We start from the raw sequence: 72,089 nt of genomic DNA on the forward strand, positions 1-72,089 counted from the left end.
ATCTGATAATAATATGTAATAATATTCTTATGTATTCCTAAAAATTTGTATACATATCTCGTATTGAAAAAAAATATACATAAGTCTCTTCTTACGATAATATTTTTCAAGGTAATTGAATTTTTTTTAATGATAACGAATGTAAAAAGATGTCAGGCAATATTTTATCAAATACATAGCATAACAATTATTGAGACTTACATGTTTTGCGCGAATCAAGAAAGTTTCATCATCATGTCGATAAGGATCATCGAAGCCAAGCAAAACATCGACTTTGTAAGGTTGTTAGCAAATAAACCCTCGATGCAATTATTTGATGCGCAATAAGAGAGAAAGACTTTTCCCCCTCAATTATTAAATTTAAATGCGTGAGATTATCAGTGCGCGCTTTTATCACTCATTCATGTAATTGGACTCGATTACATCATAGTTAACACAAATGTAGTATCCAGAAAGTTGTCCGATAAAAACAAAAACTCGTATATCACTCTTGTAGTTTCGATAAGAACTATAACCGGATATTTTCAATTTCCTATCACCTTTTCAAGGGCGGAAATCATGTAGATAAAATGGAACATTATGCTTCCTGTAATTCTTTCTTCCTAATCATGTTTGTGTATATTTCGGAAGTTCAAAAAAATTATATATACTTGAAAAGGTCATAATTCTCATCAAATATATCTTTGTTTTAAAAAGAATTCTTGTTTTTGACTCTTAATAAGCATAAAGTTACATCTGAGATTGTTTGTTATTATTTAGTATTTTTCGTATCAAGAAACTATGCTAAGAATTTAAATATAAATCAGGTAATTTGGAAGATTTATTTTATAAGAATTTTTTAGAATTTTATTATCCAATTCTTTCTCTCATTGTCTAAAAAGATTCATATAATCTTAAATTTATTTTATTAAAGAGAAAAGGAATACTATGTTCGCGTACTTTACTTTCATTTACTTTGATTGAAATTCGGACAGAGAAATAGATGTCAGCAGTTTGTTGCGACATCCTAATCGAGAAATATAGTTATAAAAAAATGCATGTTATATGTTCCGTAATGATACAAGTATGTTTATATTTACTAATTCCGCGAAAGTATTTGTGTTTGGGAGATTATCGTTTTATCTATCCCGTTCAATGCTCCAGAAAGATGACGACAGTTGCAGAATTGGAACGCAAAAGCGCATGACGAAAAAAATTTGAGAAAAACGCGAGATATTTCAGTCGCTATTTCTTCGTGAAAATTATATACGATGACTTGGATGAAATGCGATAACATGATTGCTATACATTCAGAAAATTGAGAAAATTGAGAAAGGAAATGAGCGGGGAAGACAATGAGCAAATAGACGAAAGCCAAGAAAGAAACGATTTAATAACATTTTTATTGTGTATTAGTTTATTTTTTTTAATATATCACTTAAGAATAATATATAAATATACATACATACACACGTATATATGTATGACATTTAAACTATTTATAAATATTGTCAATGAAGCGATTCTTTATTTCATTTTGCATGCGGAAATTTCAGAAATATTTTTTATGTGTTTTCCACAATACATGAATACATTCTGGTATTTCCTGATACTTTTCTAATCTGATGTTTCATAAAATTTATTTTTTTAATGCACTTTCCTCGTGTAATCCTATTCTAGATAAAATATATCCCTATAATATATATATATATATATATATATATATATATATATATATATATATATATATTTTAAGATGTCTTTTGGCCTTTTAGTATCATCTGGATACGATTGTGTGAGAAATCTTATCATATTGATTAGTGAACTTCTACATTATCTAAAGGAGTTTATTATGTTTATATATCAATAAGAATTAGTATATATAATTCCTAGAAAGAAATAGTTCATTCATAACAAATAGATTGTAAACGGTAAATAATATATTAGTTATTTCTTGCTACACATAAATTGTATTTCTTTTTGAATATATAATGTTATCTGACGCAACCAATGTGTTATCACAAAATATAAAAGCGGGCTTTGCCAAGAGCGCCGTCAGTGTTGATTGGGATAGCAGAAGCATTCACTTTGAAAGCAACTCTGTGCACTTTTAACTCATTTGGCTTTTGTACATAACAGTACATTGAAAGAAGCTGCATACTTGTATAAAGTATCTATATTTTGATTATTGTAATCAATTTTTCGGATTATTATAATTGAAATCAATTATCATCGATCAATTGACGATAGTTAATTGTAATTGTACACCAAAAAGGATTCTCAAAGAGCGACGTATACGAATTCGTGCGCGTGATAATCGACAACTGATCAAACCAGAAGTTGCACAAACCTGTTGAAGAGTAAAACCTCTAATAGAAAAATGGATTATTCTTATTTCAAGACGGAAGTCTCCAAACGCAGACGACCTGCCCAAACACGGGAGCTAAGTAAGAGAAAAAGCACTTTTTATTATTATAATTTAATCGTGATATTAATGATGAATATAAAGAATAATATAAAGAAATCTAACAGATAATTCTATTTTCATTTATATTTAATCAGCGATGGATTAATTACTCTTGATATCTGGAAAAATTAGAAATAATAAAATATCTATAAAGAAAGATTATACAAAAGATTATACAAAATTAATAAACTTATTTGTGTGCAATTATAAAATTGTTTATAAATATTTCGCACTGATGGAATATCTTGACTTGACTAACAAATATTATTCAGATTATTCTTCTAATCAATTAAAATCTTGTTTGTGAAATGTTTGACAACGAGAATTATTTGTTTTAGCTAAAATAGCGTATTCCGCGCCAAAAACTACCATTTCCTTGGCAGAGGGAATGCCCAATGAAGAAACATTTCCATTCACGGAAATCTCGGTTAAACTCTACGACGGTTCATCCTTCGTTCTTGAGAAAAGCGAATTAGGCGCTGCTCTTCAATATATACCCACGCAAGGCTACCCTCCTCTTCTACAGGTAGAAAATAATTTCAATATTTCTTTCTCTTTCTTTCAATGTTTTTTTCATTAAAATATCTCTTAAAGAATATTTTTTAGAATAAAAAACAATGTAAGACTTCCATAATGCACATTTTTTTAAATAATATTTAATCTGATTAAGAAGAAAAATAAAGAGAAACAGATGACGGTAAAAATAATAAAAAATAAAAGCATAAGTATTAAAAAAATGCGATAATAATTAATTAAGTTGCCGTTTTGATTATATCACGCGTACGTGTGTCGTGTGGGTTTGATGTCTTATGTGTAATAAATCGTGTCGTTAGCCAGAATTTTACGTTTTCGAGATAAGGGAATTGACGCTACAATGTGTCTAACAACGTCGGACGTCAAATTGATTTTAGGCCCTGAGGGAATTCCAGAGAAGGGCACACGCGCCACCCTTATGGGAGAGTCGCGACATAGTCGTCGTTTCGGGGTCTCAGGACGGGCTTAGCAAGGCTCTAGAGGCTATAATCGGTACTGGTGATCCGATTTTAGTCCCCGATCTCTTCTATCCTGGCGTCGAAATTGTGGTTAGTTGCATACATAAATATATATTTTTATTAGAAGAAGAGAGATAGAGAATCTCGCGCGTGTATGCCTCATTTTAATTTTTTTATTTTTGCGAAAAATGATAATTTGCAGGATAAATAATTTTTTATAAAAAAAACAACGTGTAAAAATCGTAATATTTATTATTTCGACGTTATTACGAATGCTATCGATTTTAATCATAGCTAGCACCTCACAAAGCGGAGTTTATAATGATCCCACAAGATGAGCATGGTCCCATACCGGAAATATTTAGAGAAACTCTAAAGAATCGCCAGATTTCTGGTGCAAAAATGCCGAAAGTAATGTATATAAATCCTACGGGCACAAATCCTACTGGCATCATTATACCTTTGGAACGACGAAAAGAGATCTACCAGATAGCCTGCGAATACAACTTTCTGATAATCGATGATGATCCTTATCATTTTCTGCATTATGATAAGGTAAGTCTAATAATTTCATTTGCGAAAAATATCGACAAACGTCCCAGGTAGCATATATCGTTTCAAAAACGTTTTACACATTTCTTCGAAATATTTCATAACCGACTTTTGAAAACGTTTCTAATTAGTTAAAATGTCCATTTGAAAAATGTTAAGAGATATGTTTCTTTTCTGATAAAAAAAACGTTTAAAAAACACAGAAAGTATGTATGAATACATTACTTTTTATTAATTCCATGAGAAAATGAATGTTTAACGAGTAAAAGAAAAAAAAAACGTGTTTTAAACGTATTTTAAACGTTTTTCTTATCTCTTAACGTTTTTCAAGTGGACGTTTTCACCAATTAGAAACGTTTTTAAGAGTCGGTTACGAATATGTGCCACCTGGGAAGCTAATTTATCATAGAGTTATAAATGCATAATTATATTAATGAGTTCACGTGTCATAAGGCTGATACATTTTTTATCATAGCTTTATACATATCTTTCATTAACATTATTATATTATATTATTGACGTAGACTACTATCAATATTTGAATTTATGATATGTAATGATATATTTTATATAAAATTTAATAATTTATATAAATCGGATATCTTTTTTATGTAGTAGATATTATCGGGGAGATCCTCTCTATGAGGATCGAAAAATGATGAATGCATGATTTTTTAGAAAAATTTACATCTCTTTCAGGAAGAACCAAAATCGTTCTTATCACTCGATACGGAAGGTCGAGTAATTAGATTGGATTCATTCTCGAAAGTGATCAGTAGCGGTCTCAGAATAGGATTTATGACCGCGACAGCTCCGCTGATAGCCAGTGTGGAGCTTCACCTGCAGAGCAGTCACCTTCATGCTCCTACCTTATCCCAGGTTGGTAGAACTACCCTTCTTACCCTTCGCAGAAATGCACCCTTTCGTGAGCTACAAAAAATGTTCCCTGTCATCGATAATGCGTATAAAAAACAATTCTGGCGCTATTCGCATAAAACTAGTTTCATCAATTATTAATTCCACAATCTGTAAACGCATATTTTGCTACAATTTTATTAATCTTTGACGTCTTGATGATAAATCACATGTATCAGCGAAATATATATGGATATGATTACGTCGCGCGAATGTTGTGTACTTGAATGTAAAAATTTAAAAAAAACCGGGAAGATTATATTGAAGTAAAAAAAATATCATAACTGTAAATAATATTATCCAGAATGATGAAACATCGTGCTACGCCGGCGTATGCCTCGTTTAATCAAACTGACAGTGGCGCGTGTCGGTTCTTATCACAATTATAAACATTGATTGCTTACTATCGCGAAATTAAGTTACAAAGGTCTTGACTTTAGGTCATACTGTACAAGCTACTGAAAATCTGGGGATACGATGGCCTGATGCAGCATTATGCGAGTCTAAGGTACTTCTACAAAAATCGAAGAGACGTTATTTCGATACTGGCACGTAAACATTTGAACGGTAGGTACAACTGATGTTTTATATACATTTGACTATTATTTTATATACAAAAATTTCTGTCATTTCAAATTTATATTGCAAATATATTCCTGTTTTCTTTTCTAATGAAGAATGTGTTAAAAGTTAAACATATTAAAATTTAAAATGTATTTGATTTTTTATATGTGTTATGAAAAATACATAAGTAAAAGTAAGTGAAGACGATTAATGAATAAGACTCGGAGCAATGAGATAATACTTTTGCACAAGCCGCTTAAACTTTACTGTCGCACTAACTAACTTGCTATCACACATGTTATAAAAATTTACGCCTATATTTGTACGGAAATATCTTATATAGATAATTGTGTGGATGCGTGTGTTAATTATAATTGAAAAAATAAAAAGTTATGGACTAATTTACAGGCTTGGCAGACTTTAATGTGCCACAAGGTGGACTCTTCTTATGGATCAAAGTACGAGGAATCAAAAATACATGGAAAATGATAATGCAGCGAGGTATCACAGACGGTGTCATCATGGCACCAGGAGCTGGATTTATGAAAGATTCGAAACCTTGTAACGCTATCAGGGCAAGTTTCGCCAAGGCTTCCTATGAAGAAATGGATTTGGTACTTTAAATTTATATTATATATTTATTTCACTTATATAAAAAAAATAATTTGCATATATTTTAAAATTCTTAAAAAATTTATTGCACATTGTATCAAAGCCTAAGATTTGTATATACTTTTAACAAAATTTATAGTACTTAAACAATAGTAAGGTACTTTAATAAGAATACTTTAATTAAAGTATAATTAATGATTACTAATTAGTCAAAATAAAAAGTCAAAACTATTAAAGTTACACATTTTCACGTCATTAAATTTATGGACAATTTAAAAATTATTTTACTATTTTTCTTATTTTATTGATCTATTTTTCTTTCATAAATATAAAGCATTTATTTCTATTTGCAGTGAATAAATTTATATAAAATATTTTATTGAAATAATTTTGTCAATATATTAAAATTAACTGTAATATTCATATCTATATGTATATTTTCAGGCATTGAAACGATTGGCGCTGTTGATCCGAGCAGAGTTAACCGAAAATTATTTACAAAATGTTAATACGTGATAATACGAATACTTTTAAACGTAACTGCAGACAGAATCGAAAATTGCTGTCTCTATAGTCGGTAAAACAAAGTCATGAATCAGAAAGCATGGACGGTGTGGAAAGGTATGTTATCGATTAAGCAAGCTATTGCTAGCAAGAAACATACCGAACATCGATAGAATCCAATGAACTACATCATGTACGGTTTTAGAAGATAGTAGTAACTTTCGTCAACGGAGGACATTGCATTGCCAAAAGAGCTATTGCATATTAATTATAAGATTTATCATAGTAAAATATATAGCAAACTACTATATATTAAAAGATTTTAAAACGTTAAGAACAGTTATTGCGTTTAACAATGCTGAAATTTAAAAGTAGAGTTAATATTATTTATATAAAAGTTAAGTTAATATTATTTATATAAATTAATTATATATTAATAAAAAAAGAATTATTTGGGAAAATAATTCTGAAATTATGTAACCCTATTCCTTGTCCTTTATTCATTTTATCTGGAAAGAAATATGAGAAATAAAAATTTGTATTTATTATAAAGACTGTGCTTAATTGATCGTGAAACAAATTATTAAGAAAAAAATTGTCTGCTCTTTAAAATATTAAGTCGTTTAATAATTATAATCGTGGGTAATTGTAAAATAATATTTTGAGACACTATCTTATTTTCTGATTCTACTGGTAAAATAAAATTTGATTTTCTTATTTTAGAGAATTAGATTCCGTACTATCTGTCACTTTATAATCCCGTGCAAAGACATAAAAAATATGGAATAAAATAAACTGTAAAGGAAAGGCGAAAATGAGAGAAAGTGATTACGCGAAGATTGTGTGAACAGAAACAGGCGTAAGTAAAGCTAGGCAGTAAAAGTAGAAAAGAGAAGGAGACTCTCACTTAACGCTAAACATCTTAACTACCAATTAATTTACCAGAATTAATTTAATCTGTTGCAATATAAGCAGACGAGATTCGTTCTGCAGTCTGCCTACTTTAGTATTCCGGTCTCTCTTCCAGCTCCTCTCATTCTCCTTTAAATGTATGAATATAATGTAAAGAAACCTTTCGAGAATATGCGAAATACATTTGCATCCTTCAGTCCTTTCGGTCTTTTAGCTCGAATAATATATCTCGCTTATTTAATTAATTTAAATAATAGCGTGCAACTCGTGTCATAAAAGCGTCTTACGTATGACATATATGTGTATATTTCTTAAAGGTATATAAACTTGAATATATAATAAGTTAAAAATCAACAAGCGAACTAAGTATATAAAGAAATAAATAGCTCTAAAAATAATTGTAATAATAATTGGAAAAATAATTTACAAGGAATATTTTTTCTTTTTTTTAATGTTTGCATCAGATGGATATAAATGACATAAAGTTTAAAACATATAATTTGTAGTTATTTTTCGTTAAAGACAATTTTAGACAATTTCATAAGACGTGCTTGCAAGCTTTTGTTAAAAATTTGACGTAAGTGAACAATAATTTAATTTCTAATGGAATCAACTAAATGTATAGCAATAATAATAGCCAACGATCATGAGATTCGTGAGGGAAGTAACTCGTCAAAATACAAAATGTCGGTCTTCTTGTACGAAGAGAAAGCTGTAAGGATAAACATAGAGAGCCCCTCGAAGATATAGTGTATATTAAAAGACGTTTTGCGCGCTGCTGGGGAGCTGCACGGATATAGCCGATCATACAAATGGCCACATTTTCGTGAGAGGGATTTCACGGAAAAATCAGTCCGCATTCTCGTTTTTCGAATCATAGTCGTATCGTCCAACGTGCTATCTCTGTTCATTAACAAAATCAAAACGAGCTTATTTATTATGTATACAAGCATCTTTTCATTGAGATGATTAAGTTTATATTTTATCGAATAATATTATATTATAATAAAAAAAATTAGTCTTTAAAATTAAATTAAATTTTTATATTCTCTTGATATAAAGTTATATATATATATATATATATATATATATATATATATATATACATATACAGAAATTTTAAGCAAAAATAGCTGTTGATTAAGATGCTTGCTATTAAAATAAATTTTTAATTTTTCATAATTTAATTGCAAATTATATTTAAAAATATTTGGATTCGACAATTCCATATGTATATTAAATTTACATATAAGATTGGGAAATGAAAGTAATAAACAATAGAGTCACAGGAGGATCTCTATCGCTGATTTTCTCTGCTAAAAAAATTCAGTATTTAAATTCAGTATTTCAACATATTTAATCAATCAAATACACCTTCTTAAGAATTGTAAATATTTTCTTTCGAACGTTTACAAAGATGTTATCCGCTGGCGGACGCAGGGAGCACAGGATCTTGCCTGTAGGAGTCACGGGAAAAGCGGCAGAGAGCGAAAGAGGGAAAGAAAAATAGGGAGAGGGCGAAAGGGATAAAGACGGGGAATTCTCAGAATCCAGCGCGCCCTTAGTCGCAGCTCGTGCTCGTGGGAGCCGCTATCGTTTCCGTCTCACCGAGGTTCACCGGCAGCGCGGCGCTCACCGCGGGAGCCGCCGACGAGGGGGTTATTCCCCGGGGGTGGGTGAGATCGGTGAGGTAACTCGCGGAGGCAGGAGAGAAGGCGCACCAGACTCGTGGGACGCGACGGCAGGGATCTCGTGGGTGAGAGAGAGCCGGGGAGAGGGAGACCGGGGGTGAGAGAAACGAAGGGACGGTGAAAGAACCGGGAGAAACGGATGGGGTGGCGTGCCAGAGACGTGGGCGAGGGAAAGGGGAGGGGAGTGTGAGAGCAAGACGGGATGCGAGGAGGGGTCGGCAAGGGTGCGCGAGGGGTAGTGCAGTTTCGTGTTGGCATTACTCTTGATTTCCGTGGTGACGTCGCTACCTCGCCAGCCCTCCTCCTCCTCCTCTATCCCCCCGCGTTGCCACCCTTCTCCTCCGCCGCTACCTTCGGCGGCCTCCAACCTCCCCCCCAACCCCCTCGCCGCCCGCTTCCGCGCCTCCGTGTCTTCTGTTTTGCCATTTCAGTGCGCGAAGGCCACCCACCCCTCGTACTACAGGGAAAGAGAACCCAGACTATCTGAGAGAGATAGATCTTTCCGCGCGCTACCCTATATACCGTCCACGGTGCAAACATATCGCGTTGGATGATATTTCTCCTTCTTTCTCGTCTTCCGGCCTCGACGTGACCGTTCGTCGACGACCGGCCTTGTCGAAGAAGGACGGGCAATTATGTCACGCCAAATATATTCCTTTTTTTCCTCCACGGAGGCATCACCCCCGATCACGTTGCAGAAACAATCAAACATTAAGTACGTCTCGAGAATTCGTCTGTGTTTAAAATTGAAACGAGAGAGAAGGAGAAGGAGATTAAGATTTCGAAATAGAAGGGAAACAAGTATATCGAGTCTTACATTAATCATTCGAAACATGGTTCTTTGCAAGCATCATGAGACATCCGAATGACAGATGATGCCGATTGACGGCGATTAATCTAATCGAATTTTGTGAAACACCTGAAACGGAATCCGCGAATTTGATCATTCGTTAATGGTTCATCGCGCGCTTTCCAATTATTCCCCGAATATTTTATTCTAGTTAGACATGTTCTCGATGGAAATAGGAGCGACTATTTTAACTTGGATAAAAACAATCGATACAACTCGTATGGCTTTTATCGTCCTCGTCTGGCATCTCCTCCGTTGACGATGTCGACCACTGGCGAGAGAGAGAGAGAGCCGAGTGCGCTGCGACCATTATACATCACGCGTAAAAATTCCTGCTTTACGAACGCGGGAAAGGGATAACCCACACCCCGGGACTGTCCCGAGAAACAACGAAGGGTGGTAGGTACCTCCCTACCTACCTAGAGCCGCTATCTCTTGTCCGCCAGCGTCGTTCGTTTTCCTAACGTCGTCGGCCGGGAAAGGGCGAATGCGTGCTATATGTGAGCCTCGTTTGTTTGTCTCTTTCTCGGTTTATGTACGGGCATCCTGTTTTTAAATCGCAGCCGATGTACGACAATGTCGGCGTCTGCGCCGATCCTTGCATGCGCAGTGATTTTTTCATCTATCTAGATCGATATTGCATGACACTTTGATTAGAATAAATTAAGTCGTTTGTAAATTCATATAATATATATATTCATTCGCGTCAACTTGGTCTCAGATAAATGGATGATACTTGTATTAATTAGTTTTCGAGCGATTTGTATTGTGTCAAAAGATTGAAAAATAATGCTACGTATGTATAAAATTATCGGGTGCAAAAGATTTCCATATAATTGATCGTTTTCGAGGTTTTTCTTCACTTTTGCTGATGCTGCATTCATAAATTTATTGAATCGAGGTAATAAATATATATCATGATATAAAATAAATTAGAGTTTATTCACTGTCAGATGTCAAAGATCTTGGAGAACGAGTTGCCTTTATGACAATTTTATTATATAATTCTCTTGCATGGGAACGTTACAACAACTGTGAACGGAAATGTAAAATATTTATCAAGCTATCTCATGACAATGTCATTATATTTGCATATTATAATGAAAATATCAAAGTATAAAAGTTGTGATGAAGCAATTCTTCAGAATATATATATTTGTTATGTAAAAAAAAACGCATTGTTGGACAGAATGAATATGTAATATTGCATATTTTGAGAAATCAAAAAAATCTGATACAACAAGACCTACACACATACAGGTCATTTTTTATATTAATTATATTATAATTTTAATTCTTAGAGTCAAATTTAAAATATCGATTTGATTATCATATTAAATATCACGGGGAAAACTGATACACATCGAATTTTATTATCGTTGACTTATACTACTGATTAACATCGAAAAACTCAGTTTGTCTTAAAGTTTCATTTTTCCTTGTCGCGAAATATATATCCTAATGTGTGAGTTGATAGGTTTATATCTCATGCTTTAAAAAGATAAAAAAAAGAAAAAATACCACGGATTTTAGCCGGTAACAGAGAGGTGAAGTCACACGGCTTTTCACTTATTCACCGAACCGATAAATAAAAAAAAACTGCAGCGCGGCGAGTGCATAAAACATTGAAACCGCTTGAAATCGATTGCGTTTCATTACATCGCCGCGAAACCACGTCACTCGGAGATTTTTTTACTTTCGCGAAGATACCGTTTTAGGTCGATTCGCGGGTTCGTTGACCCGCGGGAGATTAGTCGTCATCGGAGAGGTCCTGCGAGAGATACGTAAAATGCGACGCCGCTTTTCATCGTTATAAATAAAACGATTGGGAACGATTAATATATATTTAAAGCGCGGTACATAATATCGCGATGACGGTATCGCCGATTCTTTTGGGCATCGACCCTGGGAAACAAATAATAAAAGGGGAGGGAAGAGAGTCGGAGGGAGGATAGGTTGTCGCGGAGAACGCGTAAATAGAAAAGATGAACTGCTGCTGTGAGTGGAGAGCTATAAATTTTACTACGGAAAGAAGCAGATATATTTTCATGATCAATTTGCATCCGCGAATTGTGATGTCTCTTTACAAGCGCGGTATCCTTCCTTATAGGGGCATCAACATTTTATACATACTTAATAATGACTAATAACTAAGGAATCAAGCCTGTCAGCTTGACACCGAGTAATTGATTCGGCTATAAATGAACTAGTTACACAAGGTTCAATGAATTCTGTACAAATTAGATACATTTCTGCCAAATTAGCTATTTCTAATCGTAGCATTTGTTATCTATGTATAATGTCCATTATCGGAGTAAATTTTTCGTGCATTCGCGGGTAGCTTTTATTTTTCAAAAGCCTTTTAATAACAAATTAAAATTAATAATTATCAATATTACATTATATTATTAATATAATATTTGTATATTAATAATATATTTGCAAATTAAATATATATATATATATATATATATATATATGCATAATTATATTCGCTTAATTAATTAATTAATAATTTTTATTAATTTTTATATTAATTTATAATAATTTTAATTTTATCATATATATAATTATATATTTAATTTATAATTTATAATTATATATATAATTTCCTTTTTACTTAAAAATTATTAAAAAATTTTTTATTCGATGTTACACCTCTCTCGTAAAAATCGATCACATGACGAAAGATGGGACCCTTTCGGACCGAAAATCGATCGAAAAGCAATCGAAAAATTTGAACTCGGGATGCCGACGGAAGAAGAAACGTTAACAGGGGGATGGAAAGGACGCTCAAGACAGAGAGGGAGGAAAAGGGCGCAATATAGCCCCGCGATTGCCCAGTAAATATCGGGGCGAGGTTATAGCCAGCTCCGCGGCCCGTAAACCAAGACATTAAATTTTATAATATTGCGTCCCGTCTCTCGCATCCCGTCCCCCACGTTTTGTGCCCCTCGCTCTCCTTCTGGTCCCTTCCTATGTCGGCCGCCCACGTTGGCCCTCCTCGACCCATCCTTCTCTCGATGTTGCGTGAACGTGCGAGCGCGCACGGCGTGCTTTTATTGGCTATTTACAGAGGAAATGGCCTCTAAATTAACTGCAGACTGCCGGATTGCTACCTATATCGAGCGGCCTCGTATAACGTCCTGTCGCTCGCTCCCGATCAAAATCGAAATGACAGTGCATCGGGGAGCGATTAATCGCGCGCATCGAGATGTAGCGACTCTTTTCCCTCCCCCAACGACCAATCTCACTCTGCGATTTTTTTTTAAATTTCGGAAAAGAAACTGTGAATGTTACGTAACGATACCCTCTATATTTGTATTTAATATTTAATGATCTGCGGAATTATTGAATTTGTAATTTTTTCCTAGACATATAATATAATCAGACAAATTATTCTTTGTGCGTTGCATATATTTTGTGTCAATCAAATGTAATTTTGTTTGTATAAATGAGAATATAAGATTATAGAATACTCAACATTTTTATCAATGTTTTATATTATTTTAAAAATAATTATTAAAAATAAAAATTAAAAATAAATATTATATTATATATTTATATATATTATTATTTTAAATTTTTATTACGATTTTATGTTTAAATCTATACTAGATATGACATATGGTGCCTACAAATTATCTCAATTTTAATATCATTATTCTTTTATTAATATATTTTCCAAAATAGAGTAATTGTAGAATGATGCAATTCTTAATAATTAAAGCTCAATTTTAGACGATTTGTATTTTTATACTGTATATTTGTTACAATATTACTTGTCATCTCTCTGGGAAAAGTATATATTTTGTTAAAATATATACACAATAAATAAATTAAAAAACAGCTGTGACAATGAATATATGTGATTACAATATTTCTAAAATAAAACACGATTTTAAATTTGCTATTGCTATATAATCATCAAGAAATAGTATTCGTGCATTCATATATTGAGTGATAGAGATTTAAATCACATCGATTTATTTTTGACATTTAATTTCTTAGTCATCAAAAAATAATGATTGTTAATGTATTATTGAGTAATCTTTTAACATCATATTTTCTCTGATTGATATTACTTTATATTTTAGTCTATATAAACTCTCACCAAAAATATCAAATCACGTAGACAGAATTTAATTTCCATGAGATCTGATTAATTTAACTATTCACCGGTATTATTTTTTCCGCAAACTAATGCTAAATTTTGACATTTGTTAAAATGATCGAAAGACATTTTATTTTTATAATCATTATATCCTTTTATGTATAACGTTTATGTAAATTGTATACAGTTTTTTAAATATGACATTGGCATCAAACGTTTCAGCATCGATTTACGTGAAATTTTCATCGACTCGAAGACGTTGATCGATTCGGACTTGCGAGCGCCAAATAAATTTCATGTTTCAATTAATTTTTCGGGCACGTGTCGCCACGTGAACGCCGTCGGTCCCGTTGCTCGTCCTCTCTCTGCTCTTCGGAAGGCTTACAGCCGTTCTCTCTCCGTGGGCAGGAGCTTAATACAAACGCAAATATATTAAGTGTTGTCGGCGCTACGACTCTATTTACGATGCCTGTTTTATTCACGACGGATGCGCGATATACATCTTTCATATGATCGTAAAACGATCAATGAAATTGTAGCCGACAGGATGGGCGCACAAGTATCATCGATATATCTGATAAATACATTGTTTCCTTATCTCGTTTAGACACCGTGCCGTCGAGCACCTAGTAATAATCCGAAATAGGGTCAGCCAATTATGCAAAGTTGATTAATGGGATAATTAAATTAGTAGCTTGATTGTGAAAACATGGTGGCGGAATTTATAAGCTGTGCAACAAGTACAGTGTTCTCACTTTGCCCGTTTTATATTAAACATGTGAACTATCTATTATGATTGTGATTGCACCAATGTCGATTTATTTTAATCGTGGTTTTATTGATTATCTTTTTGTAGAAATCAGAAATGGAATTTAATTGTTAAATGACTAATTGCTACTAAAATCGACTATTATAGAATGAACAATTATAATTTTATGAAGTAAGAAATATATTAGAATTTTATGACTAAAGTGTTAATACTTCCGCGAAAGTTTCATGCATACATAACACGTTCAGAATTATCAATTAGAGTTCCTTTTGTTTTTCCTTCTCTACAATTAGAATTGCAAAAGATTTAATAATGCATATTAACAGAAATTCTTATAGATTTTTTTTTTAGAAAAGGCAAGATCTATCGATTAAATGATCTACATTTGTTACAGATGCAACGCAAAATAATATAATCTAATGCAGTCAGTTTTATTTGTCGCATCTTTCTTACGGAGAATCGTGTTAAATTTCTGTCATGTTGTTTTTTTATGGCTAATTATCTTTTCGTATTAAGATAAATACATGATTTTATGATTGTTGATTAAATTGTTGATTTTATTCTCTCATGATGTATTTATTAATTATAAATTTATTAAATATCTGATAAAGAAATACGTTGCTGTAAAGTCTTTACATGTTAAAGTCTTTACATGTACAAGTAGATATTAATACCCTGCGATTTTTATATTTTTTAAATTTTTATCCTCGTTATTTCTATTATAATAATATAAAAATTATGTATAAATTATAATCATAATAAAAAAGAATTATTAAATTCTCTTTTATAATAATATTTTACTCAGTTATTTTATGTTTTCTATTGATTTCACAATTTATAATAATATTTGTAAAATTTTATGTTTGCAGAATGCATCAAGTCGTGCCTATTAATGGAAAATCAGGAAGACACCAGGGAACATTTTAAATCAAATAAGATTTGACTTAGCCACAAACCATCCTCTGCATCAACACGATCATAAACGACATATGTTTGAACAGCGTGGTAATATATACATAGTTCCTTCTTGGACACGTCCTCGTACAACATATTAACAGCTTAGCCGGTAAGCCTTTTATATTACATTTTTCCCTCTATGGGGTCTCCTAATCCAATGGGGTAGCTCGCCTCCCTATAACACCAAGGGTGCACGTAGCGAATTCGACCTTGCCCAATGCTTAACCTCGCACACATCGAAATCAGACTGAAGATTGTGAGTTAAAGGAATCTATTGGAAAAGCAATTTGTAAATAAAGCGGATTTTTACGAAAAGAGCTTATAATTTTCAAAAATATATAATACTGTCCGCAAGTGAATTCAATTCACTTAAAATTAAAGTGCACACAATCTTGATATACTAATCTCACTTTATCGAATGCATAAAAGGTATTTAACACGTACTATTACAAATTTTAATAAAGATTTGATACGAAATATGTTATTTTATACTTGGAGATAATTATATTCTCTAATCATCTCTTTAATTATCTCTTTTGACACAGACATATGATAATGTAATATAAATTGTTAGTGTTGTAAAGTACTTATAGTTCGCATCTCGTAATGTTTATGTTCTCTAGGTTTAGGTGCTCTCTCCTAAGGTATTAGTTTCAATGTTCGACGCAAATCTAATTCAACCAAAAGTTGATTAACTAAATAAAACTTTCTCGCGTGTTTGTATGCGATACAATCTCTACTCTTCAATACAAGGCTCGTACAAGTGAAACATTGTAAACAAATGTTTGTCTGCTAATGTAATCTACGAGATGCTGTTCGAAAATAAATAGGCTTTATTTAATAAACTTTTCCATGAGAGAGAGAGAGAGAGAGAAAGATGAATATACTATAATAATTATCCAGCATCTCCATATTTTGAAATCACACATAACGTCTAAAGTTTCATTACGTTTCATTACGCTTTCATTACGTCTAAAGTTTATTCGTATACAATTTAAAAAAGGATTTTTCAGAAATTTTGTTTTTACAGATTCACATACATATGATATCTGTTAAATATTATTTGAAACTCTCTTGCAAATTCATTTTGTCCTCTGGAAATGAAGAAAAAAATATTAATAAAAAATACAAATAACTCCAAGATCGAATGGTTGGGAATCAAACGAAATAGCTCAGCAACATCTCGTGTTGATAAATCGCGAGATTAAAACTTGTAAATAGGATGGCGCGATCGCCACCCTAATTTATCCTGCGCCCATGATTCCAATATCCCATCAATGGCTTTCTCGTGTGCGCTGCGCAACCCGGTGAATCGAACCTCGGCGGAATCGTTCTGGCCGATATAACCGCTTCCTCTGACTTGACTTTGTGAGCATTTCACGCCCGCAGCTCCAATTAACTAGAATGACTGACCGCACCGCGTCGTCGTAAATCTGTTGCCCCGTCGAAGCGCGCCAAAAGCGCATTAACGGCACGGACATAAGTTTAGCGGCAGGTCCGTGTTTGCCAGGGGCGCACCCTGGCTGGGGTCGGCCCATTGTTTGCCCCGAAACGCACGCAACACGGAATCATCCCTTGACGCGTGACTTACGTGCCAGTAAAGCCAAACACACCGCGGGATATATCGCGCGCGCGCGCGAATGTATTTTTTTCCCGATCGTATAATCGCAGAGAACCAGGATTCTCTCTCGTATCTCGCGTCTTCGAATTTGGCCGATGAAATTTTTAGGAAAAAAATTGCCATTCGAGTCTCACGCGATATCGTTAAATCTTGTATGATCAAAAGCATTGACGCGAAGATATAACGTTGACGAGGAGCGCGACAGTTGACAGGACCCTTGTGAATGAATAAAACTGTATTAACAATGAATATTGTAAAGTAACGAGCTTAAATAAAAAATCGTTGATAAATTTTACGAAATTAAAATTGATTAAAACGTGATAAATATTTTTGAAATGTTTCTAAAAAATTCAATAAATCCGGAATCTCTTTCTTTCTCTCTGTGCGAGAGTCAACTGTATATTTTCGATCAAGAAGGCGTTTAAACGCCGAAAGGGGAACATCAGAATGCAGAGAACATTACATCGGCGCGCGATGGGATAGAGAAGAGTTTGAAGATATGAAAGGGCGGTAATAAATCTTTAGCCGGGACTTAAGTTCCGGAGTAAATCTTGCCACGTTTTAGCAGTAAGTCCAGAGCTCACTGCGAAAAAGGATCAAGCATACCGACTTGGCGGATAACGTCCTGCATGTCGTCGCTTGCTACGCTGCCGTTAACGGCGGCTGCGTAGTCCACGAAAGGTGCTAAATCCACTTGCGACAAGTTTAAAATCGACTCCTCCGCCCATACTGATGTGTTTCGCTTTAATCCGGAAGGAAAAAGAACTGACCCCAGCAAGACTCTTTAGAGATTACCACGAATTTCGTTCCATCTATCTAATACTCGTTTTTCTTTGCGATTCTACGCGTTTGATGTATTAAAATTATCGTATGCTTGATGAACGAAATATGTGTCTTTTTTTACCTTTTAAACTAATTGTAATTTTAAATATTTTTATTCACATATAAATGTTTAATTTTTAACCTTCCCTCTTTCTGAAAAATCCCTAATGAGCCTGATATCTCGTCTTTTTATTGCGATGAAAAAGGCTACGTAAAAATATACTCGATAGAAAGTTGCGTGAGAGTGGTGGACGGAAGGAGAGAAACTTTGGCCAGACTAGAAGAGAGAACAGCATGATTTAGATATCGCCTTCTTGTGGTAATCAATTTCCATTAACAAAGTCTCAGCACGGTTAGAGGACTGCAGGTGAGGGAGATTCGAGGAGCGAAACCTGAAAACGGAGGAAAAGAAAGTACGGAAATAAAAAGCGTAGCTCGCGAGACATTGTGCTGTAATGAGGTCTTGTAAATTTTTATCTTAAGAAATCATTGGCGCTCGAGAGACGGAAATTCTTTTCTTTAAATACCCTGTCAGTTTCAGTAATTGCAAGCCGTAACGAAGCAATCGTGCAATTGCGCTCCATGAGCGAAGTACAAGAATAGAGTGGAGAATCGGGGGTGGGTTGGGAAGAGGGGAGAGGGCGACAAATGTAATAATTTTTAAATGCCGATAAATAAAAGGTATAATAACCGAAATGTTAAAATACGCTTTCATATTGTATCAAATTGTTATCGCAATCGCGCATGTAGCTATCATCGCGAATTTTATACATTTTTGGAATAAGCTGTAATATAGATTTATTACTTTGATTTATTACTTTTCACATTCGTGTCAATGGTGTGAAAAATCACGCGTGGAATATACGTATTATTAATATGTTATCAAACAGTGTTCATATATTCCCTTTCTCCTTCTTCCCCATTTTTAGCAATAAACAAATCTGGAATATAAGGAGGAAAGTGTCGTCCCCAAGCTTCTCCCGGTTAAGTTCAGCCGAGAAAATTGAAAAACTTCTCGGTAAAATTGTCCCGCCACTACGACTTGCACTAAACTTAACCACCTCGTGCTCAATACATTCTAAAAACTAATTAAACTTTGGACATACACACAAAGAGTCCCCGGCACAAGTTTCTCCTGACCAATTCTGCGAGGTGGATTAAGCGGTAGCTTTCAAAACTAAATGTATAATAAAAAAAAGTACATGTAGGAATATTCAGATAAAATGAAATATAAATATACCTACATTTCTGGTAAAATATATCAACTTTTAAGTTCAAATTCATTTAACTTATTACGACATGTTAAATATTAAACATGCATCATCTTTATCCAACTCTAGAGATATAAAACTAATCAAATTATTCATTTTTACAAAAAAGTGATGATATGTAACAAACAACAAGCAATTCGGAGGAGTTTGTTGATTCTTGTCGATTGTTGAATCCAAATCGTTTAATAGTACGATTCTAATGTGTCAGAGTGTTTTATGGATATTTATTGCGTAAACTTCACCAATCTTATAAACGTGATAACTCTCTCGGGCGGTATTAAACGGGACGATACGAGAAATACATGGCTCTCTTATGAGTGAAGAAGCGAGGCAGACGCGATAAATCGACCGAAATTCGCGGATCGCTTTCGCATCGCCGGTTCGGCAATTAAGCGAAAGCCGGCGGTATCGAGTGGCAAAATATTTGCAGAAATGTGGCATCGCCGATAACGGTTGGTAACTCGTTGGCAGCCCGTACTAGGAATGTGAGATATGGGTGGAACTCGATCGACATCCAAATGAAGCATGCTACAGAGTCGGCAAGTGCCTGGCTGGATATTATAGACCTGTGAACGAGACTGAGGGGTGGTTTCGCGCTAAATTGAAACGCTCGAAGGTAACGTCTAATGAAAGCACAAGCGCGGGAGCTAATATCCACCCCACTAGAATGTAATAATTTCAGAATGGTACTTCAGAGAGAGCTGTACTTGTGCAACAAAGGTTAACCACGCGAACAGCTATTCGCGATCGCGCAGCGAGAAATCGTCAGAGATGGAGAGAAAGAGAGAGTCCGGCGGGGAAAAGTACCGGGCCAGGTGGGCGATTTATATCACGAGTTACCGAACCGGATGATCCGCGTGCGCGTTCGATACCGGGAATAAGGATCATTGCGATTGGACCGGAAGATGAGTCTCGCGTGACCTCTTTGATATTACGTAGTTACGGATTCCCGGGAGTGAAATTGTCGACACAAGCCAAAAGTTGGGACCTATTTTAGGATCTGTTCGAAGGCAGACGACAGGTCTAACAAGGCGGTCAATTATGTATTCAAGCCATGTAGCTATTTAGCTTTAGTTAAATAAAAAAGTCTATGATATTAAAATTCTGTTTAATTTTTAATATTTATAATTTTCATCATAATTCGTACTTGATTAACTTGAAGAAAAAGAATAATTATGTTTAAAAATGTTTGTATTTTCTTATATTGTCTTATATCATTGCAATATAATTGTTTCTCTAATAAACACGCAAATATTTATTTAAATTTCATGTCAATTTTATTTCGTAGAAAAAGAAAGAGAAAAAAGCGTGCTTAAAATATTCAGAGACTTGGTGACTATTTTATGAAATTATAATAGTTTATACACTCGCTGAAAAAAATGAAAACGTCTTTAAAGTATTGAGTTCCATCGGTTCGGAAGAATAAGCGGATTATATGATGTTACTCGCAATGAGATTCTCAAGAAGGTACTTCTTTATAAATTAGAGATGTACTGAAACATCAAGATATATATCTGAAATATATCTCGGCGCACCTATGGCATTTTCCTGGACGCATGTAATTTGTCCGATGTCAAGACGTTGCTGAAAATAAAGTGAACAGCATACGAAATGCATCCATTTGCAAATGCAGAATCAACTTTTACGCTACAATTTAAGTTAACGTTCAAAGTTTACATTGTATCATCATAACGCGAATTTAAAATATCTTTCGATAGATTTAATCAACTTTATAATATTAATAATTATAATATAAATAAATGTAGAGATTACTTCTTTGAATTATATATTTTACACACGTATATTTTTTCTTCAAAAGGTGAGGAGAGATCTTAATTTTGCATTCATTAGAAATACAAAATACCGGACATTGATTACGAGCTAATGAAACATGCTTTTTTTCGCATAGCATAATATTTCATTGCAGTTAGCAGTGGAGCTTTTTACGAGTAGTTGCCGGATAAACCTTGATAACTGACAGTAATCTACTCTAGACGGGTCGATAGTTACGAAAGCCCGGTATAAAAATAATATCGAAGAGTCCGGCGTGTGTAAGTGCATCCGTAAAATGAATTTTGTTGGAGGGTCATCTCTCTCTCTCTCTCTCTCTCTCCCTCCCTCTTTCTCTCTCTATTTTTCTCTCTTTCTCTCGCCCTCGTAAGCGTGAGCGCTCGCGCGTGCGTGCGTGCGTCGACGGGGGCGGAGGGGACGTGAGAGCATGTAGGTGCTGTAAGCACAAATTGCCGCAAATTGGAGAAAATTGAATGAAGCTTACAGCTTAACGAAGGCACTAAACCCTTGCGGAACGACCTATCTCAACATGCAGCCCATTTTCGTGATAAGTGAAGAGATGTCGCGCGTTTAAAACACTCTAACCAGGACGCCGCTGTGACATTGACGTTGCGACATCCATGCCGCAAATCCTTTCCAAAGATTCTCGTATGAGTCGCCGACCGTACATTCGATGGATTCGTCTCGATGGAAATTCGCTGCTGGACGATATATTATTCACATTTCGCGAAAAGCAAAGAGATAAATATATATTGTTGAGAAGTATATCTTATGAATATTACATCTCATCAAATATCATCCCATTAAGCATAATTTCAGTCATCATATCTCATCAACTAACATTTCTCCATTTATTTTAATTTTTCGATCACTTTATAGACAAAAATATTTTATGTCGCACAAGCTATAATTGACGCAAATTTTTAGTCCTTTTAAGTAGCATTGCTTGTTTAATTATTTCGTCTAGCGGTATACTTTTACGATATTTCGACATTTGAGATTTTATTTCGGTAAAAATATATTAATAAAGTATTTCTCGAACTCGTTACACTATTTATTAAATGTAATAATTACGTAAGCGATCTCGTTTTAATTGCGAATATTCTTTTACTAAATATAATTTTATTATATGTCTATATTTTCCGTTGCCTAAAAGTTCCAATTCGATATTTATAGCTTATGAAATAGAGTTCGTTTGTTAGAATCAAATTAGCGAAAAATAATCCGCAACAAGATATGGCGGACAAACATTGCATCTCAACATTTTTTTATGATATCTTGAATCTCGGAGCTCTAGTCTGAGCATCGATGGAAGCGAACACTTGCCTCGAACGACAAAAGATTTTGATTTTCCGATAGAAAAGGTCGTTATTGAAGTACTTTGCCGCCGCTGAAGAACTCCGAAACGACCGTAACCGGTGGAAATTGGGGGAGAAGAGGATTCTCGTTGACCGAACAGAGACAGAGATGAGGAAAGAGGGAAAAAGAAGGAGAAACAGAGAGAGAAAGGGAGAGGGAGACAACGAGAGAGAGAGAGAAAGGGAGGAAAGGGAGAAGGGAAAACGGAAGAGGGCGAGGTCGAAAGAAAAAGAGAGGAAAAGGAGAGAAGGGCGGCATATGGCGGTTTGCAGCAAACGGGAGAGACACCGGCTAGAGGGCGAGACGTAGAATATGTCTGGCGTATGTGGAGAACCTTGTACACTCACCCGGGACCCGTTATGGGGGCATTCCGGCTTCTGGTATGTAATATCAGAAATTCCTGTCTACCTGTGTGTCGCCTGTTGCCCCGTGCGCGCGATGTTCCAATTGGAGCCGGCGAAACGCGCACCCGCGCGCGATGCGAAAGTGGTATTACTTGTGTGTTGGCGGGGTTTGAGGGCGGAACGAGGGTCGGATCTCGCCAACGCTTAGGAAAATAAAATTATTTTGCGCAACAAAAAAATAGTCTCAAACGGATTCGATTTACCATCATCGATTAAACTACCCTACGATGTGCTTGATATACTAATAGTATCTTCTCATTATATGTGCGAAACATAACAATTGTCCGTTTGATACTTTGCTGGATGTGAAATTAATTGCAGACATATAATTTATTATTTAATATTATTTTATTTAATTTTCCCTCTTTAAACTAATATTAAATAAATAAGTATTTTCCACGCTTGTAGTTTGTTGATTACTAAATTGCTTAATTATTAATTTGATTGAAATTTTACACAAGAGAAGATAATAAATTCTTTATTAGAATAACAAAGAGTATCATGGTTTACGACATATTAATTTCTTAACATGCAATCAATTGTGACCCAGTAATATACGACCCATCAAGAACTTTGGGAAGGATGTACTGCAACTTTCCGAGGCAACGAACGATGTATATAGAGAGGACTTTGGTTTCGTCGCATGGTAGGGTAGTTTTAGCCAGAGGCATCGGTTGTCTGCATTCGACACATTGTCAATTTGCCGTTGCTCGACTCGTCTGTTTAAAATCGATCGTGCCAGAGCACACATACCTGCCTACCAAATAATTTTCGGTTTACGAGTGCTGTAGATGTCATTCCAGTTCCCTAACAATGCGTTGAAAAAATAGTCGCTTTGTTCAATTTTTGTCCGCCATCAGCACGTTTTGGCCACATGTTAGTCGTCTTTGAAACTGTCTATACATAACGATTTCAATCAAAGCTGTTTCTATCGTTTTCGCGTTTATTTCAATGTTTTGCGATTATAATCGAATAATTTCTTAGACTTGATTACATTAATCAACATTTCGATATATGTCTTCATTTCCTGTGTTTAAATGTGTAATATCTATAAATAGTAAATATCTACAAATAGTTAAAAATAATAAAAGTAATAAAAATATACGATTATGATAATAACGATTAGGAAATATTTATTTCTGTTTAAGTATTATAAAAAAGTGACATCTTTCTCTCATAAATTCGATTTTTTACAGCTGCAAACAAATTAAAATTAATTTATCATTTATTCTACAATTAAGAAATATTTTTTGAGATAAAAATAAAATCACACGATGTAAAAGGATTTAAAGTTAATTTATCCATTGTCAGAGCGATCCTGCTGTCCCAAATATCGCGATCATCGGAAATGAGAACCGCAAACGCGATGCATTTGAAGTATGATGTGACTGAGAATTCCGTACGGGCGAGCAACGCATTCCGCGTGATATCTATTTCATTATGGGGGAGATTCCACAGTATTTTTGCAATTACACACAGCGATCATCGCCACTGGTTACATAGGTTGTACCGTTCATATTGTGTTTGTGAATATTGTCGCAATATGGTCGAAATTTCTCGGGTACGGTCTGTGTGATCGAATACTCGGACCAGCGACGTTAATTATCTTTAATCCAATTAGCTATATATTTGCATATGCCGACTACGCATATGTTCGCGTCTGCGCTCATTAGCGCCGGTGGATATGATGCAAATGAGCGAAAAATAAGTCTACAAGGGATATGACGCGTTATCTGAAAAGCATAATTAAAAATCGCATCCCTGTCAGTTGCGATTCTTCTTTGAATGCACCAAAAGTGGCTTCGTATAAGCTCATTATTACGAAATATTTGAACGAAATGTCGTTGCAAATTTTTTAATTATTCTACAGTATTGGGGAAAGAGGACGTGAATAGTCACATAAATATAAATAAAATATAAATAATTTAATAACGATAAGAGAAGAATTTTTAGAGAGAGGACGAAAAATTGGTCACCATCGAATAGAAAATCGTATAATAAATTTTCCCGCAAACATATCACAAATAAAAAAAAATGCGAAAGATATAAATGTGGGAAATACTAACTTTGTTAATCATCCTTACATTAATGAAAAAATATATGAAACTCGGACGCAACTATTTCATCGCGTTTATTAAATTTCTTTGACATCTTCTTGTCTGTCCTCTTTGCAAGAAGCTACATGACAATGCAGCAGCCTCACATTTGTTACAAATATACAATAGAAGTGTTATAATATCAAACTGTACCGGTTTATACATGTATTTGAAATTTTAACCATTTCTGGTTTTTTTTTATTATTAAATTTGAAAAATAAAATATAAACTTTCTCTTTTTATGTTTATTATAAAATTAGTTATTTTTATATCTATTGTAAAAATTATATATACTTTTCTATAAGCCGTGATATTATTTATAAAATTTAAATTTGTTGCAAATACAATTAAAAAACAGAAGCATATAAAAGTTATATTAGAACAATGAATTACAATATATGATATCGATTTAATGTTAATATAGCAACTAATGTTTATGAATTACTAATGGATACGACGATTATTACAAATTACCGATGTACATGACAATACGACTTCAAATTCGTCAAAGAATGAGTCATTAAAATTATTTCAATGTGAGTGGAATACTCTGTATATTAATTGGTGCGACGTTAATAAGTCATTTAGTGCACTAAAAGCAGAGTCATTCGTACTGTTATTATTTATGTATGTACCCCTGATGAAACTACAAGAACTATTAATAAACGAGCCATATTATAAAAAAGTTTAATTAATTATTAAATTGATCAAATAAATAAAATTGATTAAATTTAAAATATCAAGATATAATTTTAAATAACAGCTTTTAAAGTAAACATTTAATTATAGTAATTTAGAAATTATTTATATATTCGATAGCATATTTATATTTTATATGTAAGCAATAAAATGTGCCGATACTCGTGTTCATGCAAATTAACAATAAGTATTATTATATATATTTTCTCCTAATTCGGAGAGGCAAATATAATGTCTTTGGACGAATCTAAAATTTCAATAAACTATTATATTATCCGGCATAAAAAACTATTGTTACATAAGAACTACCGTTCCTTTACGCTTGTCGCAAATAGGATGGAATGCTGTAATGTAGAATCGCGGACTGGCGGATCAGTAAGCGTTAGGAGTCATCGCGACTTCGCTTCCGTTCTCGCTGCGTGGGCTGCCGCGTTATAAAAAGGGGTAGCTATTGAATTAAAAGGATGTAGAGGGAATAAGGTGCAACGAGAGAGCGAGATCGCGAGGCGAGCGAGATTCCAGCGAGGGCGCGAGGGAGGAAGCGTTGCACGAGAGGACGTGAAACAACTCGACGAGCGAAGCGGAAAGAGACGGAGAGCGACTGGGATGGGAACGAGGCGCGGCATGGGGGTTGAAAGGGTAGAAGGGAGAAGAAAGGCGGAGGAAATGAGAAGAAGAGAGCTCTCTCTTCTCCTTCGGCCGGTCGTCTGTTCGCTCCCTCCCTCCCTCCCTAACCCCTCTTTTTCCACCCTCGCACTCGCGGCGAGCTCTCGCGCGCGCTTCCACCCCCCCCTTCCTCCCCCGGCCATAAAAATAAAATTTCAATAAATCTCCACCGCGCGAAAACTAGTGGGGCATCCGGAGGGCGGGCTACTCGCTCATTGGAGCCGTGTTCGTGGCGGTTGCCGCCTACCACAAAGCGGAGACGGTGAAAGAGACGGTAACCTGGATAGAGTTCATCTCGGGGATATGGGCAACCCTCGTACGGCTACCAACCACCGCGGTCCCGGCGACTGAAAATCCGCCGACGCGACGGTACCGCGTCTTCGGGTGCGAGACTCCTTCGTCGCGATCACCTTACATCCTTTTATTCTGATATTTCCACTTTTTGACGAAGCTTCCGATCCCTACCCTCTTAGAGCACTCGATGGACGACGATTGTGCGAAGAAAAAATTTCGCAATTATTTCGGACTAATATTTAATTAAATTTTCTATGAGATAAAATGTATAAACTTTTAAATGCATGTAGAAAAGAATATCTATAGTCCCAAGTAACAATCTTCCTAGAGATAAATTTATTATACAATAGTATATGAAATTTCGCTTCATCATAATTATCAATATTTTATCACAGATAAAATATATAATCATAGTCTTGAATAATTTATAGTAATTATTACTTCTCGCTTCTAGAAAAATAAAATAAAATAGACAAGATTCCGGTTGCAAAAATAAGTTTTTGGAAGAAGGCAATGTCGCAGCTAGCTACCTTCCTGGCTTCCGTTGAATCTGAAGGGTAGGAGCGATTTAATATCACGCCCACCGTTGCAGAACGCGAGGGTGGTAGGGACTCTCACGAGATGCGAGCGCGAGCGAGAGAACCGGCGGCGAGAGGATTTACGTGAACGAGATGCCAACATTGCCACCAAAGCGAGAACGAGTGGGGGAGTTTGGATATGGCAGTCGGCCAGTTCGCTGTTTGCCTTCCTGGGGCACGGGCCGGTCCTCAGGCTCGTCTGTACAAATCCCAAATACTCATCTAAGGAGGATCGTGCGTCACAGTTCTTTTTTTCTCCCCTGTATAAGTTCCTCCGAGTTGAGGGTGAGGTGTTCGCGGTGTCACGCGGATTTCCGCTTCCGCGTGCTGTATCGGAGCTACGCTCCCCGGGAGCGGCATGCTCAACAATATCACCGCCGGCGGTTCCGTACACGGTATCTCCGGTAAGTACCGTACATCAAAAAGATCTCTACCCGGTTATAGTGCGAGAAGGATGAGCATTTGCTATCACGATTTCGTTAATCTTGGTCTGTCAAATATCGAAACGTCTCGTTGGGGTTCGATTTCCACGACTGAATTCTTTTCAAAATTTGAAGCTGGCCGAGATTCCCGACCCCCGATTTCTCTGTCGCCCTATTTTAATTTATCAAAATTTCCTGCTTTAGACGGACAATATCGGTATAATTAAATGTATCTTGGATTCATCCCAAATTAACATTCAAAATGAAATTATCAGTTTATATCATTGCAATTGACGCTTAATAAATTATCGATGAAAGCTAAGTATTATATTAATTATTGTAATTAAATTTTTACTATTGCAATCATTTTAATCACGTCTTACAATTAGTTAATGTGATATGTTACTAATGATTGTGCGGGCCACCTAGTGAGACGTTTACATTATTTTCTCGCCAATCATGAATAATAAATGCATTTCAATTAGAAATATATTTTAATCGAGATTACCAAATTTATTTGAGATTGCCAAATATATTTTTTAATCGAAATATTTGAGAGTCACCGATATGTCGTCGACGGTAGACGCGCGCTTCGCTTCTAATCTGTATAAAAATTCTATATAGTTTATATCTAAAGTTTTTCATCAATGTGTGAAAGACATTGTAAAGTGTTGGGCAATTTCATTGAATCAAATACATAATTCAAAGATTTAATGCAGTGTCAATATCGCAGATTTCATCAATATGAATAATAGCGCCCGATTCCACCACCATTAATGGATTGAAAGCTGTAAATTTTTGAGATCATGACAGAAGTTACGGAGAATCGAATAAATAATGGAGTATATGTCATAATTGATATTATCATCATAAATATATATATCGCGGAAAAATTATTAGTTAGTTTATCACAACGATTAAATTTCTATGTCGTAAAAAAGTTGATTCTATTTTCATACTTTTATACGTAATGTAGAATACGACAAAGAGAAAATAGTGACGGTACAATATTGATGTAGTAGTATAGTGTAAACTTTGATACTACAATCTCAGATTTAAAGTGCGGCGTCAAGTATCATTGTAGCATCAGGTGTCCCATAAGAGACGTGTTTCATGGTTTTTCTAAAGTGCGAGAGCTAGTTCTTATGTTCAAATTCTATAATCTCAACTTTTCAATATATCATTCTTTTCTTCACGTGGCACTTACTTTCAATGAATTAATATCCAAGTAATATCTTTAATTAATAATCGAACATTGTTAAAGAATATCTAAACTCAAATAAAAAACATTTATAGAGGGGATGTTAAACGGTTGTCATTTAAATAATTATAATTTGATTATATGTAATTTTAAATTCTAAAATCTTTTTAGACGAATTGTAATATTATGATGTACACAGATTTATTTAAAATTAATCACGTACTATTTATGGTTAAATTTGTAGTAAAAATATCTGTCTCAAAATGATAATTGCGAAAATATGTAAAAAATTATGATTAAATGTCACAGTCGATAATGAATCAAACATCTTCTATGAGGCAAAAGTCATTTCCTGTGTAAAACGGGTGAATTAATAAAATAAATAGTACTATTATGATCTGTCGCTGAGTAATTATTACCGCAATTTAATTATTTAATTTGATGTCTTTTAATTTAAATTGTTTTTATTAATCGCGAATTTTACTTGGATATATTTTATATTTTTTATGCACACGTCTATTTTTAATCGTATCGTTATAATTCATTGCATTTTTTTATTTTATTATGCTTGTAAAAAAAACAAATCCTGAACGAATACGAATCAGATTTAATTAATTTGACTTACATCACCCGTCGGCTGGCGTAGGGACTGTTTTGCCTGGCTAATCTACTCTGAATCCTACTGAATGTTATGGGGATGATTTAACATCGTAGAATTTTCCTGTAAAATATTGATTATATTAATTTATCCATAAATTTATATTTCTCACATCATTTTTTTGCTCATTTATGCATATTGAAAGTGAAAAATTAAAATTATTTAATCATATTAATATTTTTTTATATAAGATTAAAGATATTGATTACTTTTTTATTTATGTTAAATATTTGTGGATAATAAAGTAAATTAAATTATAAATTTATAAATTATAATTTGTATAATGACAACCGTAAAAATTTTTTGTGGAAGAGTAACATATAAATAATTGATAAAGTATTTATTATGCATGTTTATAATTTTTTTGCATTATTTCCTTTTTCTTATACATTTTTTATATCAAGTAAAGTAGTAAATTATGTTCAATTGCGTTATTTTCACTCGGGAACATTTTTCTTGTTAAATTTATCTTCTAGAATCGTAACCGAGAAAATAAAAAAGAGGGATGAAATTAATTTAAAAATCCGTATGAAATAATAGGGTAAGATGTGTCGGTAACACGTGACGCGCACGTCTTCGATCTCCTCTGTCTCAAGAAAGCCGCTTCTCGAGTTTGATGATCTTAATTACCTCAACACTGATTACATTACGCGAGAAGTTGAGGAACGATTTAGAGAGTTAGAATGTTGTAAGTGGCGAGAACTGAATAAAGTGGTACACGTTAACTGGATTAAAAGAAAATTATCGTTTAATTTCTTTCACTTTAAGGAGTAGGCGATGTTTATATATGATTTATGCGCTTGTTTTCTATTCATTGCAATAACATTATTATCGAACAGATTGAATAATAATTCAAACGAATGAGAGATTTTCGACTTTCGAGATGATCAACTCTTATTAAGATCTTGATTTTTTATTCAAATTATGTTTCTAATTGTCGTATGATGATTATGAATTTCATGCAAATGCAGATCGTATGGCTTTGCGTTTAATAAATTACACTTATCTGTCACTCGGCGGAATGAGATTAAACGTATACTTACTAATGATTGATCGATTCGTAAACCGCATCGATATCTTCAATTATTCCCCTTCAATTTATCGCGATATCTCGAAAATGAAATTTAGCCCTCGGACGTCGTTGCACGCATGCATTTCGTCACACTTAAAGTATGTCCGTTAAAATTTTTTATGATATACGTTAATTGCATTTGGTGCGTCGGCCATCCATTGAGACAAGGCGGGCACCAACTCGCGAATGTGACATGCGAATAAATACGTCTGTCACGACATTTCCGCACATAGTAATGTGATTTATGACTTTATTATTTAGACGTTTCTGCGCGAGCGGCTGTCAATCATAAAGTTTTCAAACGTCGATAAATGTTGCAACAATCGAACGTTATAAAAATTTCTTTTTTTTTCTACAGCCACTTCATGCACTCTGATTTACTATGATACTCCAGCGAGTGAAAAAAAAAATACACGTGTAAAACGAATACTTAACTGCGACGCACGCGATCCTTTAGTGATTAGCGTGTTAATTTGATTATGATCTTTGATAATCTGATCAATTAACGTGGGATTAAGTAATAATTCTCAATCATTAACCTGAGGAAAGGTATTTCGAAGTGTATAATGTGGATATAATTACGGGCAAACAATTTTCTTTCTTTATATTAGGATACACAATGCGATTTAGACGAGACTATGATTATGTTGCACAATTTTTGTGCACTAACAAAATTTGTCTCATTAATGTGTGTAAAGAATTACATCCTCAGCGAGAATATTAAAGAAATTTATCGAATTTTAATCGAAAAAGAAGTTTATAAATACCAAAACTAAAATCCGGGTAATATCATTATGTTTAGGTTTATAAAAAGTAAAATACAAATAAAGATCTGTTATAAAGCTCATTCAAATGAGATATTCATTCAGCAAAATCTCACTACATGATAGTTTGATATCGATTCTCTATAGCTTTGTGTGATTATAAATAAAATTCATAGATTTCTATTTATATTCCGCATTTTTTAATCATATATTAAAAGGGTTTATTATTAAATATAATCAAATTAAAATGATTAAACAATGAATCTTAAATATAATCAAATTAAAATGATTAAACAATGAATGATTAAACAATCGATCTAAAGAGATTCCTCTTTCATTCTTTAATGAAAAATACTACTGTATTTATATACTTTTCTAAAATATTCCTACTATCCAAATTCACCCAAAAAACTTGAGAACGCACGTGATTAGAAAAATTTTAACGCCATACCTACTCCCAATTTTACGCAAAATCTTTTACAAAAAGTGTTCACCATTAATGACCATAGTTTCAGACGAGTTATTTCATTATTTCCAAGCCTCCTCGATTTTCCATGGAGTTCCATTGTATAATATTATCATTGAATGGAAATTTTTCACGAGCGCTCTTTGTCTGATTCGCGCGACGCAGAAGATGCGTTTACGTCGTACCCAACTAAACTAGTTTATCTCATTACGTAAGCATCTTTGACAATGCACAACGATGTGCGATACCTGCGATCTGACACATACTGGATCCGAGAGGGAATGGCGTACCGCGATCCGAGATGGACAACCTGCGGAGGTTGTCTCCGCACGTAACGCATGTCCACGCGTAAACGTACCCAGGTACTCGCATGTGTTGGTACACACGCACGCACACGCACCCGTACGCGCGTACCTGCGCGCGCGCGCGCGCGCGAACGTGTGTGTGTGGGACGCATGTGTGTCCGGCCGCCTAGAAGCCAGAGTACGGTGACGATTCTCGCACCTTCTCGCTAAGTGGCCCGTACGCCCCTCGGCCGGCTTCTGCTCCTATACAAATTTAAACTACGTAGAGCGGGCGCGTGGGGCGGGCGAGCGGGAGGCATGTGTGGAGCACGAGGAGGAAGCCCGGCGAAAAGAGAAAAAATGGAAGAAAACTGAAGCGGCACGTCTTCTTTTTTTCTGCCCCGCGCCGTCCCCCGTGTTGCTGCACGCGCGTAGGAGCGAAGGATGTGCAAGATCTGAAGCGGTACGAGAAGGAGCACGGCGTGCTGGGAGTGAATCTGGGCTCCGGTCTGTCCGCGGGTGGTGGCCTGGCGCTTCATCAGGAGCTGATCATGACTATGCCTGGCGCAGGTGAGTGCTCGTCCTCCGTCGTGGGTCGCGTGGAAAAGTGAAAATTCATCAGTCCATTCGACTAATCTATCTAACATTTGCAACTAATTCACTTATGGCGGCAAATTGATTTTTTCCATTTTCTGTGTCTCACTATGATCAACCATTCCTTTATTATACAATGATAAAATTGTCGATATGCCAAAGTTCCGCCGGTATAAAACTTTTTATTTCAATAAATTCTTATTAAAAATTCCCAGATATATTTCGGATTGATTTTAAGTAAAAGAAAATGTTTCGAATGAAACATTAAATTGAAGAAAATGTTTCGAATGAAACATTAAATTTTATGAATTGTTTTGTACAATTTGAGATTTATTATATAATACAAAAAATGGATGTATATATTACGATTATAGATTTGTCAAAATAAAATTCTTATTATAATGAATATTTTTTATCCATTTGAATTCGTTAAAGAATTGCGAAAATCGGGAGAGACTCAAAGAATGGTTCGCAATTTAATCGCGCGAATCTCGCAAATTAATTCTCCATCTTCCAATCTGGAGTAGATAAATGTGCCATGAGATTATTAAAGAAAGTAAATAAACAAAATTAGATGAAAAAGTTTGGCATATAATTCGATTACTTTACTTTATACCTTATATGCCTTTTGTTCACATTCCGAGATAGCGCTGTCTAAAAATAATTGAATGTCTTGAGATTAAATACATGAATGACTGATTTTATTTGTTCATTAAATAAATTCAATAATGGTCGATTAAACAAAAAGATAAACTGCATAAATTTTCTGCGAATTTTTTATGAATAGCCGCAATAAATATATGAAATATTCTCAGAATGGATTACATGATGTTTGCATTGTGAATTAGAAGATGAAACTATTTTGCTAAGTATTTCCAATACAGTAGCTTAGTGCCATAATTATTCAATAAATTGCAATAAAAATAAAACAAATTTAACTTAATTCAGCCCATTTTAAGCTAATTTTATTAATAATTTTTGATCAATATTTGAATAAAAAAATAGTATTATTTTATAGGTAGTTTATAGATACCTTTCATAGCTTTCTTTGAAAATGAGATATGCTTGTAGAAATTTAAATATTCTAGCAATTTTATTGCAATTAATTGAAGATAATTGATATCGGAGAAATTGGCATTCGACACGTTTGTATTATTTATTTATTTCGTATTTTAGGAAGCGCGGCGGTGATCGGGCAGGGCGATGACAAACCCGCGAAGCAAAAGCGACATCGGACGCGTTTCACACCAGCCCAGCTCAACGAATTGGAAAGGTGTTTCGCCAAAACTCACTACCCGGACATCTTCCTGAGGGAGGAAATAGCTGTGAGAATCGGTCTCACGGAAAGTCGCGTTCAGGTAGGTGTGGCCAAAATGTACAGACTACCGTCGGCACGAAACGATTAATCCGGCGTGAAATAAAAGCCATCGCGTGACTTTGCGTATTCACCATCGTATCCAAGTTACATTGCGAGAATTTCTACATCGTGCATATATTAAAATAGTTATAATGCAACGTTACGTTTAAATATTTAAATCTCCGAAAAGATCATCGAGAAAAAAACATTACGTGACTTATTTATTTGCGATTTAAAATATCAGAAATATCGATTATTTTTCTTTTCAGAAAATTACGTCCTACTTTTTAAAACTCATGCGCAATAACCGATTCATTTATATAAATTTATATATTTCAATGATTAAATTGATATATCATGCATCATTTTTTCGAGATATTATCACACATGAAATGATTTCTGATGAGCGACTATCATGCATAATAATACGTTAATTAATAACAACGTAAGATTTTGTAGGGACGAATATTTTTATAAAAGTTTGACAAAAAATAGCGTTCGACTACGGTGTAAAAATTTAATGACACAAATGTAGAGCGATTGAGTGATAAGTCAGGGGGTTTGTAGCATAAATTGTCGCGTGGTGACCTCGCAGTTATCCTCAGAAACATATATCCAGACAGTACCGGAACTCTCCGGTGGAATCAATTGTGCCGGCCTACTGTGGCTTTTTGGATTAAAGTGAAACTTGGAGCAGAGCAGCTAAGCCCTCGCCCTGCGGGGTTCCGAATTTTGGTGGGTTCCGCTTGGTTGCGGGGTGACCGCGAAACTTTGCGGAAACTCGCGCAAGTCCTGCGTCTAGCATCAGGAATTTCTCGATCAAGGATCGAGAAAGTGGTTCCCTCAAAAGCTGCTATTTGCTAAGCCTTCCTTATATTGAGCCATCCATGAATAATCATCAATTATCCAAGATAATTCTAGCTTAGACATCTTATTGTTCGATGCGATTAAGAATGAGCGATTTTATTTCATGAATTTTTAGGGAAATGATTTAAGCTAATTATATTGCATTACATTAACACAGAGGGATGCAACGAATCAAAAATAGTGCACAATGAAGATTAAAAATAGATGTGTCAATAATAAATGTCAAATCAAATTTAAAAAGACACGGTAAATCGAAGCATCTTTCGTATTATAATTTAACGAGCATAATGTGTTTTTGACAGCAAGAATACACTCGTGATTTCCGCAGTTTATCTAAATACGGAGCCGACGGAAATCTATATCTCAGAATTCGTAGAACGAAAATCTTTGAATTCCTGTTCTATTCATTTAATAGAGTTCATCAACCTTTCCGTTCAATTACTCGGCGTAATATCAGCACGTATTTTAATTAAAAATCATCAGAAAATAAAGTTAATACCAATAAAATATTTCACGAAAATCAGCAAAAAGTTTTATGAAAATTAAATGATAATAGTCATTAAAAATGATGAATATTGATAGAGAACTTTATAAACGCAAAAAACATTTTGATTTATTATAATATACTCGAGTTTTACGATATCATTTTGTTCGAACAAATGGGATTATTTTGCACTATATTAAAAATAATCTTACAACATGAATATGTTTTAAAAATTGAATAGCCGAAGCAAGATTATTGCGTTTATAAAGTTCTCTATCAATATTCATCATTTTTAATGACTAATTATCATTTAATTTTCATAAAACTTTTTGCCGATTTTCATGAAATATTTCATTGGTATTAACTTTATTTTCTAATAATTTTTAATCGAGGGCTCGATACATTGGATTAATCCAAGAGCAAATCAGCTAAAAATTTGTCAACTCGATCGAATTTGACTATCGCGTAGGAGAATGGCTTGTTCTCCCCGCGGGCCATCAGCTGATGGAACTCTTTTAAGTCTCCGGGGCACGTCTAGAAAAACGGAGTTAATAGAAATTCATGAAAATTTTATTCGCAACTTGGAGGCGTCAGTCAAGCCGCGCGTTGTGCCGCATATCAAGCAGCCATTCTCTATCTCTCTTTCGCGCGCGTATATAAATTTGCACATACGAGTCGGATATATCGTGCATCTTCGTTTGTTGTAAAATAAGCTAGGTGTTTATATGATGAGAATAGTTATGGATAACTATCAGAAAGATATTTTATCCCTTAAAAAAAGAACAATCAGTTTGATACGAAAGTTTCGCTTAAATACAGGTCCGAGATTCTAATTTTAAAATAGATTTTAATTTACAAACTTTATTAATTACTTCTCCAGGTTAATCATATATGTAAAATCGTTTTTCGATATCGTAACACTTGTACCATAGCGCTATAAAATTTAAATCTGACGATTCGATCGTCTCAGAATCACATTACAACGTCTACCTCGATGATCTTCATCCGTCATCGCGCTGAGAATATCGCGCGATATATTGACTCCGCTGCGCACTTTCCGGAGTGTTTAATGAATTAGTGGTTTCAAAGTCATGTCAGGGAAGCCGGACTTGGTCTTCCGGCTCCGGGAACAGCGAGTATTCGTTTCTTCTTTCTCGGGAAATATCAGGAAGAGAAAAAAAAAAGGAAAGGAAAAGGAGAGAAAGCGAACCGGGATTCGTGGGTCTGTCGGGCGGCAGGCTGCCTAATTGAAAGAGGTTTTCTGTGGGCGAGGGTAGACATCAGCGTGAACGAAGCGTTTCCAAGGAAACCCGGCAGCGGGTACTCGTGTGGAGAGGGCCTTCGGCACCAATGGGGCTGCGAGGGAAAGGCGCCGGCGCTCAGCATCGCTATACTATCGAGCGTCGCTATCAAAGGTTTCTTGACTTGCCATGGCGGATCTGTTGCGTATTTTAAAGATAATCACCTAATCTTTATTTATCTATTTTATTTTTTAATTATTTTTCCATGTTAGCACGTCGCTCGTCCGCGGTTAGAAACCCTTTCCAAGAGATGCGCTTACCTTAGGATGTTTCGTGGTCATCGACTTATGTCTTTGTTGAAGGATACTAAAAATCTAATCAATTCTTTCGTCCTGGATATAATTATATTTATTTATCAAGAGTTTTTAAAAATATCGCATAAGCTAAAATATTTCTCGAGGATTAAAGAATTTTGGGGACTGCTCTTCAAGATACATATCTTAAGATCGATCCGAAAATCACCATGTGATAAACTATCTTGATGCCTCTGATTAATTAAATTTAAAATGAGCGAACGCGCGAGGAATCCGTTCGCGGATAAATCCGCTCGTTTCTGCAGCCTATACATTGTATGCAACATCAAGTTATGACACTCCACATCATTGATACAGTAAACGTAATAGCTCTGTTGTATAATCGTTGCATTAATGGCTAGAAAATTGCTCGTTACGAGTACGTTGCACATAATAGCGCGTGTGGCAGCTCTTTCCCTTTCTATCTCTCTGATAACCGCGATAGATGTGTATGATAGTTACACAACAATTGCCACGCTTGTATGCTTCGATAGGTATTGCTTATCCAATCATCCTTTACGTATATACGTTCGCCTCTTTTGAAACTATCGAATAATCCTTGGTCGTATGTTCGTTCAGAATATACGATTAAGACTCTTTTTTATATCGAAAAATCAAAATTGATATAGCGAAATTGAGAGCGAAATTAAAATATTTTAATTAAAATATATTTTTGCGCATTAATATATTTGATATATTTCGCAGCAATACTCGTAGAAAGCGAATGGACGTGAGATTAATTCTGAACAAGAGATAAAACTATCTGTCGTTAAATTTTCAGTGTATTCAAAATTCGTGGATATCGGCAAGCGATTGGGAGATTTCAAATGCAATTCCCAAACACGCCGCTGACAGAGCGAACGATCGGTAGCGCGGGCAGATTAATCAGTCACCATTTTTCCGATCGAGCACAATGCCCAGCGACTCCGGAACAATGGGAAGCATTCCTGATTAGCAACAAAATACTTGAAATAGTGTAATGAAATATTACGATTCATCGATTTGTAGTAATTTATTATCGCTCGAAGGGAGAGGCGTAATTGCTGCTCCATCTCTAATTCCCGTTAATGAACAACTATTAAATTGCACGATAACGCATCGTGAGAACTGCCTGTACAAACAACAATTACTTCGAAGTGGCATTATGCAGCTATTTGAAATTATGTGTAACATTTAATTAACGTCTTAATGCGATTATTGTTGCGTTGCGAACTCGTTAGCGCGATGATACGTATTGTCTGAGATACGCGGCGGAGATGAGCGCTCTCTTGTACGATACATCGCGAGATTTGACATATATGTATAGAATATACCAAATTATATACGGCCCGCACGCGTTCGCTCGAAATAAAATAATTAAGAGCCGCCGACTTTATCGCTGAAAAATGCACGAGCTTTCGGTGAGTGTTCGCTCCGCTTAATTAGCCGTAATGGACATAATGAATTTTACATTAGGCCGATTTTTTATCATTTTCGAATAAAAAAAAAGGGTAGACCGGGGGCGAGGAGGGGGTATAACTCTCGTACTTTCATAAACCCGGCGCGGTGCAGCTAAACGCAACCAATCCCCGCTGCATCGAAGTACATAATCGTGCAACGAGCGTCGTTTTCGCGAAGCGCGAAAAGTTATTCACTCGGTCACCGTTTCATGTCATAGCTTTGTAGCTGTCAGTTTTCGATAATCAACAAAAGGACGTGATCAAGAGCGGGAAGACGTTGAATAAAATTGCTAAATACTTGTCTTCTAAGATAAAAATTATCCTCAACATTGAGGGTTTCGAAAACTCATCGTGTATGTTTAATTCGGATAGATCGCGGGAGAAAGGAATAGCGGGTGCGAAAAAAACGTCGATAGAACGTATTGCGCTAACATAGTCTTTACCACGATTTAGAATCACCCCATATTTAGAAAATTATTCTTCAATGGAGGAGCGGCGTTCGACGGCTATGCATTATTTCGCGCGATGGCGATGCGAAATGTGCGAACCGCGACGGGAATTGACGATTGACACACGGGGTCAACGGCTTTTTTTCATGCGATGTGCACGCTTTTAGAACGCGCTCGCGCGTCCCGTTATTCCTTACCGTCAATCATATCGCGAATATTAATTCGCCGCGCGCTCGATACTTCAAATAAAGTTCAATCATCCGGGACCCACGTTGCGGGAGGTTTGAGACAAAAGCTTTTTTCAGCCGGACGTTTATTACTAAGCCGACAGTTTATTTCGGGCGGCGTATCGGCACTTTACGGTTTTAATTACGCGTATTTTAATCCGCCCAGGAGACATTTTCTGTTTCGGGAACGCGGTGCCGGGTAGAACGAGCTTTATTAGACTGCACACGGTCGATTTAAATTTAATCATAATGAAGAGGCGATTAAAATTGCAATCGTCCACGGAATAGAACCCATAGCGCCGAGCAGTTAACGTCTGCTAACAGGCATTTAACTTAACTGCCTCAGGTAACTGCTCGTTTCTAGGCTGAAGGGTCCTTTCGATTGCCGTTGCCGGAAATTTTATGGGGCACGACTCTTTCGTCGATGAGCGCGTCCAACTTTCGCTGGCGAAAAGGCACTGTTTTCGCACGAGATCGTTCTCGTGGATTATCGTCGTTCATGCAGTGAAGTCCGCCGATTCGGCAAACTTCTATCGATCGTTCGAGCTTCGTATCAATGTAAAATCATTAGCGTAAAGTTCCTCTAATATTCCCGAAAACCTTTTTTCGATAATGCCACTTATATAAAAATATAGGCAGATAAAAGTCATAGGTAGAATAGGAATTTTTTGGTAACGTCATAAGAGTTTTATGAAATTGAAAAACAAGCTAATATATATCTCATCTAATGTCATGTGCATATTTTCTGATAATCTTTCATGTATTATCATCGTAATTAAAAATCGTATTGAAAATAACAGCGGCGTGAATTTCGTTTTGCGTTTAACGAAGTAGATTTTATAAAACGAATTAGATGGGGAAGCCACGCTTTTCGTTCGAAAATATCAATCTCTTGAAAGAAGCAAACGGCTAAACGTGCGACTTTTCTCGGCTTGATACGCTGCGACTTCCAGAAGTCACATATGCCACGAGAGATGGTAAAGCTCGTCCATGGTAGCGGGTGTCGGAGTATTGCTTTCAAAGTATCCCCCGGGAATCGGATGAATGGCGATGTCATTCGGCCGTCCTTTGGGATAAGCAAGTGACTGCAGTGAGGATAAATGTAGTTCGTTATTGTCTTGCCCCGAGAAATGGGAAATGGTTTTGCGCTGTTGACGCGGCTTTCACCGACTCAAGTTTGCCGCTAAAGATTTCGCGTTTGTAAACCTTAATATAATTATATATAATAGATGTTAATTTTTTCGGATTAATTATTATATAATTGTTATATAATTATTATATAATTATAATTAATTATAATTAATTATACATATAATTATCTACATAATTATCTACATATAATTATCTAGCGTTTCTTTCTTAATACAATTATTTTATTCGAAGGTATTATTTAAAAAGAAAGGGAGGACATTACAATAAACTAGAATAATATCTCTAAATCGATAGTAGAAAAGTATTCCAAAAATATTAATTATTTATTATAATAAACATCTTGTCACGTCGCATGTCATTATTGATGAGCTTCTATAAACGGAGAATTACGCGTGAAAAAAAACCGTCCAATTCGAGTAATATCATCCCGCGAGGAGTCGATAATTTCGCTGGTCGACTGTGCGCAAAGGAAGCGCGAGTCCGAGGACATTTATTGCAAAATCAATACCTTTAACGCGGAGTTACGGTATCGCGCGCGCGGTATCGAAAGTCGAATATGATCGAAATGCGATATTGAGCTGTAAAATTTCCGCGCGATAAACTATCACCGGCTATTTGCGGATACGTATATACATTCGGCCTATGGCCGGACATGTGTACGCGGCAATCAAGTGTTTTATGACGGTGCATCAAACATACGCGCGTCAAAGTTACTATGCCAAATCACTCTCGATCATGAACGTGCGCGTCACGTTAAATCATCGTCACGTTGTCGCATAGTTGATCATCTCCTTCTAGCATCTTTAATCTTCCTCTCATCCAAAATGCAAGAGATCGCGAAATTCTAACAGTACGAATAAATAAAAAATTCTTTTGAGGATAAATTGATTATTTGATTACATAAATAGAAGCTTAATTTTTATTTGACACCGTACAATTGTTTGCAAATTATAAATTATTCTCGCAAGCGTTCCAAGCAAAATATTTGACTCAAGATTAAAAATGAAACTTGAAAATATTGTTTAACTTTTTTCTTTGTGAAATTTAGAACAATTTATGAGCCCGATAAAATCGTAAAATTCGCACTGATAAATTAATCTGTTATCCTTGTGTAAAATGACATTTCGGCGAGCGATGACGAAAAAGCGATGCGCGTAAAACGCGTGCGCGAATCTCGCAGCTCCTGCGTCGCTGCGAAGATCCGACGCCTCTGCTATGCAGCGGTCTATGCATTTTAAGGGAGGGGTGATTTTTAATGCCGTATAAATATGCATAGGCCGCGATATTAGCTCTTACGTGTCGCCGCCCGAAAAATATCGCAAATGTACGCGTTACGTACGCATACGAAAGTGCGCGTGTGTGCGACAAGACCGGGGAGAAAAGCATCCCTGTGTAGACGTGCGAGGTAACAGGACCGTGGAAGGGCATTAGGGTCCTCGATGGATAAATTGTGTCGCCGCGATGAGCCCGGGGGAGTATCATCTAACGCCCATTTTGTTATGATGTCTGCCATATAATGAATAATTCCGATGCGATAAAAATGCATAGATTCGCCTGATTAATTGAAGGACCGAGAACTGTACGAGAGAATAAATCCTATGAAATGGTAAATTCAAGATTGCATGAATACAACTCGGGTAATATATCCAACGTAAAAATGAAAATTAGATTATGAATATGTAACGCATGTCTCGAGGAAAGTTGACATGATTAAAGACACATACCTATAATTAAAGGTATAAAGTAAGATATTACAATTGTGTCGCTCAATAAGGGTCGGACGGAAAGGCATGATGATTTATATAACGTGACCACTCGCGAGTTTGAAAAATGATTAATAATATACACGTCGCTTTCCTATGGAAATGTATAGTGCCACATAGATTTTTTCGCGAATGGACCATTTCCAAAGTAAATCCAGTTCTACGAGCAATTCGGGCTAATTTGACGACAGATATCGCAAGTCGGCGATATTGCGCCCATGAAAATAATAATAAAGTATAAATGGATCAAGTTTATATGACCGAGGTGCACGTAAGAGAGGACCGAGTATGCATTTTATCGTCGTGTTTCACGTCAAACCCTTTACGAGATTATATGCTCTAGAGGAAACTGCCTCTAGTTCTCTCTACTCTCGTCGCGATAAATTTTTCGAATCTTTCATTAAAGTTTTGCGTTACTCATTTCTTGGATATCTATCTATAAAAGGAAGACGGTCAGTGTAGAATTGAGAATATAAAGTGCATTTTGCTGCCTTTCCGCGTATTTAAATTCTGTCAAACAAGTGAAAGTAAGTCAGAATTTATGTTGAAAATAACAATACGTGATAGTTGTATCATTATAGCGAATACACAATAGCTGCGTTACATAATAGATAATATAACGTGCCATAATAATGTATCAAAGGGGCCGATTTTTAATTCCACGTGACATTAGAAGTCGGGCGACTCGCTAATGGCGTAGCGAAAATCTCTCTCCTGACGGCGCAACGCAACATGAAACAGTGGGCGGTCCGGGTAATGCGTCTTGCCACCCTCAGACTATCTCCCGACCACCGTCATCAATCAGGGTCACATCCTGCAAAACTTATGTAGTATTTATTTTCATTAAATTTATCTGTCCACCTGGTCCAGAGAGCGAGCCTTATATTGACCCCATGAAAGCAAATCGAAGGCACAAATACTTTATAAACAATAAGCAAGCATAAAAAAGCATAGAAATATATAGAATTAAATAACTCTAATCTCTATTACATGACTTTTCTTTATCGATCATTTCATATAAAATTCATTCGCGTAAAATATTTAATTGCATATGGAATATAAGATTTATTTAAAATAAGATATAATAAAATATATAATATTGCACTGATAAAGTTAGAAAAATACGGGTAATATGTACATATTATATTTTAAGATGATTAAAAATCTTTAATTTTATTTTTTAAAAATCTTTAATCTCTAATTTTATATTTTATATGATTTAAGATTTTATATAAGAAAGAGACGGAGATTTTTAATCTACGCTAATTTCTTTTTTATCTTCTGTCATAAAAATTTAAAAATATTTCTCCGTCAAATTTTCAACTTATATATAAAAGTAGGTTACGATAGATTGTATGTGTTAAAGAGGAATTGATATCAAATCAAAGATTATAAGTTAACTCTCGTTTAATAAAAAATGTGATCGTGTAAATTTACTACATCATCGGAATTACTGAGCTTTTCGTGTACTATCGCAAAATATTAATCCGGTACACGTCGACTGTTTGGCATCGTGAATCAAGATTTCATCGCGGAAAGCTTCTCCCATCCCGAGTGGAATCATGAAAGAGAAACGTTATCTCGTTTCGTGGCGATTCGAGGCGTTTTTCCGCGAAGTGAGTCGGACTATTCTTCAATGGCGTGCTGAAAGCTACTCCTATATATCTTGGGGCCTCGGGCAGATCCCGCCGCTTGCCTTGATGGCAAGCTCAATTTATATCAGCGCCTGCTGAAACCCCCTTTACGAGGTCTCGCCACCCCTTCCTTACCCCCTAAACCTCACCCTAACCTCAAACTACCCCTGTCTGGCCAATGTTCGCTTCTTACTACCTTCGACCTCCCCTTGAAGCTTCGGAGGCTCCTCCGGAGTTAAACTAAGCCATTCCCGATCGACGAAAAGAAATAGAAAAGGTCGCTTCCTAAAAGTCGCGATCCTCGTCGTCTTCTATCATCCCTTGTCGTTGCGAAAAATGTTTCTGACAAATATCATAGTTTGGTTTGATAAAAATTATCCAAGATGACATGTGAAACATTTTTCCTACATGTCTTTGTTATCCAGTAAAAATTGATTATATACAAGCAATTGTGAAAATTTATTTTGGAAATATTAAATAGAAATTTTTAATAATAAATCAAAATGAAGTTAAAATTAAAATAAAATTCTCGTGATTGATATTAAATAATTCGTTAAAAAGATAGTAAATGGTCATTTGATCGTGAATAAAAATTTAGTTTCTTCTTTACATTATTATTATGCATTTTTTAACACTATTGAAAATACTGATTTAATAATGCGTTATCATTATTGAAATCGTCGATCATTATTGCACTATAACGTGTTAAACGAACAAATACATTCAGGGATAAATAACTCATTTAACGAACGAAATTATTTGAATCTGAAATTAATAAATAGCAGAATTATAAATGTAAATAATTTATCATGCAAATTTTACGTTAGTCTCCCATGTAAAAATACTGGCGGATAAATTTATGGCAACTTTTATGATGGCAGAAAAACTGTCGAAAGCACTAAATATAAATAAATGTATCATACATTTTAGACACACATATTTCACATATTGAGATATATTCGTTATATAAATAGATTTTATAATATTAATAAGATATTTTTTTACACATAGAGGACTTTTTATTTAAAATTTTTATTAATATAATATATTAGCATAATTCTCTCTTTTCTAATATAATTAAATGCAAATAATTATATTTAGAGAACTCTTTTCGTATGTGCATATATAACAACTGTTTCTTAATTAATAAGAAACTGGATCTGGATTTTTATCGCACAACTCATTTTAAATATTAAAAATTTATAAAAGTACATATTTTTTATCTAATAAAAAATATTTAGTGATCTAATTTTGCAACATCACTAGAATGCATGATAGAAAATTTATGAAAATTGTATTTCGTGGGACTCGAAATGAGCTTGCCGTCTTGTACAGCCGGATTGCTCGGAGAGTCGATGTCGATTATATGAAACCAGCAACGTCCATATCCACCCTCATCCTGATCCCAGGTGCTTCCTGGGAAACAGCTGCCATGGCGCACGCGCCTCCGCGCCGACGAAGCAGTGATTGATCAATTTTTAAAAAGCAATGTTCCTAATTGACCCGCCGCGCCGGTTTGCTTTACGGCAGGCCGTTTATATCTTACGAGAAGGCATCAAGTCAGGGCGTCTTAGTCATCGAAAGGTGTGTTCAACTGCGATTCATGCCAGTTGCTCATCTACAGATCTACCATTTCGAATCCGCTAGCCAACAAAATATTAATATCGATCATCGCTCATCGATTAAACATCGTTCATTAGCATATTAAAAACTGCCTGGAATATAAAATGTTTTAATTCGAGAATACTGTCGTAATTGGAAAACTTCGATAAATTTTTTATAAAATTATTTACGTCATGAGAGAAACACACGAACAGTAAAAAACGCGATTCAAAGTTAGTCCGTCTTTCATTTTATGTCACATTCCTTTTTAATATTTTTCCTTTGCGTATATAATTGTTGTTGTTTTCGAGGAGTTAAATATTAATTTTTATATTCGATTATATTGTTGTTTTCGAAGAGTTAATTATTAATAATTATGATCGCTTAGAAATTTAAGCATTAATTAATTTATGCGTTATATAGTCACATCTTATTATAACTATATAACATCATGCAATATAATGCATTTTAATATAATTAATATAATTATCATTTTAAATAATTAATACAATTTAATCGAGGAGGAGTAGATATTGTATTTCTAATATTGATGCTAATATTGATATTTGATTAGTAAATTAACGAAAACATCACGAAGTGAATAGGACATTGTATTTTTATACTGCTTCAATTACATTAAACATTTTTAATACTTTGAAAGTTTTAACACTACGAGCACCGAGTTTATGGAATTGGCAAAAATATAAAGCTCTGGCAGCCACGACCTATCGATTCTACGTATGACAGCGATTATCAAATGAATTACAGTAGTGCATTGTCTCACGTGCTATGCAATAAATGATGCTAATTTCATCGTGTCATATCCTGCCTCACGTTGAATCAAAATCTCGATGTATTTTCGAGCGATAATTTCCGCAACGATTGTAATAATAATTATTGTGTTACTTATATTGGAAAATTATATGGAATCAGAAAAATTTTATCAAAATTATTTTTACAAAATACGCTAGAGAAATTGTAAAAGAATATACTGGAAAATTCGTAAAAGTTAAACATCAAATATCATAGTAATTAATATAAACAAGAAGTTTTTTTAAGCTAAAATATTTCTATTATAAACAAATAAGCTATGAGCTTTTTAATGGAAGATTTTTTAAATAAAAGAACTTATAATTATCGGTGTACCTTGTAAAGATTATTAATACTGTATTGATAATAATTATTAAATTTTTCAAGTCTATCTAGATGTGTGTCTAGTTTAGAAACGCTTGTTACCGTATATCGATTGTTTCCAAAAACAGATTTACCTTGGAGATGTCATTTACCTTGGCAGATGGACATGAGATTAATTGCAATTGTAGATATTCCTTCTATTTTTGCATTAGGTATTAACGTTTTGCATTAGGTATTCTTTCTGTTATTCCTATTATCCAAAATGATATGAAAGACGAAGTTATTTATGTGTATGTGGTTTGTATGCGTTTTTGCACATGTACTATGCTGAAGATATTTTAATTTACAGAATTATTATATACATATGGTACTAATTAGACGTATAATTTGTTGCGAACGCGTTATTTCTTTTGCATTATTGCAAAAAATTCTGCTATCAGTCGTAAATTTTTTAAACACATTTTAATAAGAGAGTTAATTAAATATCATGTTCAAACTTTTACCGTACATACATATTGCGATACTTGTAGGCTGCTTCTAGTTGCTTTAATGTTAAGTTTCGATTCAGGCGAATAAAAAACTCGATTGCTCGGCTTTCCGGTATCGGACATGCACGTCGAACATACTTGTTCGCGGGTCGTTATTTCGTAACAGAAGTCATTAGCATCCGCTCGCGTTAATTAACGGAAGTTCTACCATATGTATATAGGCTTGATGCATCTGTGGGGTAGGGGGTGTACGTGATAATGCGCGATTTGCGCGTAGGTAATCTCTCTCTCTCTCTTTTTCTCTCGTGCTTTTTCCCTCTTCTCTGTAACAGCGAATTATCCACGGGCTTTTAGCCGCGGTTTCATCGCAGTTCTACCGTGAAATCGACACGCCCACGACCGAGAGACGATTTGTCGGTGGAGTGAAGACGAGATGTGCGCCAAAAAAAAAAAGGGCGGCCAAAAAGCAACGCAACTGTGTTTCAGAAGGAGCCTAAAAATTGATAAAAATAAAATCAGCACATTGCGCATAATTTTTTCCGCGAGATTATCGTGTCAAAAGTTTACAAATGATGACGGTATCTGGCAAGAAAAATATGAGTTTATGTATGCGAATATATGCACATATCATGTATGCATAGGTATATGTCTGATTTTATAAGGATGTAGTGAATTTTATGGAGATGGAGGAGAGCGTGTTCGATTCTACGCCACTGACTGATATATAGACGCTGATTCGGTCCCAATGCACTTAACACCATCCAGCTCTAATGCCATTCTCTCGTCACGAGCGTCCATCCTTGAGAGTCAAGAGACCCGCCAGCTGTTACGAGCCTCCGACAAATATCACAGGAGGATAAACGTTAACTTAGCCAAAAATGACATCATTGTTCATGTTCAATTAAGATTTAACAATAAGAAAGATAAGATTACATATAAGAAGACATCAAGAATGCGAGTAAAAGATCTTTTTTATCGTCGAGTTATTTAAAATCACTATAATCATTATAGATTTCATCTAAACAGCTTATTATATACAATACTATACTAGCTTATTTCATACAACAATTAACAAATTAAAAAATTATACTGACTTTCTTGTCGACAAGACACCAGGACTTAAAATAAACGTAAAATTGACGAATATTGCTAAAATTACTCCACGTGCCTTTAATCGACAGTAGGCGACGAATTAAAGATCGCAAAAGTCGTCTCGCGGATCGTAATATTTATCCGAATACTCCGAAATCTCTTAAGTTTGACATCAAGACGCCTTCGAGTGCAACGATTGCTTCATGGCAATACCTGAGGTGTACACTGGAGCGTGTAAATCCCATATATCCAATTAGATTCGTATAATCCTCGTATGTTAGCCGAGGGTGTACCTACCCCCTCGGACCGCTACCCCTCTTGGCCTCCGCCGCTCTTCTCTCCATGCGTGTCCCGCCGTTACGTGTGTGCGTCTGTGTGTGTGAGGTGGCGCAAGCGCGCATCCCGCGCTCTAATACTAAAGTACTAATTTATGGGCACATATGAGATGGCTATAGTGCGCGTTACCGTGCCAGAAAAGGACTATAGTCTGCGGAGAAGGACGGGAACGAGAGAAACAGAGAGAGAGAAACTGTACTGCTAGTGGTGGTACGTCGGCATTGGTGGTAGTAGCGAGATAGGGCGAGGGTAGGTAGGTATATCGGAGAACACAGAGGCGGGCTTTGCATGCGATATCAATAAATCAAGTCCCCGGGACCCCGGCAGCTTAGGGGGCCACTACGTGGCCAGAATCAACAGCTCATAACGTCGGCTAATAGCTACCCGCGGTGGGGTCGAAGATATTGTCGTAACACCGAGGGACACCTTACCGTCGCAATGGTTGGATTTGGCCGCGTCCTATTGAGGGAAAAAAAATGTTATCGCGGGTGAGGGAGGACGGGCAAGGAAATTATCGAAAATATACGATTCTCGATCATGTCAGACACTGTGAAACAAATAACGCTTTGTTGCGAGAATAATAATGGACTCGATGACTATCTCCCTGCTCATCGACGAAACGTTAAACGGGAATTGGATTGGTCTTTTTGATCGATCGATTCAAAGTTCTTTATAAGACGATAAAATAAGAGAATAATTCGTGTAACGCAAACACATGGTGAGAATTATAAAATATCTTTGTAGCTAGAATTTTATGGAGAATTTCGAGGACTTTTTTCAGATTATCTATCCGTTTTGTATACTACAGGTATGGTTTCAAAATCGACGAGCCAAATGGAAGAAGCGCAAGAAGACGACCAACGTGTTCCGGTCTTCGGGATCGCTGTTACCGTCGCATGGCTTGCCACCCTTTGGACCGATGAGCTCCGACCTATGCAGCGGAATGTTCCATACCCCCGCGGACAGATGGGGAATGGGGACAGGTCAGATATCAATAGTCAGTTTTATTACTAACCGTGTACATACATGAAATGAGAGATAAAAAAAAAGATTACCTGCCCGCTTACATCGGAAAACGATGTAAGCTCTCTTTCTCGACCGCTTGTATCGTTATTCGCGATAGAAAATTGACGCATTTATTATATTCCGATGTTTAAAAATGATGTATTTATATGGGAGAGTTTTCTGAATTCCCTTTAAAAACGTCATTTTTTTCTGTCTGAGAGAATATTTTCTGTCTGATTATCGATTTCACAAGTTATTGGATCATTAAGAAAGCGTCGATGTATTTTATAATGTATGTATTGTGTATAAATACGCAATTTTGCTATCGAGACAATATATATTTCTGCATAAAAACAAATTGACTTACAATCTTATCAATCAATTTTCGTTTCGTTTTATTCCACGAGTTTAAAAAATATGGTGCCTTATGTAAATATATTGGAAAGATTTCCTGGATAGAGAAAAAAAATATTTTATTTTGCTTAAACAAATCGTTTTATAAGTACATTTTAATTGATGTCTTAAATTGATCCATCTTATAAAATATTTATACGATTTATTTTGATAAATGTTGAAGAAAATGTAAAGAACTAAGAGAAAGATTTTAATAAATTCGATATCCATTTGTAATAATCTTTTTCACGAGAAAAAGAATAGTCGAAAAAGATTTTAAACATCTCCATAAATAAATAATTGTATTAAATATCAAGTAGTTAATTTCTTCACAAATAATAAAATATTAACACATGATGTGTCTAAAAGATTTTTGTAATTTTTTTATATATTCTCCAATGTGTAATGTTTCAAATATATTTAGTTTTAACTTGTATCTTTTTCCTGAGAAAAAGAATAGTCGAAAACATTTTTAAACATCTCCATAAATAAATAATTATATCAAATATCAAATAGTTAATTTTTTCACAAATAATAGAATATTAACACACGACGTGTCTAGAAGATTTTATAATTTCTTTATGTAATCTCCAATGTTTTAAATATATTTAGTTTTAATTTATATCTTTTTCTTGAGAAAAAGAATAGTCGAAAGAGATTTTAAATATCGTCATAAATAAATTATTGTATTAAATATCAAGTAGTTAATTTTTTCACTAATAATAAAATACTAACATACGACGTCTAGCAGATTTTTATAATTTCTTTATATAATCTTCAACATGCAATGTTTTAAATATATTTAGTTTTAATTTTTTATATCCTTTCCTTCTTTCTAATTTATAGTGACGTGCTTTTAAATACACATTCTATTTAAAAAAATGAAAAACTGCGATTACATTTGAATGAAGATGTAACAAAGTCGAAAAAATTCAGAAAGACAAATACTTTTTCTTACTTAATGAAAATACATTCCCCATATTTAACTGCAATCTATCGCGTCATTTAATCCACGATATGATTAGCATCTTATATGTACATTAACAGGAGAAGAAGCAACGCGATGAAGAAGGAAACACCGATTCTCTCGTAGATGAAATCGCGACAATCGCTCGTCTCCTAATTTAATTTCGCCCGTCCACGCTGTTCGAGACAGCTGAAATTATTTGTATATTATTGGCCCCACGGTTGTTCACCGACGACGACTCTGACAAGCAGCCTTTTCCATTTTTTGAGAACTCTGTGTCACGCATGTAATCTCACATTTTAATTGCCCATTGCGGTAATTTAGCTGTAACTCACTCGTCGTTCCACAGGTCTCGGGCAATTACAGGGCGGCATGGCGATGGGTAGTTTCGGCCAGCTCGGTCAACAAAGCACGGGAAGTCTGGGTTCCAGTCTGAGCCTCAGCAACTCCGGACTGCCGATCAACAGCCCGTCGCAATCAGTTTACCATACTAATTACGGACTCAATTCTATCGGTAAGTTTCATGAGAAGCAACGTTTGCAGTTAGAGTCTAAACAGTAGAAACGTGACGAAAAAACGATATATTATGTACTGTTAAATATGATAAAATATTATTCTTTTTACCGTAAAATTAAAGGAATATCGATATCATAGATTAAACTCGCGACGACAAACATCGTTAAATTTATTAACGTCAATTTGCTCATCTTTATTATCATTTACGCGCTCTCAAAAATGTAAGTTTTAAAACGTTATTATTTTAAGTGCAAAACAAGTGTTGTACAGTTACATCTTTTGCTTCAGACGAGATTTGAGTAACGTTTTACGCGTGTAACGTTTTGCTTATTCAAGTAACATGACTTGCTGAGACTTGGCGACATGCGCGAACGCGAATAGACACACCCAGGAGAACGTTCGCGTCAACCTGGCCGCTTATATACGCGTTGATAATCGTCTTGCCAAACTTTTGGACCGTGGTCCTCTAAAAGACGGCGTGCAAACAGCGTCATGGAAGTCTCTTTGACGAAGTCGTTAAACGTTACGGTGCATTAAGGTTCGAAGGGGTTATGCGCCTGCACGTAAGGAATTTGAGACAGAAACATAAACCCCGTCCTCCCATCTATTTACGCAGGTAGACTTCAGACCCGATCTCGCACCTAGGTGCGAGATCTTTCGCTGTATGTTTACCATAACATCCCGATGCAACCTGTCTTGGTTGAGTTACGCTTCGCCTCACCCAAGGGGACCTTGTATCTTCAAAGATACTTCATGGGATAAATCGCATGTGAAATTCCTTCTTTCACCAAATCGCTGTGTGCCTCGGTCGTAATTCTTGTATCAAGTGCGAAAATGAGATTTTTTTTTTCTTCATTCATAGAAGTGCGCATACTCTTTGCGAAGTATGTCGTACGACTTATTATTCTCAATAATTCGAGACAAACATTTTAACAAATTTGAATTTCAATGTTAAAATTTGCAAACGTTAAGATGAGAATTATGAATTTTGGACTACGAGCTATTAAATACGTATAAGATTTACACGTTTTAACTTGACGCACATTATATGTATCATACATTAGAATCTGAATATCTATGTATGAATAATAAATTGAAAGCTATATTTGTTTTTTTTTTTTCAATTGCAATAAGTCGGATTTCAACGCTCATAAACCGTAGAGAAATAACGAACTTGCGAGATGATAACGAGAAATCCAATAATAAGAAAACAGTCTCGCTGTTTCCTTTCATAGAAAATTTTTTCGCTTCATTTTTTTTTCATCCCCCAGTAGCTAATAAATCATACTTAAGGAGAGACGTTGTAAACGAGAGTATCGTTTTTATGCGTATTGGTACACTTAAATCATTGGCATATTTTGTTTTGTTATATATCTTGCTAACACAGGTCATCAACCCTGAAGACGAATCTGTCTGATACAAATTCTATTCAATAAATATAAATTGAGAAAAGACGAGTGGCAACAAATATTCGAGTTTACTAGACTTATACATCATATTGCCGCAAAAATTGTATCGGATATAGCAATCACTGATTCAGACGATGTAGAATCACATAGAGACGTGATAATCTAAAACTGCATTTATATCAAACTCTCCTAAAAAAGCGAGGCTTACGGTAAAAATCCGGCAAAATTTCGCAAGCTGAGTATTGTGAGTAAAGTGTACATTTAGATCATACATGTGTGTGTCTGTGTCTGTATGGAAGCGCACGTAACGCTTATACGGTGCCAATTACCGAACGTTATCGCCATGTAGCGTCACTCGGGAGGAGAAAAAAAAAAATTGGCATTCCACGAGCGCGTCGGTGTATGTGGCTCTGAGGTGAATACGTCTAGCCTAAGCCTGGCAACCCACTGTAACGCCTTTATCCGCGGATAATGCTTAGAGCAAATAGCTTTTAGAGTAGAGCGTTACTTTTCGGTTACCGATGATGATTAGCACTGCAATGTAACCCAACCAACGGCATGGTGCGGTTCCTAGGCGATCGGAGAGTTTCCATTTGATGTCTCTTTCTTTCTCCCTCTCCCTCTCTTTGTCTTTTTGCCGGCGGTCACAAGGCGCCAACAAGCCTCATAATGCGTAAATTAACGTTTCAAAACGCCTGATTTTCAGCACACGCTGCCGCGAACGGTGCGCAAGTCGCGTATCTTGCTCAACAAGTCGTATAATTTCTATAAAAATTTAAATTTTAATGTCTCTTTAAAAACATAGCTTCTTAAATAGAAGCAATATATTATCACTCATAAGCAGCAGTTTTAGTTGTAAGTATTGAAAATTGAAATCTTATTGAGAAAAAGCATTAGTGACTGATTTTTCAATGAAATCTAATTGCTATAATTAATGACAAGACCGAGGAGCAAATGTTTTTCACTCAAGATGAAGTAAATGTTTTCACTGACTTTCAGTGAAATCTTGTCCCTGCTTCAATCAGTGACATTTTCGCTGGTTCACTTTAAAAGAGTATTTATCTTTGCACACACACACAAATAGGAAACACATACTTTATGCCGCGTATCGCCTTGTTTTATGTACATTTAACTTTGAACGTCGAGTCATACATTTGCCTTGTACATCCCCAAAACTTCGGACCAACTATTCTGCACAGAATCATCGTACCAGCCGACAATAAGTCATAAAATCACGTACATCTCGTAGCTATTAGACGTTCATTCTTTCGTACGGCTTTTCAAAAGCTACCGCTGCCGCTAGTCCTCTGCAAACTCGTGTTCGGCGCAACACAGTGTCATAAAAAAAAATTTTCCTTTTCTCCCTTGTCTTTCGAGCCCACCAGCGTAGAGCGCGATGAGGCGGAAACGACTTTACGACGGCCGGTAGCGCATCCCGCGCGCTTTGTCAGCCTACCGTGTATTCAATATCCCTTGTGCAGAGAAATGAAACGTTCCCCCCCCCCCCTACACCTGCGATATTGCACCTGTAAATTGCCTCTTTTCTACCTGAATCAAGCATCTACTTCGCCTTGTCGGTAGATTCGTAGTTAACTACACGACAATAAATATTTATCCTACGTTATTCGTCAAAAATTTTTACTGCTTCCCAATAATAACTGGGAACTGTTGGGGAACATGTAGTTACAAAGTCATGGGGGAACTATTTTTGTTTAGGGCGGGGGGTAGAAGTCCCGAGATCATTTGGATCGCGCAAATTTGCATCGATGTACAAGTAATCGAATGTTTCCACGAGGAGAGACACTCATCTTTGTCAATTGCTTCCACTTGACAGGCGGCGTTCACGTGACGGCGTCTCGGGGTTCGCCACCGGTCGGCGGCCAACCGATGGGTTCGGGCCTCAACTGCGGCCAGGGTTCGCCCGGCACGACTTCCGGAGGCAGCGGCGGCGGGGGTGCCGGCAGCGGCGGGGGTGGCGGCGGCGTCTCCTGCGTCGGTGCCGACGTAAGCGCGAACGAGGCGTCGGACTGGAGAGGCGCCCACAGCATCGCGGCGCTCAGACGTCGTGCCTCGGACGCCTCGCAGCAAGCCTACAGTCCACAATCAGCGCCGCCGCCCCCAGCACCACCTCAGTATTCCCATGATCTGGAGTACAGTTCCGTTTATTGAGACATCGCCTGAACGTCCTTTGACGTTCAGTTCCACGGGAGGAGAGGTTGCTGGCCGTCGCGGTAGGAGCTTACCGTAATTATCATGTGTGGAACGAGTACTCCTGTCTGTTCTCCGTCGAGGAATCGCAAGATAGGACGGTGCTTCTGCGAGCGATTCTACGGAAGAGATCTATCCGGTTTGGGTCGTGATTTGAATCAAGTCAAGATAATGCAGCGAGGTCAAGATCGACGATGTATTAAAATGTATTAAAATGAGAATCCTGAATTCGATTTGCGCGAGGGTCTAAAATTATTCGCCGCTTTGAATTTAACATAGAATCGATGGTGAAGCATAGCAAATAACGACGAAATTAAAGTGGTTAGGTAATTTTGGACATTTCGATCGGCAAATGTTCAGCTCATCGCCGCAAGGGTTCATAATCGTTTGACTATTATGACTATTTCATCGCGATGAGAATTTCTATTCTTCAAACAACATGAATTCATCGTCCTGTCAGAAGAAACAATTGCAGGAATAATATGAAGAATCTACACGAAAGGAGTACTCTTCTATAAATTCGTACAGAGGTAAAATCAGGGTAGAAAATCGAAGTTGCTGGCGACAGACAGCGAAAATTTATGCAATACAGATTCTCGTCATCATAGCCTTCCCAGGACCATAAAGTAAACGTATCGATCCTTGAACAAGATTGATTCTTGAAAAATATGCATTTTTATAAAGTTTCTAAAGAAATATTTAAACAGAAAAAAATTTTCTAAAAAATATGATTAATATTTCATGTACAAAATGTTTTTCTCATTAAAAATCTAAATAATTCATTTTGTTTTATAAATTTATATTTTTTTTAAGATGTAGATTAAAAAAAACTTAATATTAACGAAAATGCATATTTTTGTTCAGTCTTGTTCGAGAACTGATACATTTATCTTACGTATGACGTATGTATGCCACAGTTTCTGCAAATGTATCTTGCTGATGTTAATACTGGACTAATCCTCGAATGGATGCCATAAATATAAGAAAGATAGAGTAATTGATGTAAATTATGGAGTTGTCGTAATAATTAAAATTATTCGAGACGGATAAATATTTCCGACAAGTAGTATCTAGTCAAATATTTGTTAAATTGCATAACAGATGTAAGTATCATTTAATATTTTAGCGGAGAAAATTGAACCATTGGCATAAACAGTTTACTTGCACATTATGTATCATTGATATCATCGGATTTCTCGGTTTGATTTGTAACAAGTTAATGGAAGAAATTCCTTTTCTAAATGGATTTTCTGTGTTTCGCGACGGCTGATGAAAAATTATTCGATAATATAAAGACGGATTTTACCCAGTGTTATTAAAAATTCAACCTAATCACGACAGCTCCAAATATTTCATAATGGCCAATGACTGATGTTTTCCATATGACCAGTTTTATTATAATATCAAGCGCTCTGACCACTGAAAATTTACTGCAATTATCACGAGTCCGAGTATTTCCGATTGAGCCCGAATATCTATCTATATGATTAAAATATAATCCATCAAAATATGGAGGCTATTTTTGTGAGCGATTGAACGCACTGTCCTAATAATCACGCTGAGCTGTCGACAAAGGAAGGAACGAATTGTGATCTATGATTTATGATTTTTGTGACACGTGGAAATATCGCGACACGTATCTTTCTAAAAGAGGAAAAATTAAATCGTAAACTAAGATGACCAGCTTCGCGAGTGAACTTGTCTTGGGTTGGCGCTGTGCGCTGGTAAAAAAATGGAGGGTGGCTATTTCATATAGATATGCATATATTAATATGATCACCGAGTGTCCGCGTCGAACGATTTGATCGGCTCCATGTATTCGTGCGCGTGTTAATTTATATCTCTTTCGGATGAGAAGTTTCATCTCCTTCGTATTGAGCGACACGACTTGCTTGAGCTTCAAATGCAGTCGTTAAACTCTGCTCGTTTCGCCCTCGTTAGAGGCATTTCGAGTGTCTACGCTTGTGTCTGCTAAAGAAACGTCGATGAGATTAAGGCCTCGCTAATTGTAAATTATTTAACCAGGTTTCGAAGAATGATTATGCGACAAACTGATTAGGGCGCGAATTTTCGCCACGCGAATCTTATTTACATTTGTTTCTTCTTCCCCGAGAGTACTTCTGAGCTCGACTCGGTTAAACGCGGCGAAAAATGCACATATCGCATTCACAAGTCATGGAGATCAAAGCGGAAGGCGTGGCGAGGTGCAATGAGATGTATACGACAAGTTATCCTAGTATTATATATACACGGCATTGTAAATATAGTAAAAATATTGACGTGATAGAGGATATATATTATTATTATTATCATTATTCGAATCGCGAATGCGACGGAGCTATTGGCTGCTCCTGTTCGCCGGTTGTTTGCAATGCAACGCAATATCGTCTAACGAGACTGTATGTGTGGATATGTGGTTTTGTCTCGAGAATGGTATTCTTTTGTAAAATTTCGCCATTTGTATCGTTATATTTTCGACGGAGTTCTTGAGTTTGCGCGCAATCAGTTTCCCAAAACTCTTATTTGTTGCAACAGAATCCTTGTATCAACTTTTTATCTCGTATATAACAAGAAATGAAAGGTATTTTTTAGACGAGCATAAATATGAATCTTTTATACAACACACATCGTTAACTTTAATTAGAAGCTCAGAAAAATTAACATGCGGTTTAAAAATTGTATGTTAATTAGTCTTCTAGTATTAAAACGACAGCAAAATTATTCAATGATTCTGTTGCCGAATAATGAATCGTATGTTGATATGCGCAACGAAAAGCTAGTCTTTCTTGTCACGACTTTGCGTTTCGGATGGAGATCTTGTGCAGAGACAGACGCGTATGCATAATTTATCCTATAATTTTACGGGAGCCCCTATTGAAGAGAGGAAGAAATATATTCTTCTTTTAAACAAGTCCGAGATAGAATAAGACGCATCGCGTTTCGATGATATGCATCCCCTCGGAGATAAGTGTTTCGACGATGGATACAAGTTAGCGTACAATTCATGTGTATTTATATTCCTGAAGAATTTTATGGCACGCTATAAGTATAAATTGTTCCGTTGTTGTCATCGAGAAGCAAGTTTTGTAAATAAAGTATACGTCTAATAACGATAATAACAATAATAATAATAACAACAATAATTATAATAATAATTATACAACGATAACAATAATATTAATATTAATATTAATAATAACAATAATAATATAATAAGAGTACGATGGCATCAACATTACGATTGAACGCGAGTATACATGGACATTGTGATATATTTCGAGCTGGCCGTTCATTTTTCTGACGGCGATATCGGCCCGCACAAGATATTCCAAGCGGTAGATATTGCGAGCGACTGCGAAAAGTCGATTATTCTAGTTACGAATTTACGGTAGACCTAGGTAAACCTAACGATAAATATGGAATAACAGATAGGCAATTGTCAGTGTATCACGAACGTATACGATTTTTAATGTACAAAAAAATAATGAGCGCGGTGCGCGGAGACGTTCTTTCTCGATTTCGTCCCGGGACGGAAGCAGGACTTTACAATGCTCACCGGATTCCTTATTTTCGAATGCTTCGTGCAATACTTCATCGTCGAATATGCATTCTTAGCGCATAAAGACTATTGTATTTGGTGAGCTTCACATTTTGCATAATTAAATTGACATATTGTCAATAATTACAAAGAATATCGTACGACTATCGACTAGTTGAAAGCTAATTTTCTAGAAAATTTTGATGTTCAATTAATTTGACTATCCTCGCATAAAAATGTAATCGATAAATCAGATGAAAAAATGCTATAGAAATTTTGAATATTATATATCTATGGTGCCATCTTTTTTGATTTGCTCTCAAAAAAGCAAGCAAAAATTTGAAATATATGTTGATTGATGTAATTTCTTTGATGCATTTGTATAATTGAAATGCATAAAATTCAAAATCAAGTACATATAACATAAATTGCAAGCATCTTTAATTTTATACGTCAAAAGTTAAATATTTCATACCTGTCTCTTTTTCATTAATGCGCCTATGCAAAACCAACTGGATTCGTTCCTTCCTCTTTCTAGTTTGGATTCGGATAGTACGCGAGCTCCGATCGGTGTTCTTGATGATGCTAATACCTCTCCTTGAACGAAAAAAAAAGTGAATACAATTTCTGTATTTATTTAATTTATCATGCGTGTGTGTAGATAGATTTCAGAGCGAGTAACGGTTGGCGTCCTTTAATTTGCGGCAAGTGCGGGCGTCACATTTTACAAGTGATTTGTAACATACGGACTCTGCTGATCGTACGTTTAAGTGTTTCGCGCAAAAGTCAACTAGAATCGTACAGTCCGCAGACGTCACCCGATTCTTCCAGATTCGATCGTGAATCGGAAGAGAATCGACTGACTTTATCGCATCTCTATCACAAATCATTATCGATCGTCGATGACTTTAATTAGCGGTAAATAGACAGAATTTTAATTTTCATCGTTGTATAGTTGTGTATAGAGGTCAACTAAGTGTGTATAAAATAAATCATTATCAAAATATCAAATGCCTTTTTATCTCGCTCCTATCTATCTTACCATTTTAATATTCTAATAAAATAAATAATATTAATAATTATTTAAGATTAATATTAATAAATTATAGTAATAATATTAATTAATAATTATTTATAGCCAATATATGTTATCATGTATGTACAATAGGCTGATACAAACACACAGTTTTATTTGAAAATATACATTTTTATATTTATGTAGATACATGGATTATATATGCTTTTACATTATATAGGGAATGTATTGTTGCTTGATTTCAAGTGGAAATCTATTAAAAATTAAAGTGATACTACGATACTGATCTAAACTATCACTTGTTACAAGGCGGAAATTAAATTAAATCGTGTATATATTTTATTTATTGACTTATAAATAATATACTACGATGGATATATAATGATGTTAAATCAATGATTATCGAGAAACGAGTTAGATGTAAAGTAGAAATATATAAATAATATATATTGTCTTTCATTAATTAATAATTTAAATATTAACAATACATTGCATATAATGATGGATAGATATTAAGTAAAAAATAATTTTTTTGTGTACCGATATTAATATTTATCCCACAGTGATATGTTGATAAGATGTAGTACATATAATTTAAGGATTTATGTAATATGAGTTAATGAATAATTTGGTCGTGTTGTTACGCATTTATGTGCGTTTAAATTACTATTGTCTCTGCAAGATTTTTAAGATAAAATCTGCAAAATTTTTCAGATAAAAATCAGATAATCTCATCAAATGTGTCCATATGTTTTGTGAATCTAAACTGATATAATGTAATAATTCTTTTTTTGTTCAATGAAAAATTTTAAATTTACATAGAATTAAAAATTAGTATTTTAAAATTAAGAATTATCTAATTTCAATCATTTGGTTTAAATTAACTAAACTGTTTAATTTAAACTTAATATGTTTTTATCGTTACTTTACAAACAAATTTAATGCCAATATTTTTGTGAATATTTTAACGAATATACTTAAAAGTGCATAAAGAAAATCTTTTAAAATATTTTATAATTAACTATTTGTATTATCATTAAAGTTGTCATTCATGATTTAAATTAGAAGAGAGAAAAAATTAATTAAATAATAATAAATTTTTTAAATAATAAAATAATTTATAAATGTACTAGAATAATCTTTAAGAACATAGATTAAATTGACTAATAATCTCTAAAATATTTGTATGATTTATAATTATTGATCTAAATTATAAATAGTTATACATATATATCATTTCTCATACATTTCTGTTTCTATTCTTATTCGGTTTATATCATTTTGCTAGACCATATAAAATATATTTATATTTATATATGTACGTATATGTGTGTGTTATATGTTCATACTTCAAAGTTAATTGTTAGTTTAAATAAACGGAGGTTTCACTTTCAAAACATAAGCTTATTATATTCATATAATAATATATTGCGATTAATAAAATCTTAGCATTTTTTTATAATTGATTGAATATTTGTTTCTGTTAATAATAGAATTATTAAATTACTAATTAATTATTAATATATAATGGTTATTTTGTTACTGTATTTTCGATATCTTCATAGTTTATAAATCTATCCATTATACAATTGCAATGTATAAATATTGATTTTTCCATTTCTTGTAAAACTTTGCAAATGTTTAAAATGTGCATTCTTTGGTTTCATATATCAATATATCTTATTCATGTTTTTTATATACGGATGTTGTACGCAAGAAAATAGTACAAAAAATTATTACTTCTTAATTCTTAATTCTTATATTGTTACAGAAAAGTTTAAATATGTGTAAATAAATTTCTAATAATATTATTTAAGTTAATATTGTTATAGTAACTAATATATGATGCTTGCATTAAAAAACATTTTAAATTATTTTCTCAAAAAATAGTAATTTCTTTTTCCTGTATGGTTTATGTTATATGCATACAAATGATATATATAAATATATGAAAATAATATAATGATTATGGCATGTGTGTGTGTGTAATCTTATAAAATCAATAAATTATTTAAAATGATACCTTTTTAAAATGATTGTTTATGAATTTATCTAATATGTTTTAATAAAAAGATGTGAATGATTAAAATATATAACTTCAATATTCTATATCGGAATTTGCATTAAAACAAATCACTTATTTTTTCCTATTTCACTGCTTGTTGTACTTTCATTATGCATTTAAATTTCATTATTTAGAAAAAAAACATTGATAAATTAAATTTATTAATTTTATTTTAAAAATTAAATTGTTTTCAGATTTTAGATTTTGACAAACTTTATTTGAAAAAATTATATCATGGATATAAAATTGTTTTGATATGTATGTGCATAAACCTGGTGTGTTACAGAAGAAATTGTTAAAGTAGTTTTCAATATGAAAAATTAAATATTTGTCCATCTAACAATGTAAAATACAATCCAAAAAGTTTAATGCAAAAAATTAACAAAAACAGATTTGATTTCTTTCGTTCTAATTGGATCAAAAGCAATTCTATAAAGTTATAACAAGATACCAATTAGCTTTTCATTATACAATAAAAGCAATACTGGACAATGCAAGAGTTATCTTATTAAATTATAATTATTACAAAATACATAATTCAAGCTATTAAATTATTATTTTAAATAGCTATATTAAATAATCATTTTTTAAATTATTTGTTATTTAAAAAACATTATTGCTAAATAATGCAAATCTTTTCTATATTTCTTAATTCTTTTTGTATTATTTGTGTGATTTTATGTATGTGTGCATGTTATATAGTCTTAATTATAAATTATTATATATATTTAATTATAAATTATTAAATATTTATAAATTATTTAATAAGACTTTTAAACAAATGCAATATATTCGATTAAACTCAATAATGTTTTTTTTCTCTCACTTTAAAAATATAATAAATAAATAAATATATATATAATATATATCAGGTACAATTGAGAGACTTAGTAAAAATGTAGTAATCTAAAGAAGCGATTTTATTATAGTTTAACTCACATATTAGTTTTCATTTATGCAACTTAATCTGCTCTTATAGCATTTTTTCTTTTCTTCTTTTGTCCTTTTTTTACTAAGTCTTTTGCAAAATATTAGATGTATTATAATACAATTACACAATCAATATATAATCAATTATAATGCAATATTACAATCAATATATAATCATCGACTAGATGTTATTAAAGACTGATTTTATGACAAGAATTGGTGTATTTGAAAAAAATTTATGTAAATCTTTCTATTATCAATATTAAAATAATAATTTGATGTAATAATTTTCTTTATATATGTATTATTTGCGTGATTATGTCATAGACATATTAATCTGTCTAATACTAATATGTTAATATATTAATATTAATATGTTAATATGCCTATGAATTATGTATATCATATAACCTCTATTAATTATAAATTATTAAATAAGATTTTTAAACAAATGTAATACATTGGATTCAACAATTTTTCGCTTTCTCTCATACTTAAATGAAAATAGAGTAAAATAGCAATGCTTATTACATTTTTGAAATAATATGAAAGTATACATGATAATAAAATTGGAGTAATTCAAACACTCGTATTATCTTCGGCGCAGTTGAAACGTTTGATAATGCTTCTTAATTACTTACCTAACATAATTTACTCTTGATAGATTGCATTGGTAGTCACTAAACTTATTTAAAATCGATAGTCTTTAATATATAATTAAAATTTCGTCGGTGTATGTAATAAAATAATTTATACACGTATTATAAAACAAAATGTATAGTGTGGTTTTGCAGTTACGCGTGTTAACTAACGTGTTAACTCGACTGATAATATCAAACAATCCTGACTAATATATTCGACAGTCGGTAAAGTGACGTTACTTGCTTACCGGCCGCGCAGCTGACGCGATGTCATCGGCGCTAAATCAGAATTCAAACGCAGTTGAAGGATCGCCATCACGTCGGACGGTGATGGGCGATTTTTGCGCGCGACAATTCTCGGTAATACTGTTATTCACGTAGTTTATAGTAGCCTCGACATGCATATCGCTTTAAATGACCTTCGCAAGATTGTTTTCCGGATGCTCGTCTTCCGATGTCTCCGGTTCCGTGTTTAATTTGCTGAAGTCACGAGTGTTGGGCCGCTTTTCCAGGAACTTGAAGTTCCTTCCTCGGCGATTCTCCAACAGGCTCGACAGTTTGAAATTTTCCCGTCTCTCGGCTTCCCAACGCATCCTTTTTCGCATCGTGAGTAAACATCCTGTGCAAACGAAACGTATAAATATAAATATATACATTTGCTCCAGTTTTATGCATGAAAAGTTTTCCAAGATACAGCTATGATTTGGATCGTCATAAAAATGGCGATTTGCCGTTCGTTACACAAGTTCATGCGTGATTGAAATTGACGTGATTATTTTTATAACTATATTCTTTTCATGCATAATAACCTTGTTTTATCTGATATAACATTCTTGAAATTGATATTTATCGTGGAGTAAAAAGAAGTGACTTATAAATTTCAAGTATAGAATATATATTTAAATAAATTATATTTGTTATATATATATTTTAAGAGCAAATTATTTTGAATAAATAAAATTCAGAGATATATTAATTAGAATTTCTTTTTTTATCAATTCGATGTGGGAAAGGAAAATTTATTGTCTAGATTGAAATTAGAAAATATAATAATAATAGCTAATAATTGTAAACTTCCTCTAATAATATATGCAAGAAAAGCTTCAATAATTAAATTATGATAAAAATACAAAATGTACAATTATATAAAAGTTTTAAAAAAATTATTATACATTGTTAATTTTTTATATATTTTGTAAATAAGTGATTTATTAACGTATTCACTACTTTTTACTCCAAGCATTGGTGTCTCAACATTTATGTATAAGCAATTAATGATGAAGCTTTGAACAAGTACAAGTACAGACAGAAATGATTTTTAATGAAATTAAAATATATATCTGTGTACATGAATAAGCTACACAATAAATAAATACAAAGGAAAATAAAGGGGAGACAAAACTAAAAGCTGTAGTATAATAGTAGTATAATTTATACAATACATAGGGATAATAATAATAATATATAGAGATCTAATGAAGAAAAGAAAATATACGTTTTGAACACACATAAATATTGTAGAAATTAAATTTACAGATACATGAATACATAAAATGCATAATATCATGCTTTCTAATTATGCTAAGAAATATAAATAAAAGTCTTTATATTATAAAAAAATATATAAAAGCTTTTATATAATAATTATAAAGACAAGTAATTATTATATAGAGGCTTTTATATATTTATATAATATAAAGTTTTTTATTTATATTTCTTATATAGCCTAATATATATAATAATAGGAACAACCTAATTTTGCTATTATAAAATGCTTTCATGAAAGCCTATAAACATAATTGTGTTGCTATGAAAACATATGGTGTTTTCAAATATATTTATATATATATAAATAAATAAAAATGAAATTTTTAAACAAATATATAGTTACAATTACAAACAAACATGGGCGGAGTATCATTCTTTTGTTCTTGTTATATTATATCACAAAGAGCTTACAATTAATTTTTACTAAATATTTCAATAAGCAATAGGAAGAAAGAGCATATTTAATACATATATTAATATGATACAAAAAAAAAACCGAAAGTGCTACAATAAAAAAGACACAATAAAATGAATATTTGTTTTCTATTGAACTAATTTAGAAAATTCAACTGCTGGTTCATCATAATATCTTGTTTTTCTACCTCTTTTTTGGCATCTTGCTACAATGGCAGCAATCGCGACACATATTGTAACAAAAGAAACGGCTGCTGAGCCAAGACCTAGAATTAATTTCGTCATATTAGTCTTTCCAATATCAGCATCCTTAGTATCAGGCTGTATTAAGATCTTAGATCGATGTTGTTTAATAGACTGCGAATCTTCAACATGCGTAGAATCATTTACACCTAGAAAAGAAAGAAGATAAATTTAAATGCAGATAGAAACAGATTTTAAAGAATTTTATTTAATGAATTTTCATAACATTTTTAATAATATTATACCTTGTAGAAATTTATAAATTTTGTGATTATTTAACTCTACTACGTATATTTCGGAACCATCTTCTGTCACATAAAGATCATGTGGCTTATCCATGTTTCCTTTGGGCGCAAATGTTGATAATAGATTTCCAGAATAGATATCAAGCACAAAACCTTTTACTGGTACTGGATTAATTGGATTATATGGATCCAGTCCATTGACTAGATATAATTTTTCTCGAGCATAGGCAACGCTATAAATTTGTGCACCAATAGCAGGGTGCCGGTATTCTTTATGAAATGTACCATTGTTGGCAAAAAAACATAATACTCTGCCATTTTCTCTGTCAGCAACATAAATGTAGTTCAATTCAATCGCAAGTGCTAAAGCATGTGGGACGAGAAACGCGTTTGGTGGAGGCAACTGCGAATAGACAATCTCTAAAATAAAATAAAATTTATTTTAGAACTTAATTAAATATTGTTTGCTATTAGTGTATCAATTTTATATTATTACCTCCAATGCCCCAATGTCGTCCCCAATGTAGGATACGTTTGCCATTCTTATCAAACTTGATTATCCTAGAGTTGCAATATCCATCGCTGACAAAAAAGTCACCGTTAGTATGTACAGCAACAGCAGTTGGTTTACAAAATCTTGTTTCATCATTACCAGGCACAAAAGCCTCTCCCAAAGTTATGGATGGCTTTAGTACGCTATTTTCAAATAATGCACTAGTGTGATCGCTAGACACACCTGTCATTAGTGAGTTAAACTGTGCACGTTCTTCCATGTGCTTTTCTATATCTTGAGCATTAAACTTGAATACTTGATGCATCGCCACATCAGTAATCCAATAATTTCCAGACTGATCAATAGTCAAACCATGTGGAAGATAAAACATGTTTTTTCCAAACTCCAATATTACCTTCCCACTCTTATCCAAAAGGATAATTGTATTTTGCATTATGGGTCCATTCTTTGGATTGAATTTGTTTTCATTGTCAAAAGTGTCAGGTCCCCAAATACGGTTTCCTCTATGAAAAATAGCAACATTGCCATATGGATCCATAGAAACTGCTGACATTTGAGTAAGTTTCAATTGTGCAGCCCAATGCACATCCCATTTTATGTCTGATAAAAATATGTAAAAATATAAAATAAGATAATCAAAGGATTTCTCTCAACAAATAAATAAATACATACTGTTGTTTAAAATATTTGTTGTCGATTCCTCTTTATCAAGGTGGCTATTAGCTCGTAGATATACATTATCTTTTATATATTGTTGCTCATTCAATTGCGCAAGAGATTCTCCATCTTCATTATCAGGATATTCCGAATATTCATTTGAATTAAATTTAATATCAGGTAAATGCTGTAAATAAAGTTTTTTTCTTATATATATATATTTACATATAATCTCACAAAATAATTTTTCTCATAAAAAAATTAATAATTTATATGCAGAACTCTCAGAATATATATGAAAGTATATAATAAATATATATATAAAATTAACCTTAAATATTATTTTTTCTCTTTGTCTTGTAAAATATTTATTCATATAATTACCTGAAGATTCGAAATAACCTGCGGTTGTGCCTTGACGTGTATTAAAATGGAAAATAAAACTAAAACTGAACAGATGGTGTCATATCGAAGATTTGTCATCATTTCGCAAAACCGTCATTAGGTGCTCTTCCGTATTTCCAATTTATCTCATTAATATCCTAAATATCGATAGCGGCGGCGGTAGATACATAAGCGATAAGGAAGATACATTTAGGGGATCACAAGTATTCTAATGAATCGTGTCAATTTCTTCGAGAAGTCTCACGTCTATGTCACACTTTGCTACGCTCACATATGGTAATGCTTCTTTAATTAAACCAGTATCACTCAGAACCATGTGTTATATAATGATGTCTGTTATCTACAATGTCTATTATTTTTCTAATTACGGACACATTTATTATTGCAACAATGTCTTGAGAAATCGCACGTTTCCAACAAGTGGCATCAGACATGACGCCATAATATTTTGATACATGTTTTACCGACATATGTCTCTTGTGCGTGAATTCTTAAAATTTGTGTAACTTCGATTGATGGTACAAGTTGAGAACAGTTTCATATTGTGTACGTGTAAAGGCGCTACCTGTATTGTTCTGTCACTTTTCATTAATGGAATATTTGTGTAAATCATTTTAATATAAGATCTTTTTTTCTATAATTTTTTAAAATTTTTATTAGCGTTAAATATATCGTTTAAATTTAAATTAAATTCCTCTATCAAAGTATAAATTCAAAATTACATATATAATCAAAAAGTATGATGGTCTTTATGATCTTCTAACATTTATATTTTATTATTTTATTCAAAAGTTATTTAATATTATATATTGTATATTTTCTGAATAGATGATTTTTTTTACATAGTAGACTATATCGGTATTTTTTAAGTTTCATAAATCATCTAAATTTATATAAATATTATAATTAACATTAAAACTATAAATCTCTGAATTATTTAACAAGTTCATTTGTTGAGTTTTACAAGATTGTTATTCATATTTCACAATTCTTCGTATTATTATTCGCTGATGTTTTAGCTTACCCAACAACTTTGACAACAAAAACGCAGAGAAATGTAACTTTCAGTATTGCAATTATTTTTGCTTCATAGTTCTTGATAGAAGTTTTATTGCAATTGTTTTTGTTATAATTAAAATTGAATTATGGTAACTATCTTTTTTCCATATACAAATACAAATCATGTAACCTAACCATTATTTTTTAAAATTAGTTTAAATATGTGTAGATATCTCATATATAATTTTTTTGAACAATTCATACATATGAGGTATCTACATTTATTTATAAACTAATTTTAAAAAATAATGAAATAATTATATGGTTATATATTTATATATGGAAAAAAGATAGTTACCATAATTCAATTTTGATTATAACAAAAATAATTGTAATAAAACTTCCATTCTGTTTTATTATATATTATATTTTATAATATATAATATATAATAACTAAAATATAATATCGTAAAAAAATCTGTGCACAATTATATGTATCAAATTATATGAATTGATTTATATTTGATTTATATTTTTTCAGTAGGAATTAAAACATGTGCAAAATATAATTTATATCAGTTATACTGCCAATCTTGAATTAAATATATTCTACATAATATTTTATATATAACTTGAGATGACGCATAATTGTGAGCGAGATTTTCTTGTGATTAAAGATCTGAGGCTTAGGTTTTTCGAAAATTTTTATTATAGATTTGCCAATATAATTCACCCTTCCCCCTAATTTTTGTACAAATGAAAAGCCTCAGTGTTTGAATGTTTCGCAATCCAATACAATCTACATCCGCCAGACTGCTGGAATTCGTCGCGAGAATTTCCCATCATGGTTTCGTCTGGAAGGCCTGAGTTTATATCGGAATCAATGCAGTCTCGTTCGATCATGTCCGACATTCCTTGTGCAAACTTCCTTGCATGCCTTGTCGAATACGCGAATACATAATTTTGCCTATTGGCTTATTTTCATATCAGGTACAATTAAATTCGTGATTAAACTTTTTATTCTTAATGTACCAAGAGAGTTGGAAAAAGAAACTTTGCTCCTCGAATATGGCTGGGGGATAAAACTTTCAAATCGCCGAGGTACATATCCGTAAAAGAGCGAGAGCATTTAGAATAATAAGGCCTCGAGTTAATTAGAAAATGCATACTTTTTGCGACGAAGCAATTATATTTTTCCAAAAATGACTTTTCTGTCAATTAATTTCAAATCAAGATGATATCAATTCAAGCAAAGCACATGGCTGTGTCATTCGGGTTACGCAAACTTATAACGTGCATTGTTAATATAAATGATGCAACGTTCCAAACAATATGGTTATCATTGGGATGGCAATTGTCCTATTATATTCATTGTACTATCCATGTCATTTCGCGAAGTATACGCAAGATGCGTTAGAGTACTATCTGGGCGACTCAACAATGGTGGTGCTCATCCTTTCGCTAGATCGAGAGGGTCGATTCCGCATTCATGGCACTGTCTGCATCGACGTCGAGTTTTCACCTTAAATTGCAGACGACAGCGAGTTCTTTATTACGGTGAAAGAGAGCGGGATTGTCAGCTGTGAATAAGCATATAAAGAGATGTAGGACCTTTGGCGTTCCGCGCTGAAAAACTCACGTTCGATTACGAGCGACATCACGAGCCCTTCCCTGTCGTAGAACAACGAAAGGATTTGACAATCGTTTTGTTCTTCCCTGTTTTTTTTTTCGCTTTACCCTTCCCACTTCTCGCGCCTCCTTTCCGTTCACGATTCATTTATCTTCTTTTGGGGAACGGGTGAGAGAGACTAAGCTTGTAAATCCATTTAGTGCGGTCCTCAGGAAATAAAGAAATTCGACTGTCTCTATTTCTATGCTAAACAGTTAGGCGCGTCGAACAAATGTATTCGCAACAACTTTTACACCGTGGCTACGTCATCAATCTTTTGTTGTCCTCTCTTTTGTGTATTTTTTTTTATATTATTTTTATATTATTTTTATTATATTATATTTATGTTATATTTATTATATTTATATTATATTTGCATTTTTTAATATTATTTTTATATTATTTGAGTATTTTAAGCTGTACAATCTTTTGTAGACACAAAAGAAAGAATCTTTTTAGAAAGATTTCTAGTTTCGAGAAATGATATTTTATCAATGTAGATATTAATTTTGTTTTAAAGATAAACGATTAACAGAGCGCATTCGAAAAGAATATTCTTTCCTTCATCACTTAATTGTAATTTCCCTGCAGATATTCATTAATGAATAAATTTTATCGAACTTTGTTATCTGACGTTATTCTATCAAACATATAAGAATAATTTTCTCTTTTACTTTTCTTTAACTATACTTAAATTAAAAATGATAAATATTATATAATTCTAAGTATATACATATATATATACACATACGCGTGTACTTAATTAAAATAAAATAATATAATTGAAAAGACATATTTATATGTGATCTGGAGGAGGCTGTTCTCTGATATTGTGTTATCGAATATCGTTCTAATCTTCAAATATATCATTCCAATAATCTGTATGGATTTTTCCGGTTAGCAAGGAAAATCGACAGCGAAATGCAAACGCGCGCGCGGATGCAATTCGCAGAGATTCTTTAATCTCGCCGCGTGATTCGACGCGTATCTGTTGGCCGTTCGCGCAGATACAGCTGCCGCGTATCGAGTTCGGTTTCATGCGCTTTAACGTTTAAATCGCGAAATCGACGCCTGCCTTTGATAATCGCGGGCTAAACGGGAGCGCTATCTATCTCGGGTGGAAAATAGCGAATGCAATTCCACACGTCACATAGGGAGATGGCCTTAATATTTATAAAATATAAATTATATTAATAATTTATATTTTATAAATATTAGGTTATTTTATAAAATATTTATAAAATAAATATTTATAAAATCAATATTTATAATATTTATAAATTTATAATATTTATAAAATAAATATTTATAAAATCAAAATTATATAATGAAAAGATTTGAAGCGAACATGAAATACTTCATTTTCAAAATTTTAATAAGTTTTTGGCTTTGTTCCAAAGACTTTGTGGTATGTCTGAAAAAAAATTTTGACAATTAAATGTAAAGAATAACTTTTCGAATATTTTTATGAGGATTTTTTATTCACGTTATTATATCGTAAAATTAATTAAAAACTTTTTATTTTAATCTATTTGTGAGTACTTTTAGAATATCTTTTCATGTAATTTTTAAAGATGCAATAGAATTCTTTAGAAAGCTTCTAAGAAAAAAAATTTAATTTGTAACAAATCTTTGCAAGATTTCCACTGGAAAAGTGAAAAATTGCGAGAACCTTTTCGCAATATTTTTGCATGTTTCTACATGCGATCTATCATCTTAAAAAGTGAGAAGAGATTAAAAGAAAATTAAAAATTATGAAATAATATTAAGTATATTGGAGGCCGCGTTGAAATCTCGGTCAACAAATTTCGGTTTTCAAGAAAATAAATTTTGCTAAAGGAAAGTTATCCTATTGAAAACACTATCGATCGATAACGTATGCAGCTCGCTCATAATAAATTATCTAGATACGAAAAGAGCGAAATAGCAATCCGACTGATAATTTTAGCAAGAATATATTAAGATTGCCAACAATTCTTTATGCGAAATATACACGCAATATTTTGTCATTTACTTCACTTATATGTCAAAGTTCTTTTTCAGACATTTTATAAATTTCTTCAATTATACCTACTATTTTAAATTAACTTAATTAATTTAATTTTATTAGGCTTTTAAGTAAGAATAAT

The 72,089-nt window shown here is 33.9% G+C and overlaps 3 protein-coding genes across 3 annotated transcripts; 2 read left to right on the forward strand and 1 right to left on the reverse strand.

Annotated features, from left to right (window-relative positions):
- Window positions 1-2,039: 2,039 nt before the first annotated feature.
- LOC105256158 (kynurenine/alpha-aminoadipate aminotransferase, mitochondrial) lies at window positions 2,040-6,673 on the forward strand. The gene is made up of 8 exons (XM_011265862.3): window positions 2,040-2,426; window positions 2,785-2,972; window positions 3,358-3,528; window positions 3,733-3,993; window positions 4,690-4,869; window positions 5,346-5,472; window positions 5,878-6,083; window positions 6,526-6,673. Exons 1-8 carry the CDS (start codon window positions 2,360-2,362, stop codon window positions 6,595-6,597), a joined length of 1,272 nt encoding a protein of 423 aa, XP_011264164.1. The 5' UTR covers window positions 2,040-2,359; the 3' UTR covers window positions 6,598-6,673.
- Window positions 6,674-27,654: 20,981 nt separating this feature from the next.
- Window positions 27,655-55,715, forward strand: LOC105256160 (homeobox protein orthopedia). The gene is made up of 6 exons (XM_011265863.2): window positions 27,655-27,883; window positions 32,782-32,916; window positions 34,117-34,298; window positions 49,367-49,541; window positions 51,273-51,437; window positions 54,683-55,715. Exons 1-6 carry the CDS (start codon window positions 27,838-27,840, stop codon window positions 55,015-55,017), a joined length of 1,038 nt encoding a protein of 345 aa, XP_011264165.1. The 5' UTR covers window positions 27,655-27,837; the 3' UTR covers window positions 55,018-55,715.
- Window positions 55,716-63,064: 7,349 nt separating this feature from the next.
- On the reverse strand, window positions 63,065-67,748 carry LOC105256161 (peptidyl-alpha-hydroxyglycine alpha-amidating lyase 1). Its single transcript, XM_011265864.3, has 6 exons — window positions 67,272-67,748; window positions 66,903-67,074; window positions 66,213-66,830; window positions 65,717-66,136; window positions 65,417-65,620; window positions 63,065-63,885 (listed from the first exon to the last, which is right to left on the reverse strand). The coding sequence occupies exons 1-6, from the start codon at window positions 67,371-67,373 to the stop codon at window positions 63,677-63,679; spliced, it is 1,725 nt and encodes a 574-aa protein (XP_011264166.1). The 5' UTR covers window positions 67,374-67,748; the 3' UTR covers window positions 63,065-63,676.
- Window positions 67,749-72,089: the final 4,341 nt, after the last annotated feature.

Source organism: Camponotus floridanus, unplaced genomic scaffold (genome assembly GCF_003227725.1).
Source record: "Camponotus floridanus strain SB8 unplaced genomic scaffold, Cflo_v7.5 scaffold87, whole genome shotgun sequence".
In the NCBI taxonomy this organism is placed as follows: Eukaryota; Metazoa; Arthropoda; class Insecta; order Hymenoptera; family Formicidae; genus Camponotus; species Camponotus floridanus.

Bases quoted from the DNA above. Each gene is read 5' to 3' on its own strand.
- LOC105256158 (XM_011265862.3), top strand. From the start codon at position 2,360: ATGGATTATTCTTATTTCAAGACGGAAGTCTCCAAACGCAGACGACCT. The intron at 4,870-5,345 runs GTTGGTAGAACT...TCTTGACTTTAG, and splicing joins ATGCTCCTACCTTATCCCAG to GTCATACTGTACAAGCTACT. The intron at 6,084-6,525 runs GTACTTTAAATT...GTATATTTTCAG, and splicing joins CCTATGAAGAAATGGATTTG to GCATTGAAACGATTGGCGCT.
- LOC105256160 (XM_011265863.2), top strand. From the start codon at position 27,838: ATGCTCAACAATATCACCGCCGGCGGTTCCGTACACGGTATCTCCG. The intron at 27,884-32,781 runs GTAAGTACCGTA...GCACGCGCGTAG, and splicing joins TTCCGTACACGGTATCTCCG to GAGCGAAGGATGTGCAAGAT. The intron at 32,917-34,116 runs GTGAGTGCTCGT...TTCGTATTTTAG, and splicing joins CATGACTATGCCTGGCGCAG to GAAGCGCGGCGGTGATCGGG.
- LOC105256161 (XM_011265864.3), bottom strand. From the start codon at position 67,373: ATGATGACAAATCTTCGATATGACACCATCTGTTCAGTTTTAGTTTTA. The intron at 67,075-67,271 runs GTAATTATATGA...CTTTATTTACAG, and splicing joins AGGTTATTTCGAATCTTCAG to CATTTACCTGATATTAAATT. The intron at 65,621-65,716 runs GTATAATATTAT...TTTCTTTTCTAG, and splicing joins AATTTATAAATTTCTACAAG to GTGTAAATGATTCTACGCAT.